A 72,089-nucleotide genomic window follows, 5' to 3' on the forward strand; every position below is an offset into this window, starting at 1 on the left:
GCTGTCCTTGTTCTATCGGTATTACAATGGAAGATGCTCTGAGGAACTAGCGTCATTGATCCCTTCGGCACCGGTGCGTAGTCGGGATACACGCCAAACGCGCGCCCAACATTTGTACACAGTTGACACTTGTCACATGAGAACGGGTCGCTTCTACGATTCGTTCTTAAGTTCAACAGCTCGGCTGTGGAACGAACTGCCGGCCTCTGTGTTTCCTCCCTCCTACAACATGGGACTCTTCAAGACCCATGTTCACTCCTTCCTCTCCACAAAAAGACCCTCCACACAGCATCCCCAAAGATGACATAGGCCCTGAGGGAAATTATTTTCTTCAGGGCCTCCTGTGTGGAGTTAATAAAAATAAAAAAAGTAGCTTTGTGATTGCATTTATGTAACATGTTGCTGATGCTATCCGAGAAGTAATTCACAAAATCATTTGACACAGAATCCTCAGTTCTATCTTTTGAAATATTATATCTATCGTGTTATTGTTTCATCACAATCGTTTTTGGGTTTACGTCCTAAAATATTATTTATCTCATCCCAGTTTTTTTTGGTATCATCTTTTGTTGTTTTACAAGCCATATTTCTTTTCAAGCTTTTATTATGTACACGATTTGTATTTCTTATATTACGGTTTATATATTATGATTTAAATTATACCATGTAAAAGTCAAAAGGCCTTGATACTATTGTTGTTCGTTTAGTCAGGGCCGGCCCTGAGCCAAATGGCGCATGGCGCAAGTAAAATGTTAGCGCTCCTTGTCAAAACCAGTAGATGCCTTGACCCTAGGTAGTAGATAGGTGATCACTGTAATGAATTATATTTGTATGTTTGCCTAGCGCAGTTTTTATGAAAGAAAATCTTAAAGGTGGTGCGTTAGTTTAGGTATTATCAGCCTTGGAAATTCGGCGCCTGGAGCGGACTGCTCCAATTGGCCCTGCGTCTAATTATTTTTTTAAATACTTAACATCATAAAGAGAATCTTTCAACGCCTTCTTTAAAATGTATTTTGTGTTCATATTCTTGTATTATTGTGAAGGGTCAAAATAAATTTATCTATTCTCTAATTAGCTATTAAGTTATCACAGTATGACAGAAATCCTGGCTTAGTTTCCCATTGAGACCGTAACTTTTTATTTTTCTGTGTCTTGTTCTGTTTCATGTTTTGTTTAGACTTATTATTATTATCTTCTACTTCAATGATAAATCAATGCTTTTATTTTTTTATTCCTTTATTTTTCCCAATTTTTACATTAATTACATACAATATTATATAAATCCATAATTTTTACATATTGATTTCTATAGCTCAGGAAACTTTCTATCCACATTTTAGCATTAATCTATAATTCCTATTTTGTTAAGCTTGTACAGTAATTTTTTGTGACTTATGTCTCTATTTTTTATATTTCTATTATGATTTGATTTATATATACAACCTCTCTCCATGGCTATAAATGTATTGTTTTGTACATTTTTCCTTTTATATAATTTTTTGTTGTATATGATTTAAGATTTTCACGGCCAAAAGTATTTTTGTTATTTGTTTTTGGGGTGTTTTGCCGTTTTGCGCTAACTCCTTCTTAAGCCAACGTTTCGGACAGCATTGCAGTGCTGCACTGCAATGCTTTCCACCACAAAAACAAAACACAATAAAACTTTTGTTCTGAATAAATTTTTGAATTCATATTCCTTTCTTCCAAAATTTAATTCCCTTTTTCCTTATTATGCTGTCTCAGTAGAGGTAGAGACACAATGAGGAAATCCATAATTGGTTGTATTTTGGCTATATAATATTTATGTACAAACTGAAATAAATGTAAACTGTCGATTTCCCGAAAATCAATAAATAAATAAATAATGGGCTTGACTAAAAGAAACAACACTCAGAATGGCGAACCTTGGGAAGTGGCGGTGTGTGGGTCGGGTGCGAGGGGAGTGAGGTGATTTTACTGAACCGCACTCCTGACCCGGACCCAAGATGAACATGTTCACCGCTTTCATTCACAATACCATACCAGTGCTAACGCACCCATTTGCTGGATTAGTTAGTGGGGGCAATAGATTACAAATATATTATCACTATGATTTTTTTTATTTATCTTCATTTTACTATGAACCCTTGGAGTATCTTTTCCAGAATTGTTGATGTTGTTGGGTTCCTGTTTGGTAACCACAATTTTTCTTGTCTTTTGGTTCTCCCAAACAGAACACTGAGTTGCGCCGCTCGCTCCGTTCGAGATGTGATTGTTGTGTTGTTTGGGCTACTACTGCTTGCAGATATAATACCTGTAGCAATTACATGCATAATTACATCTCAAATGAATCTTATACATAAAATATAATATCTAGGACCTAATGTCAAAGCTAAGGAGGGTATAATGATATCCTAAATGATTTTTCTCACATCAAATTGATACAGGGATGATTTCTATGCAACCTCAAAGAAAATTAACTAAAAATTACGAGCTACACGGACATGGAATAAGGAAAGGTAAACTTTATAGTTAGATTGCCAACAAGGAATAACAGTACGTACCATAGAATAAACAACATAACATTACGAGTTCCTCCCAAATGAAACAAATGTTACATGTTGCTCAACCGTCTAGCATTCCGTCTCTCTTACACTTGCGTGACATAGAAGATCTCTATCTCATTTGAATTTCGAAAGATGTTTGTAGGAAATTATAGGCACCGATTAGGCAAATATTTGGATCACGAAACACGCCCACAAGGCCCTTCTTTTGTTATTATTTATTCTATGCTAGGTAATGTCATAAAATGCCAAATGAAATTATTGTAACTAGAAATGTTCAAATTTAAAAAAGAAAATATGTCTGCCGCCCAACATTTCGACGGTACCGAAGAAAAATGTCAGATGAGCATATTTTAAGTTTGGCAGGAGATGTGTTTAATGTTTCTTCTCTGCATTTTTATTGTTTTCGGTAATGTATTTCTCCATTTAAGTAAATAGCCAATATATCTAACAACACAACATTTCTTGATTTCAAAAACAGTTAAAATACACAAATGAAACTTTAAACAGCTTTATTGCAAAAATACAATACATGCACATCTGAGATGGTTTTTCGGGACTGTCGATTTGTTAGGTTTGTTATTGAAGGTTTTAAAAACAATGTCAATGGACGAAAAAGATATGGGACAGTAAGTTGTAGACAAATGCGCAGTACTGTAACTTGGATTGGTCTCGTCGAAAGAGAATCACAAAGAAATGGCTCTCTGCAAGTGTCGATACCTGCAAATAAATACACAAACAAAACATTTACATAAAAGCGTCAAATACAAATAAACAATCTACTTGCAAATATCACAAACACATTAAAGCTCAAAAATTATTTAGTTGCAAACAACATTGTTAATTTTTTCTACTGAAACTCGGTAGCCAGGTAAAATAATGGAACTGTTTTGTTGAGACTTTGAGGCAGAACACGGGGGTGATTTGATAAGGTTTATAATTGATAACGATTATATTTTTAAAATCAATTTTTAAGAAATCGAAAAATCATCAGTTAGGTTTTGTAACGTGATTTTGAATGAATTAATGAAAATATGTCAAAGTTGTGGAGTTTATTTAGGTATTTCATGCATCAATTTTAATTTTCTTGGTATGAAATTTTGATATACCGTGTTATTTAAGTGTATATCTAATCTGTCCAGAACAGATTTAAATGTCTCGTACATTTCGGTACGTCATTAGGGTAAATGTCAATATTTCCAGGTTACTGACTTAATTTATGTGAATTCGTTAATAGCACAGGTGAGGTGCCTATATGGAACGATATTCAAATTGTTTCTCTCACTGGAAATGTTCACTAACTTTGTTTTTTTCAATTTTAAATAAGTACAGCTGTAATAACATCTTGAATTTGAAGTGAAAAATTTTGAAATACCCCTTCGAATCGTCCCAATTAAGCATTTTATTAAACAAATTAGAAAATTAATTGATTGAAGAACACATTTTAAGGAAAAAGCTTTAGTCGGACGTAGTCGGAGGCATGACGGTGACCATAAACAAGGTGACAGTTGGTTTATTGTTGTATGGCATATTTTTTTTTATTGTGCAACAGAATATTTTTTCCAATTACAGTACAATTTTGCATATGTCAGCATTAAGCTAGGTGACTATTCAATAATTGCTTTAAGTCATTCAGAGAACAGTCACTTACATCCAAATTCTTTGCAAGTTCGTTTAACAGCACACCTCCCCACGTCATGCTATGCTTTGCCAGGACGTCGGTTTTGTCTTTTGGTACTCTGAATAGGTCATGGTATCGACTTCGGCTGTAGTGGTCTGGTACATATAAATTTTAGCATCCCAAGAGGAATGGGCTATCGATAAAATTGTTCCTAATTTTGAAAGACATAATAGCTAAACTTGCTTTCCGCTTATATATTGGTAGTTGGTACCACTCGCGTGAAATGATTCGCAAATTGTGCTGAATATGAAATGTTCTAAAATATCATTAAAAGCACTCTTTTTAGGGAGAATTGAGTAATACAAAAAAAAAAAAAACATCATTATGCTTGGTTACGATCGTTCTTAATATTAACGGTTCATATTAATTACCGTGATTAATTATCATATGATGAATATGTATGTGAACAATATGTATGTGTTCAAAAGTCACATGATGAAAATGTTTTTTCTTTGAGTTATCTGGTCGCCATGAAAATTATAATAATTTTCTATGACTTCATTCTTGTCTATGCATAACCAGGGGCGTACAACTCCCGTCTGACCTTGTAACCCTGATGGGAGGAGTTATTCCTAACCCAAATTCTTATAGACAAAGCTGTTGTGGCTGAAAGCTCAGATCTCATTGGCTCAGAGCAAAAATTGTAGTTTGATTTCTCGCTCTCTACCATAGCGACTTATGTAACAGAAAGAAAAGCTAAGCATGGGTTATGCTGCGATAAAAATTAACGGTAATTTCCAAGACGCCATTTCGAAAGTTGAAGCATGAAGTCAGTTGAAGTTTTTAACGTAAATATTTTGAATTTTCTTTCAACCATCTAAAAATAAAGTTGCGTGCTAGAATTCTTCAAGGTGATAAAATAATGCTGTGTTGTGTTAAAGTGTGATATCCGGTCTATCTCCACCAATTGAAAGAAGGACCCGAACCCGTTGTTAAATACAGGTACTAACCTCTCGTTCTTTGATACAATGTTCTCAACTCCCGTCTGAACTTGTAACCCTGATGGGAGGAGTTATTCAATGCCCAAATTCTTATAGACAAAGCTGTTGTGGCTGAAAGCTCAGATCTCATTGGCTCAGAGCAAAAATTGTAGTTTGATCTCTCGCTCTCTACCATAGCGACTTGTGTAACAGAAAAAGAAGCTAAGCATGTGTTATGCTGCGATAAAAATTAACGGTAATTTCCAAGACGCCATTTCGAAAGTTAGTCAGTTGAAGTTTTTAGCGTAAATATTTTGAATTTTGAAAATCGACTAACCCATCTAAAAATAATGTTGCGTGCTAGAATTCTTCAAGGTGATAAATTAATGCCGTGTTGTGTTAAAGGTTGCTCAGACGGATTCGATAATCGTGCTAGCAAGAAGCAGCAAGAAATACGTTTGTTTGTGGGTGTCATTTCGCAATTGAAAGCAAAAATACCGTACTCTTGGGATTAAAAAAGGATGCATGGCAACGCTAAATCTTCCAGTCATCAAATAATATCCTGTCTATCTCCACCAACTGAAAGAAGGACCCGAACCCGTTGTTAAATACAGGTACTAACCTCTCATTCTTTGATACAATGTTCCTGATTCCTGAATGTACTTGGCCAATAATTTAATTAATTTTCCTTTTCAGACCTCTCCGTATTCCGACGCGATACTATACCACGTATTAGGATGCTAAAACTGCTAAAAAAGCCACGATTACATCAAACAAGGTCATTTAAACCTCTCCAGAATGCATCATGTAAGTATTCAGATTTAACCAGCATTTTCCATGATGTTTGCTGACGACAAAGCTGTGGAAATTATATGAAACCCTTGCAGGAGAATTTAAATAACTTCTAGTTTAGTGGCAATAATAATAAACACTTAAATTTGTTGAATATAATATTTTGTGTATATATTCTTGTATTTTTGTGCAAGGTCAAATTAAATCCTATTAAGTGTTGCAGTAAAACTGGGTTCGATTCCTAGTTGAGACCGTTACTTTTTATTTTTGTGTCTTGTTCTGTTTCATGTTTTGTTTAGATATATTAGTATTATCTTCTACTTCAATGATAAATCAATGCTCAATACATCGGTTGTACTGATCCTGTTTTGTATTACTGTCCATTGTCTTTTTGAAAATAAAAAGTATTTTTATGTGTGCATAGCTGTGGGTTTTTTTATATTTTCCTTTTCTTGCATTCCAATATTTTTATTTTTAAAATTAATTGTTTTGGGCTAGTGAATGAACGATGTTAGCTGGGTGCAGTTATTTTGTCTATGTTTGCACTTTTTTTAATGGCCTTGAGATTTATTTATGGTCCACAATATATTTACCTGTCTGGACCAAACGACCGTTTTATCTGTGGTCGTCTGTTGTAAAGGGGGGTGACAAAATGGGGCCATACAAAAAGCCCGATGATATCGATCTAGAGAGTGGTTTATTTATGTGAATAACCTATAAATATTTTTGACAAGTGTCAACTAGTGCTTTCTTCTCCGACAGCCGTTTCTTCCTGTTAAACATACTATCCCACGCCTGTGATGGTTCTTGGTAAAGTAAGTACTCATACTTATATTCATCGCTATTTATTTGGTAGCTGCCGTTATTCCAATTTAGTTAGGGAATCATTGGGCGTTTTGTCACAGTAGAATGTTTAAACTGTCAATTTGACGTCTACCTATTATTAGATTAGTATTTAGAAGGCATTTATTACAATTACACAACAAAAAATATATGGTTAACAGATATTTTGTTAAAAGCGGAATGGCGGTAAACATTGTAAATATATAAATATAGTTTTTCCACGATAAACAACGTTTCTCTTAACCGTTGTCATATCTTCAAGGTTTTCAAATATGTGTTTTGGCTACGACTTCGTTATTTTGACAGGATATTCTAAGCGAAACCACATTGTAATGATTTTTATTCTAGATAAAAGAAAATTACATATTCACTTATTTAACTAGTAAAAACTAATAGATTACATATTCATATATTACATTACGATTTTATTCACGATCATTGTTTTGTTGACTGAGCATAAAATTGAACAACTTTTTTTTAAATTTACCTTCACTTTTTTTCATTTTTAATTTCGTCTGGGAGGCAATTATATATCGCACACCTAGATAAAGAGTAGTACAACTCAAAATACCTCTTTTTTCAGGAACAACAAAAAACATTTTAGGTACTCGATTTTTATGTGACCGATTAAAAATATTGTTATATAATGTTGTATGTTATTTTACTAGGATATTTATTTGCTCAATTACTTATCATCAAATACACGTATCACTTGTTTATTAATTAATTTCGTGTTATTTTAGTATATTTGACTAAATCATTGTTTAATAATTTTATCAACTCAAATTGTTTCCATATTAGTGATAAATTTTGAATTAATTCACTCTTATTCTGTATATTTTGTTCTATAATCTTCACAGAAAGAGTAGTGCATCTAAAATATGTTTTGGATTATTTGTATTATGTAATCATAAAGTAAAACATTTTTTTGTCACAAAACATCTTTATTTAATATTAAGATAACAAACGAATGAAGACAATAACAAAACACAACAGGTTTAGGAAATGGCTTGGAAAATAAAATGAACACTTAGGTACATAATTCTAATTAGAAAACTATTAAACTTTGAATAGATTAGTTTAACGTTTAACAAAGTTGACATTTCTCTTATAGTTTAGGTGTTAACATCTTTAACCAGTATTTTAACATCATAAGTCTATAAATAACAGGAAATGTATTATTTTATTAAAAACACAGCTCTTCTTTGATAGATATTTTAGAAAAAATATCTAAAATGTTTTCTGTTTACAATTCGGTACCAAAAAACGACATCGAAAAGGTGACAATAAAGGCATCTAAAGCACATAACTACTACATATTATTATTATAATCAGACTCGCCGAGAGGATTTTAATTTACTAAATTAAATCAGACTTTTATTTTGAACGTTTTACCTAATATCTAATGTATTATTATATAATCATCAAAAACATAACTATTCTGACTTTCTTTGAAATCATGTATACCTACATACATAGGTCCTGAAATTTTTATTCTATACCTAGTGCATTTTTGTAATAAGAATCGACGTAACTCTGTTGAATAATTTTCTTGTCAATTGATTCCATAATGTCCCGCTTTTTATTGCCACCCAATGGTATTTTTTGCAAATAGGCTTGTCTCAAACTTGGAGAAAATTGGTGATCTTGTGTTCGCCTTTGATTTCTACAAACGCTTTTTTAAAAACCGTCTGTTCGTAAGAAGTTTTATAAAAAAATTTCATCGGTTGCTGCTTTTCAACGCGAAGTTGTTTGATACCATGCCATTTTATTTGTTCTCTGTCAATATTAATAGTGAAATTGTTTCCCTATTCTTCTTGAAGGGCTTTCAGATCCTAGAACTTTTCATGTGTAAGTTCTTCCATATTATAAGGTTTTCCAGTCTTTTTAGCAGTTCTTATTAGGGTAGCGTATTGTTGTGGAGAGCTAGGATATCGGGATACCTGTTTTAGTTTTGCATTTCAATTTGCAATTATCTTGGCATGGAGGCTTGACTGCTCTTTCAGGGACGCTCTTATTTGTTGAACTCACATAAGCCTTCCCGGTGTTTCGCCGAGATTTCTTAATATTTGAGGACCAGCCGGCAGGGTTTCTTATCCTTTTCGTACTCCTTTGAAGGTTTTCAGAATTAACAGACTGCTCTATGATCGGTTGAGAGGTGGAAGCTTCAGCAAGCGGATTCTCGTTTAAAAGATTGGCAGATGGCACAGCGTTACTATCTATTTCTGTATTATAACTGCTTGAAGAACTGCTGCTGGAACTACTAGATGATGAGCTAGAACTGGAGAAGAAGGTAGTACTGGAAGAACGAGACTTTATTCTTGGAACGATGAGTGATGGACCGTGAGTTACCTCTGTGGAAGGTGGGTTGAAGAGCGGATCCGCATCCGAATCGTCGAAATCGCTTCCATCGCTGTTAACCGGTGAATATATAGTAAGATGGTTTTACCTGGGTACTGGTTGATGGTGATGCTACCGTTGTTGGATTCTTTTGTAAATTCATGGTGTCATTTTTCTAGGTTTTTCCATTACCTCGGTGCTAGTCGAAGGTGTTATTGAGTTTTCTCGAAGGTCCATCTCCGTATAATCGGTGTTAACTGGTGAAATACAGTGCGATAGTTTTACCTGGGTACTGGTTGATGGTGATGCTACCGTCGTTGGGTTCTTTCGTAACTCCATAGTGTCATTTCTCATCACCTTGGTGCTCGTGGAGGGTATTGTTGAGTTCTCTTGAAGCTTCATCTTCGTATAACTGCTCTCATTTGAGTTAGCCTCCATCACCTTCTGTAGAAGTAAAAGCCCACGGTCCTTCATGGTCTGTAGAAAAATGCGAAGTAGTTAAAATTCACGAATATTTTACTAACCCAAAAAAATGTTTTTAAATCGAAGTATTTCAGACAATTAAAATTTATAAAAATCAATTTCAGAAATACAAGGACAGCTTTAAATATGCTCCTGTCAAAATAAACAATAGCATTTATTGCTTTAGAATTAAAGCCAATTTAAATTTATCCAGCAATACCAGACTAACTCAAATATTGTAAAATAATTTCAACAACACTAAACTATTATGAATTAGTAATATTAAAATTACTTACTTTTGTAAACAAAACCGGAGTAAGTGGAGTTGATATGTAGAACGCCCGAGAAACAAGACAGGTTCAATCACGAATACCAAATCAACTAAAATAATTCACGCTTTATGACTGCAGCTAATCACGAATACAACTAAGTCGAAATAATGCAGTCTTTGTGCATATTGACAGCACCTTCCCCTACGGCTGGTATGTCGTAACTGGTGATGTGTTACTGTTGTTGGTGGTGGGTGTACGTGGAACAACTCAGAAAGACTAACTTACATCGCCATCACATTATTATTGATGGAGATTATTAGACAGGTGTCTTTGTAGTTTGTGTAGTTTTCGACGCAGATTCCAACAATCGCAATAACTCAATTTTGAATTATTCCTAGTTGTGCTACCCTTTATCTAGGTGTGAGATATGTTGCTCCCCTCGTAACCAATGGATTGCTTGCCGTAATGAGTATGTATGGTGTTTAAATGTATTTTATCATGTTGCCGTGTAAAGTGTGTGTGTACTTGGTACGTTTTAATGATTTCTGTATTTGAATGTATAGGTTTATTATTTATTTTGCAAATAAGGAGATATGTTTTACATTCATAAAAAGTTTCTTAATGTTAATAGTACTGTTTCCATGCATAATTTTTCTGTTGATGTTCTAGGTTTGAAGTGAAATAGCTTTTTGATTACTTTGTTTTGTTTTACGTGTAGTTCATTTATAATAATAATAATAATAATAATAATAATTAGATAATTTGTAGAGCGCCGTTTTTGTGAAAAATCACCTCAAGGGCGCTGTACAGTTTATTTCCTAGGATCTACATTTGTTATTTAGACCAACTGTGCCAGCACGAGGTTCGTCATCCGTTCAGGCATGTGTCTGCCGCCAATATAGCGCTGACATGTGTCTGCTGCCAATAAAGAGCGCCGACACAACATCCTCACATAGACAACAAACCTTGGCAGCACCGCTGTGACGCTCGACAAAGACAGAAGATGGAGACTCTGCTGCAAGAGTCCTAGGTAGCGAAGGAACTGTACAAGCTGCTGCAGGGAGAGAGACTACCCCGTCCACCAACTGTGCCAGCACGAGGCTCGTCATCCGCTCAGGCATGTGTCCGCCGCTAATATAGCGCTGACATGTGTCTGCTGCCAATAAAGAGCGCCGACACAACATCCTCGCATAGATAAAAGACCTTGGCAGCACCGCTGTGCAAAATCGCCTCATCCTAGTCTACCCTAGTCTCTCCAGTCACCTCCCAGCCTTTCATGCCACCTGGTGCATCCTCTCGACCCTTTCAGACTCCTTCCTGGCTCCAATACCTAAATAAAATCCAGCAAAAAAAATAAAAAATAAAACTCTTTCTATTGTCGTGATCCGACGATTTCACACCTCTGTCTCAGACCCTTAGGGCTCGCTTATCGCAGGCTATCATAAGCAAAATCTTGAACCAAAGTCAAAGTGAAGTTTATATGTGTCATCTGTAACAAAATACATAAACAAAAACAGAAAATAAAAACAAAAAATAAAAACAAAAATATGTTTCATATGCATTTCCCCAGATTTCAAACAAGTAGTTTAAATGTGAATGTATGAGGCTATAATATAGACCTTTTTTGAATTGTATTTGGTTACAGATATGATATCCGGCTAAATAAGCTAATTAAAGGGTTGATTTTATCTTTAATATCTTGAATATAATGTTTAAAAGTTATGTATTTATCAATGTATCAGCATTTGCAGGTTGTTATATTCAATTTTTAAGGGTAAATTAGGAGGAATTATTTAACGAGTTGAGCTTAAAATCATGTATCCTGTTTTAATTTTACTTTTGGATTTTTATCAATTTATTTTATTTTAACAACGTTCTGTTTCAGATATATTTTTGGGGTTAAACCAATAACCAAACTCTATCAAAGCAGACCATGGATATACTGAAGCTAGACACTATATCCATCAAGACGGAACCAGGGCTCCAGGAAGAAGATGGAGGTGAAATTGCATTTTCAGATTTAGATTTCGACCATCCAGCTGTTACAAAGGAATGCTCGCAATATGCGGAGAGTACTCAGACAGCCAGTTTGTTGCATTGCATACGTGTTAAGTTAAGTTCATAATAATAATAATAATTTATATTTAAATTCGGATGTCCGGAATCAATATCTCTTTTGAAATGTCGTGCAAACAGGACACATACTTGTTCACAACATCCTTTCTTATAATACATGAGGTGTATTGGGCATTTACCTTAATATGCGTCCTTGCCGGAAAATACCAAAATACAGCAATCATAAAACTTTATTATATTATTCACAATAAGTTCTCGGTTCCTCGATTTTCACTTAATTTCATTTGGGACATGATGTAAATAACACGTATTTATTATACGTTAAAAATACATAAATATTGATTGGAAAAACAATATCCCATTCACTGAAAACTATCAAGCTCTCTAATACGGGTGCTCTAGAGAAAGTTTCTGTTATTTGAAGAATCGGTCGCTGAAGCAGACATCTGAGGTCATTTTTTATCTGACATTGACCTCGTTGATCAATGGTATCTTTATTCGTAAAAAAATAGTTTATTATTTTCCATTTAAAAAAAATTTCTCGTTTACATCAATTTTACGAAGATACAGTGCTGGCCCAATCCTGGCGCAATTGGAGCAGTTCGCTCCGGGCGTCGAGTGCTCAACCTAACACATCGCCTTTGATATTATTTTTGATAAATACCGCGCTACAAAAAAACAAAAAATCATCATTTAATTGATTACAGTGATATCCTGCTTTGGCTTGTACTACTTGAGACTGTTAGGGCAGTCAAAATTTAACTCGCGCCTGGCGCCGTTTGGTTCAGGGCTGGCCATGCAAAGATAAATTCTACTTATTGTCCTTTTTATTACAGGAAGCATTTATGTGGAGACAGTTACCGTAAACGCGGATCTTGGACCCCGACAAGATGAATCGGGGCTTACTTATATGAAAATTGACATTGATCTGCCGGATGTAAAAGAGGAATGCTTAGAACGCTTTGGAAGAATTACCAAGGCAGCAGGTAAAACCAATTGTTCACTGTAAACTTGAACGATTCGGACTCTCCTATTTTTTTAACCTTTCTACGAACTTACTTCGCTTTTTTACTCTAAGTTTAGAAAAAATGTGTTTACCTGAGTCATTTTCACCCATGTTATTTTTCAAATTTGTCGACAGATCTTCAGACGCATATTGTCGAAAAAGGATTCACTCCTCCACATCGCAACTACTCCTCCTCTCCTAAGTCAAATTTTGCAATAAACGTACGCACCCATGTGAGAGAAAAATATTTTTACTGTACCGGTTGCCACTATTCATCTTCTAGAAAGGGAGATTTAAAGAGCCACATGGTTACTCACACGGGAGAAAAACCTTTTTCGTGTTCCGTTTGCAACTATGCTTGTAATCATAAAGGTCGAGTAAAGAGACACATGCTGACTCACAGTGGAGAAAAACCTTTTTCATGTTCCACTTGCAACAATGCATGTTATAGAAAGGGTCAACTTAAGAGCCATATGATGAATCACAGTGGAGAAAAACCATTTTCATGTTCCGTGTGCAATTATGCGTGTTGTCGAAAGGGTCAGCTGAAGGGGCACATGCTGACTCACAGTAGAGAAAAACTTTTTTCATGTTCCGCTTGCAACTATGCATGTAATCAAAGGGGTCAACTGATGAGCCATATGCTGACTCACAGTGGAGAAAAACCTTTTTCATGTTCCGTGTGCAACTATGCGTGTTGTCGAAAGGGTCACCTACAGAGCCACATGCTGATTCACAGTGGAGAAAAACCTTTTTCATGTTCCGTGTGCAACTATGCGTGTTGTCGAAAAGGTCAGCTGAAGAGGCACACGCTGACTCACAGTGGAGAAAAACTTTTTTCGTGTTCCGCTTGCAACTATGCATGTAATCAAAGGGGTCAACTGAAGAGCCATGTGCTGACTCACAGTGGATAAAAATCATGTTCCGTGTGCAACTATGCATGTTATCGAAAGAGTGACCTAACGAGCCACATGCTGTCTCACAGTGGAGAAAAACCTTTTTCATGTTCCCTGTGCAACTATGCGTGTTTTCAAAAGAGGCAACTAAAGATCCACATGCTGACTCACAGTGGGGAAAAACTTTTTAAGTGTTCCGTATGCAACTATACATGTTATCGAAAGAGCGACCTACCGAGCCACATGCTGACTCACAGTGGAGAAAAACCTTTTTCTTGTTCCGTGTGCAACTATGCGTGTTGTCGAAAGGGTCGCCTACAGAGCCACATGCTGATTCACAGTGGAGAAAAACCTTTTTCATGTTCCGTGTGCAACTATGCGTGTTGTCGAAAAGGTCAGCTGAAGAGGCACACGCTGACTCACAGTGGAGAAAAACTTTTTTCGTGTTCCGCTTGCAACTATGCATGTAATCAAAGGGGTCAACTGAAGAGCCATGTGCTGACTCACAGTGGATAAAAATCATGTTCCGTGTGCAACTATGCATGTTATCGAAAGAGTGACCTAACGAGCCACATGCTGTCTCACAGTGGAGAAAAACCTTTTTCATGTTCCCTGTGCAACTATGCGTGTTTTCAAAAGAGGCAACTAAAGATCCACATGCTGACTCACAGTGGGGAAAAACTTTTTAAGTGTTCCGTATGCAACTATACATGTTATCGAAAGAGCGACCTACCGAGCCACATGCTGACTCACAGTGGAGAAAAACCTTTTTCTTGTTCCGTGTGCAACTATGCGTGTTGTCGAAAGGGTCGCCTACAGAGCCACATGCTGATTCACAGTGGAGAAAAACCTTTTTCATGTTCCGTGTGCAACTATGCGTGCTATCGAAAGGGTCACCTAAAGATCCACATGCTGACTCACAGTGGAGAAAAACCTTTTTCATGCTCCGTATGCAACTATGCATGCTATCGAAAGAGCGACCTAACGAGCCACATGCTGACTCACAGTGGAGAAAAACCTTTTTTATGTTCAGAGTGCGACTATGCATGTTGTCAACAGGGTAACCTGAAGGCACACATGCGGATACACAGTGGGGAAAAACTTTTTTCATGTTCCATGTGCAACTATGCGTGTTATCAAAAGGGGCAACTAAAGATCCACATGCTGACTCACAGTGGGGAAAAACCTTTTAAGTGTTCCGTATGCAACTATGCATGTTATCTGAAGAGCGACCTAACGAGCCACATGCTGACTCACAATCGAGAAAAACCTTTTTCATGTTCCTTGTGCAACTATGCATGTTATCACAAGAGCAACCTTACGAACCACATTCTGACTCACAGTGGAGGAAAACATTTTTCATGTTCCGTGTGAAAATTTTCATCTTAGCGAAACGCCCATCTAAAGACCCACTTGCTAACTCACAGTGGCGAAAAACCTGTTTTATTTTCCATAAGTCCACTTATAATGTTTTAAAAGGCAATCTGAAGCGCATGCTGACTCACTGCGGAGAAAAACTTTTCTTGTTCCTTGTTCATCTATGGATGTTCTCAAAAAGCCACATGCTGACTCACAGTTGTGACACACCTTTTTCATTTTCCATGTGCACATATTTAGTTTCTAGGAAAGGCCATCTTACCTCTATATAAGATATATATTGGACATTAGATGGATCACATGCTGACTCACAGCGGAGAAAAACAATTTTTCTTGTTCCGAGTGCAACTATGCAAGTTATCAACAGTGTACCTTGAAGAGAAACTTGCTGACTCACAGCTAATAAAACACTTTTTCGTTTTCTGGCTGCAATTATTCATGTTCTCGAAAGAGAAATTTGAAAAAATACCTGCACACTAACAGTGAAGACTAGTTTGTTTCATATGCAATTATGCATTTTCTCGAAGAGACTCTTTGACTGGCCCCTATTTTTGTTCTTTGTGTTAACATTCATGTTCACGAAAACTATTTCAACAAAAATTTTTAGTTATAGATATGATATGTTTCACCAGAGTGTTTCCAGTATATAAAATATGTATCATTTGTAATGTACAAAATATTTTTAATTTTCGATTTCTTTAAATTTGTTCTGAATCGAATTGTAAAGGATTTGATTATTTTTTAGAACTTAAATGTACGAAGTATGTATAAAAAAGATAATTTTTTCATACCTACTACTAAGACGAATATCAAAATATATATGAATATGTGTACAATAATGAATTTAACTTTTTATTCAAATAATATTATTACACTTCTAAATTGTCTGTCAAAACTATAAAATTGTAGGAGCAGCTATTAGTGCGTTCTAGAATATTTTCTTTTTTATTTACCCTCCGGAGATCACACCTTGTACCTGCGAGAATTATTTGGTAAACTCAGCCGCTAGGTACTTCAACTGCTCGAGAACGTACTACCTTGGCAGACAGGAAAAAGTTCCATTGATTTGAGTTATGACGATTTTTCTCCCAGATATTTTAAAATGTAAGTATTTTTCTCCGTACATAACAGAACCGACAAAATTTAAATTTGAAATTTTTTTACTAATTGACAATTGTACAATTGTACAATTTTGTAACATTGAAACTATTCGCATTTTATACATAACGCTAGTGAGAAGAATTTTGGAATATTACTCTACGATTTGGGCTCCACATTACAATATCCATATTCAAGCGATTGAAAAAGTCCAGCATAGATTCCTTAGGTATATTAATTTTAAATTAGGTATTCCAATAGAATCCGTGGACTAAAATTTGTTATTAAACTGGACTAATCTCGTAAATTTATCAGATCGCAGAAAAATCTGTGATCTATTAATATTATATAAAATAATTCACTCGGTCCTGGATACCCCTGATTTAATAGAGCTAATACGATTTCATTTCCCTGGTCCTGCTAACAATAGACTGACTCTACCGTTCTACTATAATAACACACACACATTATCACATTATTACTCACCAATCAGTCGATTACACATTTTGGGAAATGAACATGCCAACATCGGCGACATTTATTTTTTAAAATTAGCGCAATATAAACATGCACTCAAAAAATATTTTTCCATAATGTAACTTTATATACACAATATGGACATGTTGAAATGAAATGATGATATTTCTCATTGTTCTTTTTTTGTTATTTTTGGTAGTGATACACAAAATAATTGTATGTTATTTTTAAGTTTAAAACTATTATTATGTAATTATATTATTTTTCTTACTTTTGTACTCTGTTATATGTTTATTTATAAAAGGCAGTACAGCCGTTTATGTATTTAAAATAAAAAAAAATAAAAATAATTAATTGTATTATTGATTTGTTTACTTTACTTCGATTGCCTTTCAATGAATATCCCGTCCCGTAGACTAGGAAATAATAACCTGCTCTTCCTTAGTCAACACTCAACTAATTATGGATACATATATTATAATAAAATAATTATGGATCTATCTTTATAAATAAAAATGAAAATGTTCGTTTGTTCAAAATCTTAAATCTCCGAAAGTCATTCACTGATTGCTTTGGAATGTTGACACAACGTTGCATTTTAATACGCGCTTGTTTATCTATATCTATATTATAAAGATGTCACCTATAAAACGTAAAAAAAACTTTTTTTTGTAAAACAGTGCCTTCTGTTGAACGTAAAACCAAAACGGGCTATTGTTTCTCTATCTGCATACACTGCCTGTGCCACGTCAACGCGTGGCGGGGTACAGCTAGTATATAGTAAAACCCCTTCACAACTGAAACTGTGGGAGTAGTCATCCTTTGGTCCAAAAATAGCAAAATAGATATCAGATTTCAGCAGGACAGATTTGGAAATAATAAGTTAGTGCGAGTACCTACTTAGTAATAATAATAATAATAATGATTTATTGTCTTCTTTTCTTATTAACACATAGATATAATGATATCCTCACTGGGATCTCCCGTGCTGAGGATGTCATTTACATATTATAATTTAATTATAAGAAATTAATATTACAACAAAGTATAATGTAGTATATATATATTTTTTAAGTAATTTTAAAATAAGTAAGGTACTGTTTTTTGGTATAGTTCAGTTGATTCTGTTTTAGTCTGTGTTTGATTTCAGTAAATTTTCTATTTCAGATCTTCCTATGTTAAGTATCCAGCTTTTTATTTCAGATTTAAATGTTAAAGTGTTGAGGTTTTTGAGTGTGAGTGGTATTTTGTTGTAGAGTTTAATACTGTGATATAAGAAGCTTTTTTTAGTTGTAGGTATGTTCGTTTTTAATTCTTCTCACTCAATATTTTTTACGTGGTTTTTCCTCAATTGGCCTTTAGGATATTACTCATCCAAATAAATTAATATTATTTACTTTTATAAATCTTTACAATTAGATATTACGTACCAAATTATTACGTACAATAATTATTACTTTCGAAATAATTAAAACGAAATAATTAATATGCAAAATAATTGATACGTACAAAAATAATTTGGTAATACGTACCAAACAACTTAAATAACCAAAGAAATCGATGTCATGATTCGTTCCTTAGAAAAGGCACTGCCTAGTTAGAAAGTAATGTGGACTGGGCCATAATGTATTCAGGCCTGCATTACTGCTTATCCTCGACGTACTTTGACCTGAACTTGTAGTTTGTACTTGTATTATTACAGTCATATCAATGTGCATAATGTATACAATACCCATGTTCACATTATTTGTCCAATAACATAAATGTACAATAATAAATAAATAAAATAAATTCATACTTTTCCAGAATACGTACCCAGACTGGTCAACTCAAACCATTACTTTGATTTTTGGAACAAGTCTAATTGATTTTTCCCTGTCAGTAAGCAAGTGAATAAATACTGGTAGTAAAGATAAACATTGAAATTACAAATAAAATCGCCAGGTACATATGATCCGTAATATCCTCAACACAAATGACAAAAAAAGTGTACTACGCTTTGTGTCATCCTTTAATAGATGAATTATCCTGAAACGCTGTGAATACATTAATCGCTAATCTCCAAACCATTTTCGGAATTCCCCAAGGAACTGTCCTTGGCCCTACACTGTTTATCTCCTTCGTTAATGATTTGTGAACCTAATAAATGATAACTAGTTGGGGTCTGCCTTGAGCACTCAGAAAGAGCGGCTCAACATAGCCCCAAAAGCAGTACTAAAGAAAATTCTAAAAGTTCTAGTTGGAACTCCGATAGAAGAAATATTTAAAGTCTACAATGAACAAGAACTTTATTCAAAAAAATTTTCGTTTGAAATGAAAAAAAAAAGATATCTAAAAACTCCTCTGCGCAGCATAAATACTCAACCAGAGCAACAAGCCAAAATATACTGGTTTCTCCCAGTTTGAATACATCTTTTGGACAGAGAAATATATATATATATATTTGTATATATTTTTTTTTAATTTTTTTTTTTTATTATTGATTTTTTTTTATACATACATGGTTACATAAAATATTGAAAAATGGAAAAAAAATATTGAAATAAATGTACATAATTAAAAAAAAAATCCCACGAAGGCGAAGCCTGAGTGTGGGTATTATAAGTATTTTATCTTATTTCTATGGTTTAAGTGGAGATACAATATAAAATATAAATTCAAGTTATTTTAAAAGAGTTGCTGTAGAGATGCAATACAAGAAACTAAATCATGAAATATGCAAAAGTTTTAAAATAACACAAAAAATAAGGTAAATACTAGTTTTTAAAGAAGACATCTTAAAAAGTGAATTAGCAGACAAAGCATTACAAACAATAGAATATATCCGCTGTTTTTTATGTATGAGAAAAAATAGAAAATAATCTCTACATGGATATAAATGTTACAGATAGCTTTGCTAAATCTTATAAGAAAAAAATATCTAGTTCAGTGTTTTTTAGCCAAGATTTGATGTACTTTTTAAAAGATTGAAGGTTTACACACGTGTCCCTTTTAAAGGTTGTACATAAAGAATTATACATTTTTGGGGCAATAAAACTAATATGCCTTTGGGCCAACCTGGTTTTGCAGTGATGCACAGCATATTCACAAGCGCCATGTCGTTGGCTGGCACGATTTGAATTTTTAATAAAGTTGTTTGGTCGCGTATAAATAAATTTAAGACATTAAGCACTATAGATCTGCTTAAGGTCCAAAATTTCAGTTTCTTGGAACAATTGTTTAGAGGGATAGGATTTAGTTTTTTGGTACATTATCTTAATAATAGATTTTTAAATTAAATTATTAAATTAAAATATTAAATTATTTGATATGAAATTATATAATACTCTACTAAATCTAACAAAAAAATAACGGAAATGATCATACTTAAAACAAAAGTAAAAACATGGCTGATAGAACAAAGTGATATTCAACTTACAAACATTATAAAGACGATCTGAAAACAATTTGAAACTAAATGAAAAAGTTTAAAACTACAGGCCGCCTCAGAACAGGAATAAAAAACATGATACAAAAATAAAGTGAAATTAAGTTAAATAAAATGACGTACAGGAACAGATGATGAATTACAGAAACAGGTGACACGAAGATGAAGACCCTGCAGCAAGAATCCTAGGTGGTGAGGAAACTGGACCAGCAGCTTCCTGCTTCCAGCTAACTGCTGCAGCGAGAGAGTGCACCGCGTTGACACAGTATCCTCACATAGATAACAGACCTTGGCACCTTGGCAGCACCGCTGAGACGTTCGGCAAGTCCATCATTCATCTCCATGTAATCTTGTTCGTGGTGATTGTGTTAGATTCACGTTTCACTTAAATACAGAGGGATGCGCGGGGAGCAAGTTCGGCAGTTTCCGTAATTTGACGAACGAATGCAGCGAGACAACTGTTGCCAAAGAAACGCAGTACAGCAGGAGTGCACAGGCTTTTAAAAAGGAGGGCCGCATACGAAGAAATCAAAACTCGTCATTAATATTATTGTTAAACTTAGTTTTATTATTTAAAACTGTGCCGTTATTTTTTTACGCATTCTTTAATAATATATTTTTACAATATTTAAATAACTGTAATTACCATTTAAGTCGTAATCTTGTACAAACTTAACTTAAATGGAAACACGTAAAATAATAATAAGAAAACAGTAAGGACATGAAAATGTTTTTCTTTAATATGAGTACATAATGATTGAGTGTTATAGGTTCAAGTTTTGATTTTAGTTTAGAAGATAAAATTCAGTATCGGCTTTAAATTTACTTTCAGTCAGTCACTAATGATTTTTTCTTTGTATGAGTACGCATGTGTTTTATTAAGTTTGACTTCTGTGAAAAAGCATAAGGGCAGTACGAACATGAAAATGGTTTTTCTTTAGTATGAGTAGACATATTGTGTGTTATTAAGCTTGACTTCTGTGAACATACATAGCTACAATAAGAACATGAAAATGGTTTTTCTTTTGTATGAGTTCGAATATGTGTTATTAAGTTTGACTTTCCTGGACATGAATAATCACAGAAGGAACATGAAAATGGTTTTTCTTTAGTATGAGTACGCATGTGTGTTATTAAGCTTGTCTTCTGTGAACACGCATAACTACAGTAAGGACATGAAAATGGTTTTTCTTTAGTATGTGTACGCATGTGCGTTATTAAGTTTGACTTGGAAGTAAGTTTTCGGTCACATTCAGTGCATGGGAAAGATTTTGAATTTTTTGTCCCTTGTGCTTTGCTTTTGTGTTGAACTGAATTTATATTATAAATTGGCTTTGCTGCTCCTAGAAGAGAAACAATATTTTTTTAAATTAATGCAGACATATATAATATTAATTTAATACGAAGAGAATTTGTAGCCGGTATGCTACTGTATTGTTAGAAAGAGCTTTGTAAAATATTATATCTACTAAAATAAATGGATACATGTTGTGACTGTGTACACCAAATACGCAAATATTTTAAAGCTACAGTAACGTTTTCGATAAAAAACGGGTTACGTGAGTTCATAATTAAAAAAAACACATCTAGGAAAATAGGTTTTACCTGCCGTCGTTTGGTGAATTCTTTCAGAATGCTCCAAGAATTCCTTTTTAACATCTGTGTGATTGATTCCTATATCTGCATGCGATAATCCTCCTCCGTCCTTTTCTTGTATCTCTGGTTCCACCTTGATAGTGACTCTCTCTAGAATAGAATTCTCCATTTTGTCTAGAGTTCTAGAGCCCTGTTCACCTGCAAACTGAGAGAATTTATAAGTCTAAAGTCTTTACTTGGAATGAGTTTAGTATCAGGGAGTGAGGCAGACACCACTAAGCAAACCTCCTGGAGGTCCTAGTACAGCAGTATTATAATAAATAGAAGTAAAGAATACACATATGCGAATTTTAACCGTATTTTATATCGTTGTAGGGAGGAATGTTGTGCAGGAAGTAACAGTAACAGAAAAACAGCAGGAAAGTTTTTTTACCTTGAGAACAGACAGGGAATCCCCGATATTTTATTATAACCTCATTTTGCCAAGTACTGTTTTTTTTAATTTTTATTGTATGTAACACCTAACTTTTCGAATAAAAAACGGAAAATGCTTGACTAAAAGTCACGTTCACAAATGAGTCTACTACTAGAAATTAATGATTCTGCAAATCGAAATATAAGTTGCGTTCAGAACAAAAAACTGGTTTAAGCTCAAGAAAAATCTGCCTAAGAGTCAACGATCTGAAATAATCGTTACACGAGGAACAAGTAAATGATTTTCCTCGGAATTTTGCACCATATGGTGTGAAACTATAATTTAAATTCTACTCAAAAACATGTAAACGGTTTCCTTCGAAATGCGTTAGCAGATGAATCCGTATTTGGAATTTGAACACATCATTCAGAAGACAAAACTGCTTTTAACTTAAGATTGAATCTTTATGCGACACTCAGCACATGAACATGGTTTTCTCCGATGTTTGCACATGATCAGCTATCAGAATTTTAAACCTGCACAACAACTGTAATTTTGTACTTTTCTGTGGGTTTTGTAATAATGCCTTAAAATGTATCTGGAACACCGTAAAAATAAAGAAATTTATTTTTATTTTTAAAAAACCTCGCGGTCCGCAGGTTCCCTACTCCTGAAATTGATACAAATAGTTTTTTTTAAGTGCGCACTAACCGGGTCCCACTTTTCAGCATATTAACCAAGTCAAATAACATCATAATATCCAATGTACGGTTCCCTGCCAAGAGCCAAGACGGAAGTCATCAGAGAGAATTTCATAAGAGAGTTTTTGTTATTTTTCTTTAAATTTCATGTCAACTTGTCAAACATAAGTAGTAAATTATGTTCAAGGGTTCATTGACCATATTTATTTTGAAACATATGTACCTTTTTAATGTAAATACTACACAAGAGTTCCAACTGCTCCCAACCGTCTGGAGCCAGTGAGAGAAATCCCCAACTGGGGTATGTTGTAAGGCTGAATGTAGTGGCAAGCGGAAGGAGATAGGTTACTTGGCTATTCAGATCTGGTCACCAAACACGATTCTGAATAGTGGTCTAACACCAGGGCCCACACTGAGATTATCTTTCATTCTGGAACTTGCCGAATATGCTTCTTTAACTATATTATTTTATTATATATAAACCTTCCGGCAATAATTCTCAAGTGATAGTGAAAACCCTATCAAAGCCATAGCGTGGTTAAGAAGAACTAAGTGCACAAACAGACGCAGATAGTGATTATTTAGAGATTAGAGAACACACTTGTATTGTACAATGTACGTACATAGCCCACCCAATTATACTGATAGATAGTATATAATGTGTTTTTGAATTATTTTACGTATTCGTGTTTTGCGAACAGGAAAAAAAACTTGTACTAAAAGTATCTAACACTCTCGTAATACAAATAATGAAACGTCATCAATATTTACAGGTAGTTAGTACTCACGGCCGGTTTCGTGTGTCGCTGCCACGGAGAAAGAGCGTTTGAATCAAATTTTAACTTATCTCTGTCTTATGTTCGGGTAATTCAAAATATACTGACGATTATAGCTTCAGGTGATAGTATATTTCTGTTTGCCAATCTTGACAGTTATCATCTTTGATTATATAAATGTCTAGATAGAGTGTCGCACTGTTATTCCAACAGAAAGAACAGGCCAGATTTGAAATACTTGTGTGCGTGTCACGCACACAAGTATACGCAACTTATATCGTTGACGTAAGCGCTTAACGTCACTTTAGGCGTATTGAGTGATACCAGCTCCCTAGTATTTCCCAAAAAAGTTGGGAAAAAATATGTTTCGATTTTACGGGACCTATAATTCGTTTAATTTTGAATTCATAAAAGTAAGATAGTTTTCTACATAAATATAATGATATAAATGAAAAGAAAATCATTGTTAAAATAGATTTATTTTTATTTGATTATTTTTAACAAATAAACAAGAAATACGGAAAATAAGAAAGATACATTCCTAGACGCTGCCAAATGGCCGGCAGGTATCGCTGTGTCTAAATTTAATTTTTTTTATTTACTAGATTCTTATATTTCTTAAAGAGATGAATCATTTAAATTTACTGAATTTAAAGTTAATGTTCTTTATAAATAGAACGGCGTCATTTGCGCCTTGCAATTTTTACCTTATGTGGGTATTTTAATTTGAAGAACAGGCAACCCTGTAAACAATACGTCAAAATATGGCGTTGTCAAGACGATTGTAAGACTAAATTACACTATTAAAACTGAATTGTTTCTTTAACTAAATGGTTATTATATGGCTTTGAAAAGGTAACTTACCTATGATAGGTAACATTTTTAGCTATTTTCAATCGTCCTTTGTAATTTCTGCACACTGTTATACCGCAAATCGTCATTTTCAAATGTCACACAACACGTGTTTACCGCACAGCGATAGTTTCGCAACTGTGCGGACTGAACGAGCTTATCAGCCAACAGTTGGCTGATATTTTTTTTGGCGTTTCGTCGCTCGAACGCTCAATCTAGACATTTATATAATCAAAGGTTATCATGAATAATTACGTATTCCAGAGACCCATTAATAAAAGCGTAGGCTTTTGAGGTTATAAATCCTATACGCAAACATAGCCGGTGTTGCCAGTGTATGAAATATCGCCGCTCCTAATTATTTTTTTATCACGCCATTTAAGTACCTACTCTGCGATAAGTGACTAACTGCCAGCATTGACAAATCGGTAATTAATTAAGTTTGTTTTAAATAACATATCTTCTTCCTTTTGGAAAAAATAAACACAAGTTAATAAGGGTATTTCAACAATTAAAGGTAACGATTTCGGAGTTGTGTATGTGTATCTCGGGTTCAACGAATTGTAGAACTGGAATTTCTTTTGATTATCAAAATTGGAATTGATTGTCAAAAAGATTCAGACAAGAGATAAAGTGATTTTAAATTAATTAAATGATCAGTTCGGTCGTGTGTATTTGTGTTAATGTGTAACTCGGGTTCAATGAACTATAGAACTGGAATTAGCTTTGATTTCAAAATTGGAAATGACTATGGGAACGATTCAGGCAAGCTTAGCAACAAATTTATTTTATTTTAATTATTAAAAAATATAATTTCAGTGGTGTATCTGTGTGTCCGTGTGTAACTCGGGTTCAATAAACCCTAGAACTAGAATTTCCTTTGATTGAAAATTGGAATTGATTGTCAGAAAGATTCAGACACTAAGTACCTACTTACAAGATTATATATTAACTGTTATAAATTAACTCTTTATTTTGAAGGTGCCTTTGTTAAAGTTTTTGACAGATGTCGGAATTTTTCAAGTCTACTTACAGTGTTCATTCGAAAGGTTAATTTCTGATTTCTTTCTTATTTATCCTGCTTTACAAACCCTAAATTATAATATTCCATTATTCTTCACAGGAGTTTAGTTTGGTATTTTACCATTTCCTACATATAATTGAAGGAAATGGTAAAATGCAATAACGACTTAGATTGACCCCATCGCTTTTTCGTATCTCCAATCCCTTTTTATCTCCTGATGAAATTACTTCTGTGCTTTTTACATAAACAGAGACACATGCAAAAGTTTGAATACTAGTTTCAAGTGAAAACTTACTTTGTTTCATAAAACCCTTTTTTATTTGAGCATATTTAGGAAACATACAGTTATACTTGTGAATTATTTTTTTCATTTAAGATGTTGAGTATAAAACAAACCAGTTAAGTTCCAATTACAATCTTTTAGGAAAATTAAAATATTTCAAGTTTAAACTGAAAAAAAAAGGTACATTGTAAGGTGAATTTGATTTTAAAAATTTTAAGCTTACTGTGGAAATGATCAACTAGGGAATAATTGTAAGTTTTGCAGATACTCGTACGTCCGAGTGAAGAGTTTTGGGCGAACTTTGATTTGAATTGTTGTGTAAATAAGGTATTCGATGTGGTATTGCGTTCCGGGCAACGAAATGCAAACATTTCTTATTCAAATAAATTATTATAAACAAGTTCGGCTTTGTATGTTTGATAATGACATCGGATGTTGACAATTGTCACGCATAGTAATAATTACAAAGCAATACTTTTTATAAACGAAGTAATGCTGTTAAAAAAAGTAGAAAAACTTTAAATTAAAATACTTTCTATAAATTACAAAAAGTGTATTAAAATTAGAAGTTCTTTTAGACAAATATGTACGTATAAATTAATCAAATCTAGTAAGTACCTAATTAACGCGCGTTTTTATTTCGGTTTCAAATCTTAGCGCTTCGGCTCTGCTCTGACATCATAGTTACGGCCAGGGACTATGTAAAGTTATCTGATGAATGTAAAGTCTTTTCTACAAATAGGACCGCTTTGATGAGTTTAAGAAAATAAGAAAACGTGTCATTGAATTACTGGCATTTGTTAGCAGGAAAATATTGCTATACAAAATGGTATCGTACGTGTTGAAAAGGTTTAAGAAAAACTGTTTTTTAAATACTTCAGCTAATCTTGAAAGTAAAAATTAACCTACTTCCCGACATCAGATCGAGTTGAAACTCGGCAGATAGACTCGTTATAGATGACAATGCATTCTGTTAACTTTTGGTGGCAATCACGTACACACACGTGGACATAATAAATTGGATTACATTACAGCAGTTAATTAACCTAAGAAATAAATTAATTTCGGCCATACCCGACCGACATTTGGCGAGATTGTTAGCGAGGTTGACTCCAGTGCCTGGGAAGAAAGGTACAATCCTGAGTCAAATATATTTATTTAAAGTTTTATGGCGACTCTTATAACCGGGATTTGCTCGACGTTTACATTTTTTTTTTATGAACGTATTACTAAAATCTCTATGTAGATTGTATAGTAGATTACTCTATTAGATATAGTAGATTGATCCCTACGGATGTAAGTTATTTATATTTAAAATTAATAAAAACAGGACCATACAATTAAAATATTTTATGTAAAACGGTTTGAAAATTTTATAAAACGTATTAACTATAAAATTAGCGGTTAGAACCAGATTTTATTTTCCTAGACGGTAAATTCGTAACTTCCCGAGGGATCGCTCTAGAAATATTTGAAATTTTTTTAATACGTTCATCAGAAATAATTAAAACAAACTCCACGGAAAGATCGATTTTCTAGGCCAGCTAGAGCAAAGTCGACCGTAGGTTCATCAATTACGCCGGGCCGAGAGCCGAAAATTTTTTTACACGACTTCATCACTTACGCTGTTAAGATTCTGGCTTTGTTTTAAGGTATTTTTTTTCTCATCCCCTAAGGATCCGACCAGCTACAACAGTGGTTCAATGAAATCATGACTTCCTTCAGGTGCACTGCAATGAAGTGTAGTGTGTAGAACTTGGCTTTAGAAGTTTTCTTGCTGTCCATGAAAATTCCTAAGTAAAACGTTGATATTGTAGATGTCGTATAATTTTCAATATTTAATTTAACTTTAATATTCAAAATTATATTTCACTCACGGAGAAAATCTTTAAAGGATATTTTAAATGTTCACCGCAGTTAAAGCCAGTGTCTGGGGAGGAAGGCTCAATCCACAGTAAAACCAAACAAAACCAGCCCGAGAAATTACGCCACTAGTTAAAAAATTGAAAATAGATGTATTATTGTAAAAATTAAGAACTTTTTTATTCACAGATTGATTTTTTCCTATTAAATACATATTTTTTTTAAATAAGTCATTATCTGTTACAATACTAAGTACCTAGTTGTGAGATGTCTATACAAATAGTATACAAATATTTACCCATTCATTTTCTATTTGTTTCCAGAAACACATGTGTTGCATTGTGATTGTGTTTCCATTAGCCGCAGTCGTGTTAATTGATACACCCATAATCATACATTCTTTGGGTAAGTTTTTAATAGAACCATATCAAATTTATAGGCCAGATTAGGTGTACTTTTATTTACTTTAAATCTTGGAATGGCAGAGGTAAAATGCCAATCAGCCGCCGTACAGCGGCTGAAACAATTTTCGTAATAACTTACATGTTTTGCAAAATGATGTTTTTTTGTAAATTATAACGTCTTACCAGATAATGTGTTTAGATGTTATTATCTATCCTATTTAGTAATGTAATCATATAATAATCAGATATAGTCAGAGGAGTAATAAGGAGTGATGAGGAGTAATGAGGAGTAATAATAGAGGAGTATAAGTCATTATATAATCTGAGAGAAGTTTTTTTATTATAAAATATAGTTAAATAAGACGTGCGAAAATGTTATTGAGTTTTAATATATTTCCAGCTAATTAAGCGTTCTTTACCATAAACATAAATCATTTGAGGTTTTCCCGTAAATAAATACTGTAATCTAACTTTGAAAATCACAAATTATGATAATGTATTTGCAAGTGGCAAAATGATAAGCGAAGATAAACGACAGAATGTTCATAATGTTCATTGCAAAGTTAATAAAATAATATGATAGAAGCATTATAAAGCTTAAAATACCGTAACATAAAGACAAGTGCGGTGAACTACTAGGAAATCCACGGTGGATGTTTAGGAATACTAATAAGGGTTAATGGTACTTAATACCACCAATAAAATTGAAATTAAATTTTTTCGCAATACTAATTTCAATCAAAGAACTTAACAATAAATAGCAATAAAATTTAAAAATAAACTGCTAACTTAACACAAATACGTTTTTCTATTTATTTCTATGCTTTAAAACCTATTAGATAGTCTTTTAATAACATGTATTGTACATGTAATATATGTTTTTTTCTTAAATTGAATTTCAAAAATCAACATATATATTTGGTGGCATTTCTTTAGCTTAATACAATATATTCTGATATTAAAAAAAAATTACATGCCATACCTTTTAGAAAAAAAAGTTTAATATTTTTGAAACAGTTAAAAACTCGATAAAGTTGTTGATTTTCTCAAAATGTGAGCAGTAGTCAACTTTTGAACTGTTGTACGAGTTTTTGTGTTTTTGAAAATCCCATTAATGCTTTTGAATGTTTTCCACAACATGCTAAAAAAAAATGAAATTCTTTTGTCCCTGAGAATAATAAACGGTAGGTATCATAACTTTTTCTAATTATTTATTTGATAATAATATAACAAGGGTTTAAACACGAAGCGCTGAAATTCAAAACCATTTGAAAACTAACATTTGAAACTGAATTCCTAAGGGTTCGATAGAAGGAGCAATTGAACTAACCATTGTCAATCGTCTGTGGCGCATGTCTGTACTCACAATCAAGAAACACATCATTCTCCCGTCAATAGGAAGTTCCAAAAGTCAATCGCTTCATTTGACTACGCCAACGCTCAGTGAGCAATTTGTCAATCGCATAAATGGTGAAAATTGACAATTGATATTGATCGACTCCGGTCTGCTTTAGTATAAAAATAATGAGTGTATAAAGTAAATATATTCGTGTGAACCAATTCATATCTCCCGTTGTGGTTTCCTTATTATATGGAGATACATATGATCAAAAAAAAATTGTGTAAAACGGCCATTATTGTTGAGATATAAAGTTCAGTTGTTTGATTAACCTTGGAATATTATTATACATCTATAAAATAATATATGATTTTTTTACAGAAACATCAAACTAACATGAAGCCAGTTGTATCAATATTGGTTGTTAGCTTTTTCATCAATGTTGTTTCTGCTAATATAGTTGGTGACGCAAATGAAGAGGAATGCGATTCTTCTAGCAGTGGTAAGTTCGATAAAACAAAATTTTGAAAGAAAGACAATTAAACCCATGTTTTTATTTTGACATGTTTACTCCAGATCTCGGAGTATTATGATTATGATTATGAGGAACAAGTAGGAGGTGCAATCTTACTTGTTCCTCATAATGCATAGAACATCAATAAATTATATATGTACATAATAATAATAATAATAAAGAAAATACATCAATGACATCAGGATTTGGTTCCATCGCTTGTAAGTGGGATCCTGCCGGAAATCCAGTGCTGCCATCGCAAGAGCGTTTTAGCTCATGGCTAGTCGCGTTAAATGTTTGCTACTACCATCATTATAGTGGAACATCTTGTTTGTGCAATAATGGAGGACTTGGCAGCTTGATCTATTAATCGGATCATAAATATACCAAATAATTTTTTTTAATGAAAAACATATCTGTATACCCCACTGCGCAGTATTGCAAATTTCAATACATCTTTAGGAGAGAGAAATATTAAATTTTATGTTGCGAAAATAAACTAGCTAACTAAATAACTAACTAACCAACACGCCGCGCCGTTTCCCCGCAGGGGTAGGCAAATAGGACGGACCGCGAAATAACTCGGTCTTAACACACACTCCTAGCCTCATTCACATTCATACATTGTCTCATAAATACTCTTCTATTATTCTGACTTTACATGACCCGACTCAAGTATCTGATTCACTTGATCGTGCCATATCTTCCTCGGGCTTCCCCGTTAGCCTCACCATTCACATTTGCGTCATATATTCTCATTACACTCCTTTCTTCGCTCATTCGCTCTACATCCCCAAACCATCTAAGCGTCCCTTTCTTAATCTTACTCATTACGTCAGCCTTGCATTATATAGTATACTCGTATAATGCCCTACCAAATGAAACAAGAAAATAAAATCTAGTATAGTCTGCTCATGGCTTCCAGAACTGACTGATAATCAACTTGCAAACATTATGAAGACAATGTTAATATAAAAACTACTACAGATCTTACCAACATCGCCTGCAGGCCGAGCTGTGCTTCAGGCAGTATCAGATCTGTGTGGAAGACTATTACACGAATGCCAAGGGGATCTGCGTGACGCCTCAGGATTGTGGAAAGATAACCTGAATGACTGGACGAGATTTTAATATTTATTTCCAGACCCCGAAACGTGCAGGGGTCCTCACGAGGTGTGGACCGAGTGTGGCAACAACTCCTGCGTGAAAATTTGTGCCACACTTGGTCTTACCAACATCGCCTGCAGGCCGAGCTGTGGCTCCGTTACATCGAGATACGTCTGGACGCGAAACACAAAGCTGGTTGGTTGCTGGGAAGCAAATTATGAACATTTATAAAAGTGTCTTAACTAAATACGTAAACGAAATATTCGACTCTTAAAATAGAAGAAATTTATTTTGCCAAATTTGGACTTCGCAAATTTATTCATAACGTGGCGAGTAATTTGCGCTTCTATGTAAAAATGTCTATTCATTCAAAAGCAGATTTTACTTTTAAGAACTAAATGGTGATATTATAATGCGAGATGCCTATTTACTGTCAGATTGATTTATTGACGAATCGCAGTCAGCTTTCCTCTCTGCGAGGACGCAGAGAGGAAAGCTGACTGCGGGAGCAACTCTTGTTTTAACCCCTCGTCCTTAACTTCTCGTCTATTAATATTCATATGTCTGTGGCTACTACACTATTAAAATAATCTGGTTAATAATGTGTTCGACTCCAAATCATATTGTTTTGTTACGTATACAGCACACTAATACAAGCGCTGACTACACTCTCAAGTTAAAACAAACAGTGAAATATTTGTTATTGACCAAATTCCAGGAATAAACATCTGCCCCGGAAATAACGAGACATTTTCAGCTTGCATTTCTTCATGCGCCGAGAAGTGTGTGACTCTTGGCCGGAGCGACGAGGAAAGGAATTGTGAAACTCCACAGTGCACCCCTGGCTGTGATTGCAAACCTGGATTCTTCAGGAATACGAATAATGAGTGTGTTACCCCTGACAAATGTGGTAAGTTATAAATATTAGTGTTTTACTGAAATAATACAGAAGTGAGATTTTCTTTGGCATAACTCTTCAACTTTCTGAGTCACATTGTTGGGAATCGCGACCCCACTCCAATAACAGGCTCCTTTACTTCTCGTGGTCCTGCACGGAGTGCCAAGGACGCCGATGTTCAGGACGCCAGAGATACTTGATCAGTTAAACGCATTAGCGATCTTTATCTGCTTCTCCTGCCAAACACTTCCAATTGCGATGGGCAAAACTGTTATTTGAAGGCTTAAATTTATTTAGAGTGCGGCGTCAACGAGGAGTTATCCAAGTACGGCAGGCCCTGTCCTTACGAGAGCTGTAGCGAATTTGACTCTGCAGCCGCCATCAACTGCCCGGCCTACGACCCCAAGAACCCGCGTCCGCCCACCTGCAACTGCAAGCTCAACTTCTACAGGCTCAACGGGGTGTGCATCGATATCAGGGAGTGTCGTGAGTACTAACTTATATCCTTTTCCTTTTCCTTGTCCTTCTCCTTCTCCTTGGTAATTAACATTATGATTGTGATTACAGCTCCTAACTTTGAGTGTCCCGAGCTGACAGCGTACGACGCCTGCCCGGACTACTGCGTGGACCAGCGCTGTTATTCGACTGTGGTGAAGCCGCCCAACTGTCAGCGGCAGTTCAACAACAAGCGATGTAGCCCGAGCTGCCGATGCTTAGAAGGAAACTGCGAGGACGAATCAAGAATTTGCGTGGATAGGGACAGCTTCAGTGAGTATCTACAGATCCTCATACCTTTGCAAATAACGTTATGAAACCGCATTCGATGTGGCAACACTGGTGGGTTCCCGTTCGAGGGAGGAGCCAGTCCAATATTCGATGGGCTTACAGTACAAGTAAGAACGTTCAAGTCACTTGTCTCCACAGGCACGATGACGTTATGCAAAAGTTTCTACTGTACTGAACCTTATCACAACAAACACCAGTTGATAGCGCACACATTTCTAAAACAAACAAATAATCTTCATCTACAGGGGATATTTTTCATCAGAAAAGTTAACCTCCGGAAGTTTTGCCAACATGGTCAACTTCATCGTAATGTAGCCATTCCTGGCCGTGGACAAAACGCCTAATAACTAACAATACACTAGCGCCTTTATTGGAAAATCAGACGTATCCAAAAACAAAGGCGTTCGCAACTCTAGACTTAATTGAGGGCATTCCTTCACTTTGCTTTCTCACTCATGTTCACTAGGGTGTCCCAGGACATAAGGAAGAATTTTTTTTCATGAATTTAAATATGCATACCCTCTTATTTTATTCCATTTGATCCCAATAACTCATATAATAAATATTATTTTGATTAAACACCGGCAACCCGTGCCGACTTGATGCCAAACATATGGTACAGAGTTAATATGGAAGGATTTTCAACTTCCATTTTTGTCGGATAAATAAAATTTAAAAATGCACAAATGTTAAATTATGTAGTAGTTTATATTTAAAAATGGTTTATTCATTAAATTTTTTCTTCATAGTTTGTTTTTTACAGTCAGGATAAATCTTCCGGTGTTCCTAAACGCATCGTAACAAAAATTATTTTTGTTCCTCTTTGACCGTGAGATTAAGCAATGAAAATCTTGCATTAACTTAACAGTTCTTTCAGCTGTATCATTCACTACCCTCAGCGGCGACACCTTCTTTCTGACTTCTTGATACGAAGCATTATTTGACCACATCGTAGGGAATTCGTTAAGAAAACTGGCATCTGTGTTCAGACAATCAAACAAATACTTGCTCTTAACTGAAATGAAGTCGTAAATATTTTTCTCTGAAAAAAAAGTCACTAAATTATGATATGAACAAAAACCTCAATACAAAACATAATTTAAAATACTTAATAAACTTACCATACAATTTACCATCAAGATCTTCCTTCGATGGGATGTAACGTTTGTCATGTTTGATGATTTTTTTTTTTTGATATTTCGAGCATTTTTATTTTAGTTGTTTGATCCACAGTGTCGTCAAACAGCGATAAAATAGATCCTTCATCGGTCAAATACCATAACTGCTTACTGAACAGAAATACAGCTGCCATTGAGATGTTTTCATCAATTTTTTCTTAAGCCTTCATCGATTTCAAAAAGCACAAGTCCTGGTAAGGTGTTTTAACTGCTACAATACATTGTAACCATGGCTTGACATAGGATGTTACTATGAACAGGCAAACGTCTAAAAGTGCCGCCATATCCTTACCGGTAATTTTAAATTGCGCACAAATTAATGATATTTTCAAGGAATAAAGCGCCTTTTCCATCCATCGAGCACCTGGAGGCCGAATCTTAAATTTTCTCGCTGTATCTCCCCCTAAAACTATCACACAGAGCTCTAAAAACTCTCAATAGTCATCTAAAAGTATTTTTGTTGTCAGTGCAGTACGGTAAAAGTCAAACAAATCATTGATTTCGGAAGCGGTTAGGTGCAATGTGAGATTTTCTCTGTAGCACTGAATTTTATCGGGATCAACATTTTTACAGTTATCTCGAAACTTTTTGAAGAGTGGTATGTCAGGGCTTGTAGTCACTTGACTGATTTTTACTTCAAACACAGCTTAAAAAAACCAACTATGGCTATATTTGGTATATATTGACAGTTAAATTCACTTTCCGGATATTGTAGAACAAAATTTCAAGAACTTGTCCATTAGATGGCAGCTTAGAACCCGATATTTGGTGTTTTACGACTCCTATTAAAAATATACTCTTTTTAGAAGTGCGTAAATCTAACAACATCTTGCCTGAACGAGTGATTTTCCTTTACTAACAAAATAGCAAGTTACTACAAGATCATCAACACGTTTGCTTGCTGGCGTCTTAATGTACAAGTACTGACATCTTTCGATGCAAGTCGGCACGGGTTGCAGTTGTCCAAAGTAAACGAAAAAATTTTATAAGTGTTTTGTCATTATTAAAACAAAATTAGAGGGTATGCGTTCAAAAATAACAACATCAATTTTTTTGGGACACCCTAATGTTCACCCTACATCTTTATTTTACAGTTCCGAAGTGTCCGGCTGCTAACGAAGTGTACTCGACTTGCGGCAACGATGATTGCGTGAGGACATGTTCCACTTTTGGTATCACCAACTTCAATTGCACTCCGCAATGCACCGCTGGCTGCATCTGTGATAAGGGCTTCGTGAGAGAAACTGCTGGGGGGAAGTGCATACCAATTGTAGACTGCAGTAAGTCAATTTATTTTCTCGATATATCTTCTTTAGACATAAACTACCAAATTCCGGGTATTTATAGGGGGTAGTTAAATTCTTCGCAACTTTTTACCCATTTAATCTATTGCAGGCATTATTTTGTTTTTTTATTTTATTTATCATCTTGTTGGTCGTCTTGTTCAAAATGTTGATCGTCTTGTTAATCGTAATGTTTATAATCTTGTTCATCATCTTCTTCAACATTTTCTTTAATATCTTGTTCAGTTTCTTATACATCGTTTTTTTCATCATCGCATACATCGTCCTGTTCATTGTCTTGTTTATCGTCTTGGTCAGCTTTTGTTTATCAAATTATTCATCTTCTTATTCAATATCTTGTTCACAGTCATATTCATAATTGTGAGCACGCCTGTGTGCTGGAAATAACATTTTCCCCTTACTTCAGGAGAAATGGATCAAACATATGGCCGGTCAGTGGCCGAGTTGGCATCGCGGTTGGATCCCATCCAGGCGTAGTGTGTTAAATTCCTCGGATGGCTAAGTCCTCCATCACAACGCAAAAAACATTTTCCGCTTACTGTGGTGGTAGTAGGAGATTTTCAAATATTGTCAGGTTATTCGTTATCTGGGAATTCTTGTCTTTCTTTTTAAGACGCCATCTAGTGAGAGAGTTAGTACTTACAATGCCTTTCTCATATAAAAGAAAGTTGGTTTTTTTCCGGTGAAAAAAATGTAACAAGCAGTAATTGTTGAATGAAACACTAGTATATATTGAATTATTTCGCGCATAAGAGATAAATCGCCATAGCTCAGTGGTCAGAGCTGTCGACCGGAAATCGAAAGGACACGGGTACAAGTCCCTTTGGCGTCATGTATCTTTTTTCAGAAGATTTTTCAATGTGGATGAGTGTTTCAGGCTAATAATTAATGCTTATAAAAATAATTGTTAAAAATATATATCACACTTCTTCGGATCATCTGTTTAGTTAGTAACTGAGATAGGCTCTAAGGTAGAGTGTCTTGTTTCTTCCCAGACAACTTGTGTTTCTTTTGTTTGCTAGAAAAGCCTCCATTATGGCACTGCAAAATTTTCTTGTAGAAGTGAACGTCTGTCCCGAGAAGAACATGCAATACAGCCCTTGCGTGAGTGCATGCGCGGAGGACTGCGCACACCTCGGTCAGAACAGGACATGCGACTATATAGCCTGCGTACCTGCATGCGAATGCAAGACTGGCTTCTTCAAGAACGCCCACAGAGAGTGCGTAAGCCCTGATAAATGCGGTGAGTTTATTAATTTGAAGGTTTTTATTTTATGTAACTCTTCGTTTAATTAAATTTTGAGTTGGGTTATTTGATCAAACGTCAATCATATCACCCATCGTATCATCCATCATACTAGATAAAAGATTGATCTACCCAAAGCAAAACCTTCTAGATCACAAGGTCGGGACACTCTTTCAAAGCAGCCTCCTAACTTGTATGGGATTTTACAGAATAATTAGGGTTAAATTTTTTTAATCAATTTTTCATTCATTGACACATGTTTTAGTTAATTAAAAAATACCTTATTTGGATTTTCCCATACAAGTTATGAGGCTGATTTAATTCAGTGTCCCGGCCTTGTGATCTAGGAGGTTTTGTCCAAAGCCGCTCTAATGGGATAATACGATATTTGTGGCAAGTAGTTCCTTCCGACGCTTGAAGAGTTAAGACAAAATTAAGGTGGGTGGTATCTCTACACTAGTAGTTTTTAACTCTTCAAGCGTCGGAAGTAAAAATTAAGGTGGGTGGTATCTCTACACTAGTAGTTTTTAACTCTTCAAGCGTCGCGTCGGAAGTAAAAATTAAGGTGGGTGGTATCTCTACACTAGTAGTTTTTAACTCTTCAAGCGTCGCGTCGGAAGTAAAAATTAAAGTGGGTGGTATCTCTACACTAGTAGTTTTTAACTCTTCAAGCGTCGCGTCGGAAGTAAAAATTAAGGTGGGTGGTATCTCTACACTAGTAGTTTTTAACTCTTCAAGCGTCGCGTCGGAAGTAAAAATTAAGGTGGGTGGTATCTCTACACTAGTAGTTTTTAACTCTTCAAGCGTCGCGTCGGAAGTAAAAATTAAGGTGGGTGGTATCTCTACACTAGTAGTTTTTAACTCTTCAAGCGTCGCGTCGGAAGTAAAAATTAAGGTGGGTGGTATCTCTACACTAGTAGTTTTTAACTCTTCAAGCGTCGCGTCGGAAGTAAAAATTAAGGTGGGTGGTATCTCTACACTAGTAGTTTTTAACTCTTCAAGCGTCGGAAGTAAAAATTAAGGTGGGTGGTATCTCTACACTAGTAGTTTTTAACTCTTCAAGCGTCGCGTCGGAAGTAAAAATTAAGGTGGGTGGTATCTCTACACTAGTAGTTTTTAACTCTTCAAGCGTCGGAAGTAAAAATTAAGGTGGGTGGTATCTCTACACTAGTAGTTTTTAACTCTTCAAGCGTCCCGTCGGAAGTAAAAATTAAGGTGGGTGGTATCTCTACACTAGTAGTTTTTAACTCTTCAAGCGTCGCGTCGGAAGGAAAAATTAAGGTGGGTGGTATCTCTACACTAGTAGTTTTTAACTCTTCAAGCGTCGCGTCGGAAGAAAAAAATAAGGTGGGTGGTATCTCTACACTAGTAGTTTTTAACTCTTCAAGAGTCGGAAGAAAAAAATAAGGTGGGTAGTATCTCTACACTAGTAGTTTTTAACTCTTCAAGCGTCGCGTCGGAAGGAAAAATCAAGGTGGGTGGTATCTCTACACTAGTAGTTTTTAACTCTTCAAGCGTCGGAAGAAAAAAATAAGGTGGGTGGTATCTCTACACTAGTAGTTTTTAACTCTTCAAGCGTCGGAAGGAAAAATTAAGGTGGGTGGTATCTCTACACTAGTAGTTTTTCTGCTCATCTTAATTTTTAGAACACTTCAAGATCTACACGACGACGTACGAGTAACTCATATTACCCTTTCCTTTGGGGAGTTGTGACTGAATCTTTGAGCTACAAAATGAATTTCGAGGCTCTTATCTGACTCCCCTCCCCGCACGATGACATAAGCACACTAACAAGCAACGGATAATAATCTAGTTGAATAAATCAGCCATTTAGGGTCACAACCCTTGGGCCACGAGATATATTTAAAAATTTGGCGAAAGCATAAGTGTTTCATCGCCAATTCTAGCGGGATCTTAGTATAGGCGCCTTTTTAAAAATCTTTAAACATTAAAATTAATGTTGTTTCTAGTGTGCGGAGAGAACCAGGAACTCGACATGTGCAGTTACTCCTGTCCCCCGGAGACATGTGATACCATCGGGGCCATGTTCAAGTGCAGGCGGGACATCCCTTGCACGCCCGCTTGCAAGTGCAAACTCAATTTCAAGCGGAACAGGTTTGGAAAATGCATTGACATCAGAAAGTGTCGTAAGTTGATAATAAAATTGTGCCGTTCTCGTTGTAATGCGCAAAAATAAGTCATGGGGAATATTATTAACATAATTGTCAATTTGTGCGGCGGTTTAGAGTACCGCCGCCCCGGGAACCATTTATTGGATAACCGACACATCTGCCATAGGTCACCCCAAGAGGTTCACTACATTTGGTGCTTTAGCAGGGGTGCCCGGGTTCATCGGGTGAGGTGTGTTCAGGATGCCCCTGAACACCACACAGCATCCACAAAGATGACATGGACCCTGTGTTGGGTTAATGTTAAAAAAGAAGAGTGCACTTGCATATTATGTAAATAGCTTCAAGAGTGACAAGGATGTAGACAACAGGGAGTATTGTGAGTCAAATACAATGTAATACTGTGCTCGTAGTAATGCGCTAATTACATTGATTCTACACAGGAGGCCTGAGAAAAATAATTTCCCTCTGGGCCTAACATCTTTGGTGATGCTGTGTGGAGAGTCTTTGTAATGAGATGAAGTAGTGGAGCGACCAATGTTGTAGGAGGGAGGAAACACAGGGACCAGCAGATCATTCCGCTGCTGAACTCAAGAACGAGTCGTAGATACGACACATCCTAATATCATTTAATGAGTTGTGTAAAATATCAGAATGCTTCCAGGCTGATTAATCAATAGCATTAAGAAAGGGAGAGGAAGGGCACGTAGAACATATGAACGGAGAAATTCGAATAAGCAGAATAAATTATTATGGCATGAAAACGAATGGTTGAAGATCAAGTAAATTAAAAAACGTGATGATCAAGTAAATTAAAATATTTTTTTTACATTTTTTCCATATGAGGACCTGAAGGACATTATTTTCTTCTGGTCCTATATTATTTTTGGGGATGCTGTGTGGATGGACTTTATTAGAAAATTATAGAGGGAAGGTAAAGGGGGTAGTAAGTATTATTTTACAAACAATAATTATTAGCCTGAAACACTCATCCACATTGAAAAATCTCCTGATAAAAGATACATGACGCCAACGGGACATGAACCCGTGTCCTTTCGATTTCCGGTCGACAGCTCTGACCACTGAGCTATGGCGGCTTATCTCTTATCCGCGAAATAATTCAATATATACTAGTGTTTCATTCAACAATTACTGCTTGTGACATTTTTTCACCTGAAACAACCAACTTTATTTTTATTTTTATTTATTAAATTTTTTTTTAATTTTTTTTTTTCGGCGTCATGTATCTTTTATCAGGAGATTTTTCAACGTGGATGAGTGTTTCAGGCTAATAATTATTGTTTGTAAAATAATTTTTACCCTATGTGCAATGCATAAAAAATAATAGGTAGTAAGTATGTAAGTCTGTATGTAACTGAATGTCTAGAAGCAATAACTCGTTGGATGTCTTCAAACAAGCTGAAGCTCAATCCATCTAAGACTGAGTTTCTCTGGGTAGCCACAAAAAAACGTCAACATTTCATAGACAATTCACCTATTACTATTTCCGGCAGCGATATCATCCCAAAAACAACAGTCAAACTTCTCGGTGTCAATTTAGATTCAGACTTTTCGTTTAAAAGTCAAATAAATAGGACTGTAAGCACCGGTTTTTTTCACCTAAGACAACTCAAGTCTGTCCGAAGAAACCTTCCTTCAGAAGCAACAAAACTACTTATCAACTCTTACGTAGTCTCACGTCTCGATTACTGCAACGGCATTTATGCCAGCCTTCCAAAATATCAAATTGACAAACTTCAATCAGTGTTTAATGCAGCAGCACGGCTCATAACCGGGGTTTCAAAATATTCGCACATTTCAGAACACCTTCGTAACCTTCACTGGCTCAAGTGCCCTGAAAGAATCCAGTACAAACTGTGCTGGATGGTGTTTAAATCCATCAATGAAATGGCCCCACCCTACATCTCTGAACTATGCTTCCCGGAAAACACTGGTCTGAGGCAGTCAACGCTTAGATCAGCAACATCAGCAGCTGTAGGCAGACTGATAGAACCTATGCGCAAGCCAAATACTAAGTTTGGTGATCGCGCTTTCGGAGTATCTGGGCCGAAGGCTTGGAATAAACTCCCTCCGGAACTAAGATCCATAACAAGTCCAACAGAATTCAGGTCTAAACTGAAAACTTACCTTTTTAAGCTGTCGTACCCGTAAATTAAATATACCAATCCTAAGAGAAAGTCCAGTTATATTCAATTTTTCAATTAAGTCCTAAATCCTGTATCTAAATTTCGCCAATAAACAATTAGATAATGTTAATTAAGTGTTAATCTCAAGTGACCTACCAGGTAAGTATTGAACTGTATATTTTCTCCATAAATAGTTAAGTAATAACAATGTAGAAATGTATTATAAGTTTTTACAGCGCCCTTGAGGTGTTTTTGCACAAAAACGGCGCTATAAAAGTCATCCAGGTATTATTATTATTAAGTCAGGTAGGTAAGTTACCAAATGCAGCGAGCCACTTTGGGTGACCTATGACAGGAGTTGGTTATGTAATGAATGGTTTCTGGGGTATTATACCATATATATATACCCGCCTACCACAATTGAAAAAAACCTTGAGTCAGCAATGTTATGAGTCTTATCGAGACTAATATAAGAGTATGCAAGAGAATTGATGATGTATTGATTTCTTCAGCCTAGCCCTTCGACTGTCCCCTGCCCTCAGTTTACGATGCCTGCAAGCCGTCCTGCTTGGACGAGCGCTGCGTAAAGGACGGGCCTTTGGGTTGCGAGGGAATAGATCAATCGGACCTGGTCTGCCGTCCTTACTGCCGTTGCCAGAAAGACACCTGCAGGGACGACACAGGACTATGCGTGGATGATAAACCATACCGTGAGTTGTGCATTTTATGTATTCTTGGTACTGTCTTCAATTTGAGGTTAGCTCACATCGGGAAACTCTACGTTCTGTAGGCTGCAGCCCGGGCAAACTCAGTAGAACTGCAATCATACCAAGTTGATATGGTTATCGCCTCTCCGCAAACCATTCATTAGATAATCAACGGGCGGATCGGGAGAGGTCGGTTGAGGGATACTTTTATTGAAATTATACGGTTTTAGTAAGTATTGTTTTATGTGAATTTGTCTTATATATATACGAGTATGTAGTAGGTATATCAAACATGTTGAATATTTCCTCTGTGTCGGTTATTCCTTTTTTAAAGCATTACCCATACAATTAGGTATTATTAATGCACCTATTTCTGGTTACAGAATCCTGTGGAGGAGACATGAATGCACTGTTCTCTGCCTGTGGAGACCAATGTCCCCGCACCTGCGCCAATAGCAAGGACCCCCCTACAGCCTGCACGGAATCCTGCGTCAAGGGGGGAGGCTGTAAGTGCAAACCCGGCTTCGTCAGGGACTATGAAGAGAAATGTATCAAGGAAGCTGACTGTCGTAAGAACACTATTTTTTCATTTCTCTCTATGCCATGTTATTGCAAGGCAATTTAAAACCAGCAGATCTCGAGTGAAATTATATAATAAATTCCGACTCTCTAGAACTTGTGATCCATTTGTAACCAGTGTCGGTATGTCAAGAAATACGCTAAACGTTTGCTCAATGTTGGTACACGGTTGAAATCTATACGCAATCTAGATTCACTTCCACTTACAATTTACCGAGCATCCTCAAATAAGTCAGAAGCACTGAGGTTTCCTGAATGGCTCTTATCATCAAAACATTTTTTTTATATGGAAGTATGATATGTCACCTGATTTTTGATGCGTTCCGTTCAGGGTAGTTCTGTACCAAACATTTATCCATTGGCGGACTTCTTATAGTCCTACTGGATCAGTCCACACCAGCGAACTATTATCAATAATGTTCATTTTGTCTTTGCCTTCAGAGAAATGCGGAGTGAATGAGTTCTTCGACTGCGGCTCCGCTTGCGACACAACTTGCGCCACCCTTGGGGAACGTTGTACTACTATCAACAAGACGTGCAGCAAAAAGTGCTACTGCAAAGCGGGCTTCGCCAGGAACGCTAAGAACGTCTGCATTCCAGTCAAGCAGTGTCCAGGTTAGTCCAAACAACAACCAATCAACTACCATATCTGTGTGCCTTATTGTGATATCACTTACTAGTATTGCACTATCATCAACAAGACCTTCAACAAGGTGGGCTTCTCCAGGGACGCAGACTATGTCTGCATTTCAGCCGAGCAGTGTTTAGGCCAGTCCAAACAACATCCAAACACTTGCTAGTGTTGCACCATCAACAACAAGAAACAATAAATGCTACTACTAGGTGGGCTTCGCTAGGGATGCCAAGAATATCTGCATTACAGTCAAGTTCCAGCACAGTCCAAACAAGTACGACACCTGTGCCTTACTGTATTATCATTTGCTAGTATTGCACCATCATCAACAAGACCTGAAACAGTAAGTGCTTCTGCAAGGCGTTCGAGTAAAGCAGTGTAGAATTTATTCCTAAAAACCACCAACCCTCATCAGATTTTTTCTTCTTTTTATGATTTAAAAAAGTTTTATTTGCTCAATTAATTTTTTTGCTGTGTTACAAAGCTTTTTGGGTACTTGGTTGGGTACCAAAAACGCCAATCGATTACATTGAATTATATGTGTCACACACACAAATTCTATGTGTAAAAACTTCTTATCAATGCCTTTACACAACTTTTTTTTAGCTAAACCATGTCAGGGAGACTTGAACGCAAACCCATCCGATGGCTGCAAATGCAAGAGTGGATTTATCAAGGACAAGGGCGGGAAGTGTATTGCGCGGCCAAGTTAGTTCTTTTAGATGACTTTCCTCTTAAATAAATGTTTACAAACTAGATCAAGGGCTTGGAGGAATAATATCCTTCAAGTTCGAGTGGGATAATGATTACTATGTTTTCAAAAGCAGTGAATCAAATGAGATCACAACATATTTTCTACTTTGTGCAGTGGTCACTTGTATAAAATCAATGGTCCTTTCATTACATACATAATTACACAATTTACACACCAATTAGTCATTATTATTATTTTCATCAAACTAATACTCACAATTTAAATATTAATATTATTACCAACTATCTTATTTTAAAACATCCCAATATCTTCTTATTCACTTTTTTTTTAAGTGAAATCTTTGTGGTGTATAACTATTGAGGGTGGACACATATCTCATGCATTGCAGCCCTTTCTGATTTGAATTTGCATATTATTACGAATTTTTTAATATTTCCAGCCCCTCAATGTGGTGCGAATGAAATAGTTGACACCTGCGCGCTGTGCGCGGACCGGACTTGCGCCATGGTGTTTTCAGGTGAAGCAGCCAAATGTACAAAGCCGCCCGGTTGCCCTGTCGCGTGTCGCTGTCTACCTGGATTCGTGAGAGGCCTGGCCAATCAGTGCGTTAAGCCAGAAAAATGTAAGAACACATTGATTGATGAATTACAAATATTCTCATTTTGGATACCAACGCCCCGAGAACAATTCAATGAATAACCTGTGCTATAGGTCAACCCAGTGGCAAGCTACAGCTGGTAACTTTTATGAAAATTACACACAATGTTGGACCCAATACTAATCCTTGCAGTACCTCTTGTGTGTTTCCTATAGAAGTAATACTTTTTTATTTGTTGTACCACCAAAAGGCACAGAAACTTCAAAGGCTCAGAGGGCGTTGACCCAGAGAATGCACAGTTAGGTATATCAAAAGGGTTTTCTTTTGATACGAACCTCATTTTTAGTGTCTGATTATGACTAAAAGGTATCGATTTGATGGTATAGCGGCATCAACTGAAACAATCTTTCCAATAAGCATTCCTCTTACATCATTCCTATACCAGTCTCATGCCTCACTGCCATACACCAGGGTGTGTACCAACACTCCATTGTGGACTGTTAGCCTTGCTTCTCTTGACAACTTTTCATTAGCCACTACCGCTGTCAGTCCTTCATTTATTCTTCTTTCAACATTTCCATCTCTCAATACACAAACTCGTCCACCAGCTACAAGTGTTCATTATTCACGACGAGACTTCGTACTGCTTTCGTACTCTCTTTTGTAAAAATACAACTGTGGAGTTATTGATATTCATCATTAACCCATTCTGCATTGTATCTAACTACGCAAGCATTTAGTTAATTCTAAACACAAGAAACTGTATATGGTGTCAATCTTCCATACTGTTAGCACCGCATATTGAATAAGCAATATCAATTCAGATTGTTTATTTTCGCACCCAAGCCCACATGTTCAACATTGTAACAAATAAACACTCTGATTCCAGGCTGCACTGACCCCAACTCCAAATTGGTGGCCTCTCCGAGTCCCTGCGCCGGTGGCACGTGTGAGTGCCCCACGGTGGCCCAATGCAAGGACAAGGTGCCAGCAAAGGGGTGCCGCTGCAAGGTCGGCTTCCTGAAGAAGAGTGCTGCGGATGCCACCTGTGTGGCCCGCAAGAATTGTCCTAAAAAGGCCACCAAATAATATTTTAAATAATCTTGAATAACATAGAATGTTGAATAACATAATCTTGAATAACAATGAACATATTAGCCACTCAAACAAATGCGCTGATTATATACAGCATGTTTCAAACTACCTTTTGGAAATATTAAAAATAATATTTTTACCCTTATTGTCAAAAAAAATATTAATGAGTAAACATAAATTCTTTGCGCAAACCTGTATTTAAGTACATATTTCTGTTATTGAAATTGCAAGATTTGGCAAATAAAAATGATTACATTATTGCTGTGTTTTTTCGGGTTCAGTTTGGGCTAATTTTGTTGTATTGTTCCAAATTATCATCCTGAAGTTCCTACTAATAATTTGGCAACACAGTTCCACCTGGGACCACAAACCTGAGTTATACATCATCCGTCATCAGAGCAGGAGTTACTCAGCAAAGATCTAGAGTAAAGTTCCAAGCTGATCTGTAAAACAATTACGTTAGGAAGTTCTTCAAACTCATACTATGTCGCTTCTGTACGATCACTTTCACTTCCCATTTCCAAATCTTAAAATATTTCTCAAATGAAGGACGCCAGTCTACTATAAAATACTACACTGTCTACTGTAAGCCTGTAATCTATATTTTATCATACCTACTGTATACTATAGACTACTGCACTGTCTATTGTAAGACTGTAAACTATATTTTATCATACCTACTTTCTACTATAGACTACAGCACTATCTACTGCAAGACTTTAATCTATATTTTATCATACCTAATGTCTACTATAGATTACTGCACTGCCTATTGTAAGCCTGTAATCTATATTTTATCATACCTACTGTCTACTATAGACTACTGCACTGTCTATTGTAAGACTGTAATCTATATTTTATCATACCTACTCGCTGTCCTAGTTCTTGTGTGTTCAATAGACCTTTTTTTGCAAAACTAAGTTATGAATGCCAATATGTTAATTAGCCTATTGCGCATTAATGAAGCTAAAAAAAACATATATTTTTGTTTTTAAGTGACATTTTCAGCATTTTTCGAGTGCCAATATCCACTCACGGAACAATGTTTCAGTTCTTATTTGTTCAAACTCCCGGATATTGAACATTCAAACACTCAACGTTTTTAATATAATATTTTTTTAAAAGTTCATATTATATTTGTTCAACATCCCGCCGAACGTTGAGGTCTTGAATGTTCAATCTCCACTTTCAACCAATCAGGAGTCGGCTAGTTAAAATGAGCGGCCATGTTGATTTTTAGTTGTTTTTTAACAACTAAATTGTTCCACTAAAAATACGTTTAATTGAAAAAATATACTGTTATTGAACTGAAAAATGTCTTCAGCGACTCCAGAATCAATAAACCTTAGACCAGTAGCTCAATTAATAGAAAGGTAAGTCTTAAAAATTATGTGATTTATAGGCTTTTTCACCATATTTTACATTTACTTCTTGAATTTGGTAGGCCAATATACAGGTTGCTTCATTTATTATTTATGTATTCAATAATTTATTTACACCCTTAGGGCTTTCACTTAAAATGGGTCTTAATTAATTATATTAGTGTATAAAAACTTATTTTTGTTGAAGAAATACAACAAAAGAGCCAGGACATGGAAATGTGCAAGAAGTCGACTGTCCTAATAGTCTGATTGAAAGACATCTACGACACATATTTAGTCCGTTATCACTGCTGAGATCGCTGATGAAGACGATGTCCAAATCTTTTAATTTTGAACTCATTCAATTAAAAGTTTCCGATTATTTGTTTTTTAGTCACATAAAAAACAATAAATAAATTCTTATGTAGGAACTACAAGAAAACCAACTAGGCACACGACTCACAATAATAAATGTATTGTTATAATTGTTATATCATAAGCCAAATCGCGGGATAAAATAATTTTAGGATTTTTAGTGCTGAAAGTATTAAAAAAATAATATTTAATCACGATAATCAACATTAATAAAAAGATCTCGGCAAATAACACATTTCGGAAAAAAAAATCTTTCTTAAGTAAATAAACTTTAAAAATGACATTTGTCAAATGTAGGTAACGAAACAATTAAAACAAACCAACACACATTACAAATAAAGAGTTATTAATTTATTTATTTGATGTAATAGTAATCAGTTAAAATTTTCAACTGAAAATTGAACTTGAATAATTTTACGCAACACTGGGATTTTTTTTATGGATTACAGTCTCAACTGCTCCCAACCATCTGGAGCCGGTTCCAGAGACTGTGGAATCCCCGATTGGGATATATTCGTATATTGTGAGGCTTAAGGTAGTGTGGAGGGGAAGGAGATGGAGAGGAGAAAGAGAGGAAGGAGGAGGAAGGAGAAGAGAGAAGGTAAGTGAGTACTTATTCAGATCTGGTACCAAACACGGCTAAATCCATTTTAATTCTGATTGTGGTCTTTATACCATATCTTCCTCTCTGGAACAAGCCGCAAATAAACTGTATGTTATTTTCAATGAATAATTTGTGAAATAACATAAATGAATCAAATAAAATTTACTTACGCACGCCGGGGTTTGAACCCGCGACCTCCGGATCTCTAGTCAAGAGGACCACGAGAAGACCACGGAGGCCGTAATACGTACGATTTAAGAATATTTCATATCACGCATGCACCGAACACCGATAGTAGTATATTATCTGTAGGTACCTTTGTTCTTGTATGTTGTTTTTAAACTTACATAATATTTGGGAGATTTATATATTTTTTTTTTTTTTTTTTACAGTATTACCGCACAAGAGTCCCAACTGCTCCCGTCTGGAGCCAGTGAGACTATGGCATCCCCAATTGGGGTATGTTGTGAGGCTGAGGGTATTGGGGAGGGGAGGGAGATGGGGAAGAGGAAGGTGAGGAAGTACCTGGCTATTCAGATCTGGTCACCAAACACGGCTAAAGCCATTTCAAGCAACGTTTCAATTCTGAATGGTGGTCTTACACCAGGGCGATACTGAGAGTATCTTCCACTCTGGAACGTGCCGCAAATATACTATATATTATTTTAATTAATTAATTGTGAAATAACACAAATTAATCAAATAAAATTTATTTGCGCACGCCGGGTTCGAACCCGCGACCTTCGGATCTATAGTCAAAAGCGTATACCACTAGACCACGCCGGCCGTCAAAAGATTGAATATAAATATTGAAATATGGAACAGTTTATGTGAAAAATCACCTCAAGGATGCTGTTTGTATATTTTAAAGTAATGCTTTACGTCAACTATTACCTAAGATAAAAATAAAGTGTTTGAAATCGGAAAATCACCCTGTATATACAATTTACCACTAATTGGCTAATTGAACAAAAAATACCTCAAACATATGGGAGCCAAATTGTTCAATCCAAAATAATCATTCATCATTTTAATGCCATGTTCAACGTCCACCTTTAAAGTCATAATATGGGCATATTATAGCTCCAATCTTCGAAAAATGATCTTTAAAAATTTCTTCTTACACATATGTACTAAATGAAATGACCAAAATCGAGAATTGTTTAGAATTTGCCTGTAAAAACAAAATAAATGTCTCCTGTAAAATTTGCTAAATGGTCTATTGAACATACAAGAACTAAGGCTGCGAAGTACATAAAATATACACATAATTACATTAGCATAAAACAATTCTTTCACATAACCTTTTTTTAACATACATTTCCTTCTGTGAGTCAATTCACAGCTTTTTATTGAGTTTGGTAACATGTTGTAAATTAATGGAACGAGGTATTCTAGAGTTCTTTGACCATATTTATTCAGGTGTCGCTACAAGTCCATCGTTTGCAATTAGTTTTGTATTATGAACATGTGTCACTATTTTATTATGTTCAAATTGAGATTTATGCTGACTCGCAATTTTAAGCCACAATATAGCACGAACAGATAATAAATTTACAGAATTGTATATTCATGTCGTTGTTCGTATTTAGTTTTGTTTAATAATAATTTTACCAAAGAATATTGTACATTTTGGACTGAAAGAAGATTTGTTTTTGTTGAATGTCCCCATGAAGTTATTCCATATCTTATTAGGGATTCCGCCAATGACAGGTATACTACTCTAAGGGTATTTGGCGGAACAAAAAACTTCAATCTATAAAGTTTGCTCACTATAGCTCTAAGCGGTGTGCAGATTTTTCTTATATTTATATTCCATTTTAAATTTAAATTAAATTCCAAATTACAATCAATTGTTAAGCCTATTTCTACGTATTTTGAAACGAGTTCAATATTTTTACATGAGCATGGTTGTATTACAAAGTTATGGATACAATTAAAGTCACGAGAAATAATTTTAGGAGTTATGGTGATGTTATTATGAGGAGATCTGATGTGCATAAGCTTCGTTTTTTTAGCATTGATTATTAAACCTAGATCATGTAACCATTTTTGAAGAGTGACAAAGTCAATTTGCCATTAATAAATCCTCATGTGAAATAACTAATGCAGTGTCGTCAGCATAAACGTAATTTTTTAGACGAGAAAAAATAAATTTCATTGCAGTTAAATATATTATACACAAGGTAGGGCCTAGTATTGACCAGTGGTACGCCTGCGAAAACAATATTTTTCTTGCAAAAATGATTGAAAATTTTAACACAAATCTTTCTATTTATTTATTTCATCAAAAAATTACAGAATATATAATTTGTCATTAGTAAGTTGTATAATTATATTTCAGTTAGAAACAATGAAATTGTTGAAAGAATAATGTTACAATAATACAGCAGTTTCCAATATAAGAAAAAAGTAGATATGAATATAAGAGTGTTATATAGAAATGGCATAATATCCTATATTTTAGGTTGTGCATAACCTGCCTAACTAAAGACCCTCCACACAGCATCCCCAAAGATGACATAGGCCCTGAGGGAAATTATTTTCTTCAGGGCCTCCTGTGTGGAGTTAATATATAAAAAAAAAAATAAAAAAACTAGGCGAAACTGTATTGAGGCAGAATTTTTAGTTAATTTTTTTCTTTCAATTTGTCTATGGTTTGCTTATAAATGTTTAATATGGGTTCCAATACAGCAATCCATTATTTTAGGTTACATTATTGTTTACATATAGAAAATACAAATACAGCAAGTTTAAGCACAATACATACTATAATAACTTACAGTGACAAAGCATTTGGTTAGGTTTCATTATTGTTTGCATTTACACAATACAAATACAGCAAGTTTTATCACCATACATACTACAATAACTGTCAATGAAAAGGCGTTTGGGTGAGGGTACCAGTATATGCTCGATCATTTGAATAAATCCAAATTTTAACATTTTTTTAAACTCTTTCTGTGTTTGACTCAGTTTAATATTTTCTGGGAGCATGTTGAATATTTTTGTGGCAAAGTATCTAAAGCTACGTTGACCGAAGGTGGAAGAAAGTGCTGGAACTTGCAATATGTCTTTGTTCGAATTACGCGTAAATCTTAAGTTAGTTTTTCGTAAAGCACGTGTTTGTTTTTAAAGAGATGCACGAGGATAATTTTTACATAGATCTGTCGAACATCAAATACCCTCATTATGTTGAAAATTAAGTTACCGTTTGCAGTTTGAGGATAATTTTCATAAATGTTTTCTGCGCCTTTTCAACAGGATCTAGAGCTGATGAAGTACCCCCTCCCCATGCAATGATACCATACTCAATGATATATTGGGTTAATGCAAAATAAATCGTTTTTAGAATTTGTAAGTTAAGGAAGTTCATTACGGATCTGAAGAAATGTATTGTTTTCCTAATTTTATTTGCAATGATCTGAGTATGTATATTCCATTTGAGGTACGGGTCAATGGTGAGGCCGAGGTACTTCATCTGTGGAGTGCGCTCTATACAGGGGCACTCGCAGATGTGTGACATCTGCCCTGATGATGGACACTGTAATGTTGTCCGAAACGTTGGCTAAAGAAAAAGTAAGCGCAACACGGCATAACACCCTAAAAACAAATAACAAAAATACTTTTGGCCGTGTCATCATAATCATAAATAATAAATAATAATAAATCATAAATAATATTTAGTTTTTTATCTACTTTTTTGTGACAAATATAAATATAATGATACCCTCACTGGGATCTCCCGTGGATTTCATTTAAATATTGTTAAAATTTAGTTGTATAGATAATATTAATTAATCTAATTATGAATACGTTTTTTTCCGAAATAATTACGGATATATTACATGGTGATTGTGGTGTTTTTGCATAAAAACGGCGTTATACAAATCATCTAATTATTATTATTATGGTGTTTTTATGTTCAGTTGAGTGGTATCAGTTTCAGTCTGCAATTATCTATTTCTGATCTCCCTATGTTTTGTTTGCAGCTTTTTATTTGATATTTAAATGTTAAAATATTGTTATGAGTTTTAAATGCGAGTGCGATTTTACTGTAAAGTTTAGTAACATAGTATAGGAAGGTTTTTTGCCTAAATTTTGTATGTTGTAGTTGGTTGTTGGATATGTTTTGGACCTTGAGATCTAGTGGTTTATATACATGTGTTGTTATTTCTTGTGTTTTATTTATGAATGTAAGGGAGTATTGTTTTAGAAAAGAGTTGTTTAAGTGACATGATATTGAGTATGTTAAGGATTTCGTCAGTGCTAGTTTTTACAGGTACTTTCAGAAAAGTACAAGACAAGTATTCAATGCTCAAATAATTATTCAATATTCATATGTCCCATATTTATATAATTACCCGTGAAAAATTTCACAACTATTTTTGTACAAAAAATGCATAATAACATCCAAAACTCATACAGTATTGCAGCGTTACAAGACGACATGGTGAAAATATTTTTATCACGGCAAGGAAAAGGTTAATGAGAGGAAAAAATCATCATATTGGTCAGCAAGTTTAAGAAAAGAATTTTCCAATTATCCAAGAGCATCTTCGGATGTAATTAATACAGGTGTATGCTTGAGAACTACTAAATAAACGTTGAAATTTAATGAATTGTTCAAATTCTATGAAATATCCCGTCCTTAGATTAGGGGTGGTGATCCTGCAGCCCGCGAGAACTTTCTGCACAAAACGCGAGAACGGTTTTCTTTCACAGTTTTTCACATATGATTATTTTAGCCCCTGGACTCAAGACAAACAATTATGTTGTTAAAAATAATTAAATATAATTTTTTTTTTAGTTTTCAAGGAAAAAATCATATATTTTACCTTGCGATAAAAAATAGGAAAAATTCTATGGAAACAAAAACGATTTTAACCACTCATGAATGATATAATCTTTGAATACTGAAGACTCCCTATTATCACGTCAGATCTAAGATTCAATATATGTTTCAAGCAAGGCTATCCTGTAAATGCGTCCGCTTATGTCTTTTAAAATTTTGCTTTTGAGAACAAGGAGAGTTGAAATTGGAACAAGAAAAAGGTTTTTCTCCACTGTGACTGTCCGCATGTGACTCGTCTAATGTTACTTTTGAGAACAATCCATTGCAGTAGGAACATGGTTAAGGTTTTTTTCCACTGGGAGTCCGCATGTTTTTTTGTCAAATTTTGCTTTTGAGAACACGAATAGTTGCAATCGGAAAAAGAAAAATATTCTTCTCTCCTGTGAGTCAGCATGTTTACCATGTCAAATGTCCCCTATCAGTACATGAATAACTGCAACAGGAATATCAGCAATAGGAATAAAAAGTTTTTCTCCACTGTGCGTAAGCACGTGTCTTGTCAAATTACTCTTTTGAGTGACATGAACAGTTGTACAGGGAACATTAAAAAGGTTTTTCTCTACTGTGGGTTGGCATGTGTTTTATCAAAGTTTCCTTTCGAGAACATGAATAGTTGCAGTGGGAACATGAAAAAGGTTTTTCTACACTGTGGGTCTTCATGTGACTCTTTAATGCTCCCTTTTGAGAACATGAATATTTGCACTCAGAGCAGGAAAAAGGTTTTTCTCCACTGTGTGTCAGCATGTGTTTCTTCAAATCTCCACTTCGAGAAGATGAATAATTGCAGTCGTAACAGGAAAAAGGTTTGTCTCCACTGTGAGTCAGCATGTGTATCTTCAAATTACCCCTTCGAGAACATGAATAGTTGCACTCAGAACATGAAAAAGGTTTTTCTCCACTGTGTGTCAGCATGTGTTTCTTCAAATCTCCACTTCGAGAAAATGAATAGTTGCAGTCGGAACAGGAAAAAGGTTTTTCTCCACTGTGAGTCATCATGTGTATCTTCAAATTACCCCTTCGAGAACATGAATAGTTGCACTCATAACATGAAAAAGGTTTTTCTCCACTATGAGTCAGCATGTGTGTCGTCAAATTACCTCTTTGAGAACATGAATAGTTGCACTCAGTACATAAAAAAGGCTTTTCTCCACCGTGAGTCAGCATGTGTCTTTTCAAACTTTTATTTCGAGAACATGAAAAGTTGCACTCGGAACATGAAAAAAGTTTTTTCTGCACCGTGAGACACCATGTGAATCGTCAAATATGCCTTTCGTGAACATGAATAGTTGCAGTGTGAACATGAAAAAGGTTTTTCTCCACTGTGGGTTATCATGTGACTCTTTAAAGCTCCCTTTTGAGAACATGAATATTTGCATTTGAAGCAGGAAAAAGGTTTTTCTCCACTATGGATAAGCATATGTCTCCTTAAAGATCCCTTTTGATAACATGAATAATTGCAGACGGAACATGAAAAAGGTTTTTCTCCACCGTGAGACATCATGTGAGTCGTCAAATATGCCTTTCGTGAACATGAATAGTTGCATTGTGAACATGAAAAAGGTTTTTTTCCACTGTGGGTCATCATGTGACTCTTTAAAGCTCCCTTTTGAGAACATGAATATTTGCACTCGGAACATGAAAAAGGTTTTTCTCCACTGTGGGTTAGCATGTGATTCGTCAAATGATCCTTACGAATACACGAATAACTGCAGTCTGAACATGAAAAAGTGTTTTCTCCACTGTTTATACGCATGTTTCTCGTCAAATGAAAACGTTTAAGGCATTCCTTTTTAACATCCGACAGCTCTACGTCAATTTCCGTATAACGAATTCCCCCTCCGTCTTCATCTCGGGGTCCTGGTTCTATCTTGAAGCTAACAGTCTCCACTTCAATGCTACCTACAAAAACCAAACAACACATTGGTATGCCCAGATGTAGAGCATTTTACATTTAAAATTACTTTCTCCGAGAGAATGCTTCAAAATACTTTTTTTTAAGTACCTACAAAAATGTTCAATTAAAAAATGTACGAATGAAGATATCGCTGATTAACCACGTAGACACGGGTATTTAATAACTAGCTTTAAAGTTAATTTAGAAAATCACCAAATGTCTGCCATATGAACGATGCTTCAAGGAGGAAATACTATTTACTCTTGAGCACATTCCGTACAAAGTTTTTTAAGTAAAGTTTTTGTCAAATAATCAATATTATTTTTAGTGCAACTGCTGTGGTTTGGTCGTTTCCTGTAAATGCCATAACAAGGTCAATACAAAATTACGGCAAGATAGGACGTTGGGAACACTTCATGATTCAGTAACAATTCAAAACAGACATGGAGTCAGAAACATTAAAAGTTTACATTCTACATTTTTTACATGTGCAATATCACTTACTGGCTTTCCGAGTAGTCTCCGCATACTGCAAACATTCCTTCTTTACATCTGGGAGATCAAAGTCCATATCCACATATGGCGTTTTACCTCCACATTCTTCCTGTGGCCCTGGTTCCATCTTGATGGAAACATTCTCTGGATTTAATAGATCCATGGCAAGACTGGTAGGGTTTTAGAATAGGTTCAATCCAATTAAATATACCTGAAACTGCATATTGTATCAACAACGCAACTCTAATTTCGATGAGCTTTGAGTGTTAGTGGGTTGGAATAGTCTTTAAAAACGATGAAGTGTATGCAAAACAAATATTTGAGAACAGGAATATAATGTTGATTAAATAGGTTTTTAAGTTAAGACAATTAAAAACGGTTGACAGAATCGTCATCAATAGTTAGACTACAGTAATCTGACTCTATATCAGAGGTATTCAACCTAAACCGTTTGGTGGGCCAGAAAATATACAGGTTGGAATTGATAATAAATAATTTCCTATTGCGACAATTGTCAATATGCTTTCAAGCGTTGAGTTTATCAACTAAATTTGATAAGTCTGAACGCGTTATTCACTAACTTGAAAAAGTTAAGCACCGCAGTTCTGCATTTGAGTCTGCAAAATACGCGTGTAGAAAATATCAGTGTTAGAACTTACCAATAACTATCAAAGCATCGGATAATATATTTAACTGCGTGTGATGAACAATGTAAGGGATGTTATGTAGAATTAGAGTTTTTGAAGAGGATGAAAGGATTGGCAGGTGATGCACGGATAGATATAGGTACCACTCACGACGCTATAACTCACTCAAGCCGACAGGACCACAAGAGAACGCGCATAGAACGGGAGTGTCATAAATAAACCATTCTCTAGATCGATATCTTCCGGATTTTGTATCCAAAAAGTTTATACAGTACTTAACGACAGATATACAAGCAGTACTTGACGTACGGAGCGGAGCAGTTGACAAGGCAGAAAAACTCAAGGCCATTTAAAATATCTGCAACCATAGACAATTTAACGATTAATTTGAAATGTTCACTCTACCAGCATCTATCGGCTTTGTCGCTCGATAATTAAAAATTGGTGACGAACAGTTCGATGAAACTGTTAGACAGCATGACGTGATATACAACATTAAATTAAAAGAAGACAAAGATTCTGTTGTACGCAGTGCGGCTTGGGGGAATATTTCAGCCATTCATTGCAAGACCGGTTAAACACGTTTTTAACAACTGAATAATTTGTTTTATATGCAACGGTTGCAATCGTATTTATTTCTAGATTAGTATATCTATTTATATTGTAGCTATACATGTATAATTCAATGTCATGATCTTTGTAGCTGGAGATTACTTTAATTAAAGGTTTTAGTGCAATTCTGATAGATTGCAGAGTTTTTAGTAGGTAGTGAGTACTTTTCAGAGCAAAGTTGGTGTTATTTTGTAAAAATATATTATTTTGTTAAAGTAGTAGTTCAAATAATTTCAATTGCAATTGACATATTTATTTAATTGCGCCTATTAAGGCTTTTACATGCATATTATATAAGAAATTATACTCGTAAATAGTGCAGGAAATGATTGTTTCAAACACGTATATAAAAAAATATATTGTTGAATTTGACCCACACAGTATGTAGGTACAAAATATAAATATAAAATATCCAAAATATTTTTTTTTGTTTCAGCCGACAAAATACTGTTTACGTGCAAAATACTGTAAATACTGTCAATTTAAATAGCTTTATCAAAATATTCCCCCACTTGATGAAAAAAACTTAATTTCTTTATATAAGGTATGCTTATATAAAGAAATTGATGTATTAAATATATCAACAATATCGGAGTATTTGTTTGTATTTGTTTCCTAGCTGTTGAATCCGTCGTATAGGAGTGTGATATTGGGACGTTTATATAGAATTGCTACAATAAAACGGTAGGTACTGTCTCGTAACCGACCTGCTTGGAATATGAAAAGAGATTACATATAATAAATCAGGGGTATCAAACATTGAATTAATGATTTTATACAAACAGGTTAAATCGGAAATTATTCTACGATCAGATAATTTTGAATTAATAAACAAAGTACGTTATCGTAATTTAGGTTTTATCTAGGAATGCCCATTTTAAAATTTACATATCTTAAAAAAATTATTTTGGATTCTTTCAATCGCATGTGAATGAACCTCATAATTTTGGGACCAAACCGTGGAATTGTATTCTACATGACTCCTTACTGGTGACATATATAATGTTTTTACAGTATTGACATTATTGAAATCACTAGATATGATGAAATGATAAAATTTATGCAACCTCAAAAAAAGAAAAAATATATTTCAAAATAATTCTAGACATATACATCTACGGGTTACAAAGAAATTAAAAAATTGATTAAAAAACGAAATTATCTTTACCGATAATGTAAGAATAGCCTAAATAACACTAAATTTTATCTGTTAAATTTATCTACAAAATTTGTAAATGATATACAAAACATAAAACACAATTGTTTGGTTTTAGATATTTTCATTTTGGGAATGTTGCCTCCCCATACTTATCTGCCACGGTACTGCCCCATCCTGCGATACAAAGTACTCTTTCAATACTCCCTCACATGATAAGCACGTTAGAGTATGGTTTCTCCTGATTCCATCCAATGGAATTAGAGTATTTTGCGGTTCTATGGATGCATCCTGGCTAAGTCCTCTATCACAACACAAGCAAATTTTTTAGCTTACTGTGGTGGTAGTAGGAGATTTTCAAATATTATCAGGTTATTCGTAAACCGGGAATGTTTGTCTTTCTTTTTAAAAAAAAATACTGTTCGTTGCTAAGCTCGAACGTGGTGCCCAAGTAGTTATGAAGGCAGCTGTCAGAACTATTCTGTCCACCATTGCTGGTTGCACTTGCATTGGACCCTAACGCGCCACCTAGCTCGTAATATGCCAAATGCATTTCCACTATCCTTCTGCCTCGACACAGCCGATAATTGAAAATTTTATTTGGTTCATTGTTCAGCAAGGCGTTTTTGTTGGACGGTCTCATCAAAAAGATTTGAGCGGAAAAGCTTCATCACAAACTATAACGTATGGTAACGGTTCCGATCCTGTTACCAGTGGTTGATCAGATGGTATGTTTAACTTATTTTGATCTAATAATTTACCTATTGAAGATTTTTCTAAAATTTCTCCATCACTGTAACTTCCATATGAGCCAACGTCTACCGTTATAAATTTATAATTAGCATCTACTGAGGCCATCACTACTGTGGAAATTTGACCTTTATAATTCCAGTAGTCTGAACCGCCATTTATTGGACACTTAACGTTGATATGTTTACCATCTAGAGCACCAATTCGATTAGGAAAATTCCAGAAGTTTTTTAAATGATTCCGCTATTTTTTTCCACATTTCTGTTGTTGGCTGGGGCATTACCTTCGGTCCAATATGTTTCCAAATAGCTTCACAAACTTATTTTATTTTTATTTATTAATCTTAAGTTAGCTCACTTCTTCGTGTGTGCTAATAGTTTTATAAACATATAAACATGTACAATGTTTGCAAACATAATCTTTCTTTAAATATTTCAATAAAGTCACAAAAAAGAAACATTAATAATTGAGATAGACATATTTTCTTAATTCATTTTTGAACTTATTAATATTTTCTATCACAGCAATTTCCTTCGGAATTTTGTTATAGAGTTGATCGGCCTGGTACATCAGAGATTTTTGGGTGCTTGTTTTTTTCTTTAATTTATTTTTCTTTTCAGTTCCTTAGACATCATCCCTAAGTTAATTTTATGTATAAAAATAAGTACATTCAAATACACAGTTTGCTTCACCGTCAAAATATTCAGCTCCTTTAACCTTTCCCTTACTGTGCTAAAAAAATACACGCGTTACGGTGCTGTGTAGTCAATACACATCTCAAAATAAGCGATTTAATATCGGAAAAATATGAATATTCATAGCTAATCGATTACGTTTATTATATTTTATATCAAAAGTGATAATAATTGTAATTTAATTGCTGAAAACATGAAAAAACCATCGGCATATGCTAAAGAAACGTGCGAGGGGTCCACATCTAACGACGGTTCGCGGACAACTGGCTAGTGGCGCAGCTGGCACAAACACAGCTGTGCGGTCGTAGGTATCGATGGTCTAAATCAAAAACTACAACTGCAGAAGTGTGGATGTCTCATATTCCCGCATGGCGAATTAAAGCGGGACATCAATAGCGTGTCATTTCCTCGCACACTCTTCGCGTATTTAGTATCACACGGTTGATTGTATTGGTGTATTTGTTCCCGATTTTTAACAAAAAAAACTCTGATTTTTAATTGAATTTGAAAACTATGTAATATATTATTTTTTAATTCAGTGCATAAATGTATAACGGGGGAATACCTAAAATCTGAACCCAGAATTTATTATATTTATAGAGTTATTAAAGTTATTAGAAGCAATGTGTAGTAAATACACACCACAGATGAGGAAAGGTTAACATGTTTCTTATTCGTGTGTATATGTTGCGCTTAATTATTCGCATTGCTTTATTTTGCAGTATTTGCATTTTTTCATTTTCTCTTTATTGCAGAGAAAAAGAATAGGTACTTGAACAGTAATTAAAGTGTGGTGATATAATTGTATTGTATATTATCTGGCATGTTTCTTTATTTACTTTGTTTCTGATTCTACCAAGAAATGATATTTTTTTTGCAATTTTTTTAATTGTATAGTTTGCATTTTTTGAGAAGTTCAATTTTGAGTCTATAATAACACCTAGATATTTAATTTCTTCCACTTTTTTATGATTTCTCCATTTATAGAAACCTTTGGTTCCTCATACGTATTTGTTCTGCCTATATGCATGTATTTTGTCTTATTTACATTTCGTTTTAATTTATTTAGTTTGAGCCATTTTGACAATGTTTCTAAGTCACTATTTATCTTTTTGATTGCTTTCTCATAATTATGTATCTTCTGCAATATAAATTAGTGCGTTGTCTGCAAACAGTCTTATTTTGCAATGTTTTACTATTTTTACCATATCATTTATCTAGAGTATAAACAATATCGGACCCAATACAGATCCTTGCGGTACACCCTGCTTATTTTCAATCGGATTTGATATATTGTTTCTTATCTTTGTTTTTTGTTGCTGTAGTTTTTAAACCATTCCAGTTCTTTCCCTGTTATTCCATATTTTTTTTTTTTTTTAATAACTCTTTTTCTATCTATTGTTTCAAAAGCTCTCTGAAAATCTAACAACACCGCAACAATATGCAAGTTTTTATCTATATCTTCCTTCCAATCATCAATTACTAAATTTAACGCTGTTTCACATGAATTATTGTTCCTAAATCCAGATTGTTCGTCACAAAGGATGCTATTATTTTCCAAGTATTCTTCAAGTTGAGATTTAATTATGTATTCCATCACTTGCTCATGTTTTGGTAACATATTTACAAGTCGAAAGTCTTCACATTTTTTTGTGTTCGAAATCTTTGGAATCGGTATCACCATAGACGTTTTCCATGATTCAGGAAACTTCCCTGTTTCTAACGATTCGTTTATTAAACTAAGAAACTCTTCTCCTATTACAGGTAATGCATGTTCTAATATTTGAATAGTGATCCCATCTTGGCTGGGCTTTGATTTGATTTTGGACAGTATTCTTTGGAGTTTCTGGCCGTCTATTTTCTTAAACTTTAATTCGCAAGTTTTTTCTTCAAAATTGAAAATTTCTTCTTCTTCTATGATTGGGATATTTTTGTTAATTTCTTCTATACTTGTCACAAAATATTTATTAAACTTATCAGCCATGTTGTTTTCGCCAGCCAATTCGGTTGGGAATATGATATCTTTTTCCACATCTTCACATTTATTTTTCATCATTGACTTAAGTGTTTTCCACATTTTCGTTGGATCTCCCCTTTCCCGTTGAATTTTTGTTGATGAAATGTTCATTTTTTGTATCCTTTATAAGTTTTGAGTACTTGTTTAGAATTGTTTTAAATCTATTCCAATGTTCGTTATCCTTTGTAATTTTTGCTATTTTATAAGAAGTATCTCGTTCATATTGCATTTGTCTTAGTTTTATGGAATACCATTGATTATTGGTTTTAATAACTATACGTTGTTCAGGCATTATTTTATTTATTGCATCAGTCATATTGGTTATTATAGTTTCACCTTTTTTGTGAAAATCTAAGTTATTTACATCTTTCCAATCTTGAATCAATAATTCTTGAATCATTTTACTCTTATCGTATCTTTTCAGGTTTCTTCTTTTAATAACTTTTTCGATATTTTTGATGTTTTTATTTTTTGCCATCACTATATTAATGATGCTATGATCTGTTATTGTAGGTGTATCTAATATTTTTACATTTAGTTCATAATCATTTGATAAAACAAGATCTATGACTGTACAGGTTGATTGTGTTATCCTAGTGTATTCTTTGACCAACTGTTTCATTCCTGTAATGTTGATGATGCTTTTCATTTTCTTTGTATAAAAATCTGTTTCTTCTTTGACTATTTTGTTTACAGTGACTTACAACTTCTTTGACTATTTTGTTTACAGTGGATAAACCTATGCGATAGCTGAATCCTATAGATCGAAATGAATTTCCCGTAGCAAAAAATCTGTAGGTAATAAACAAAAATGATTATTTCAGTTGACCAGTGTAAAGATGACTGGAGTTGTAGCAGTTCAGTTGTAGCGCTCCAGTCGACAGACTTCCGGGCAAAGCGATGACGCAATCAGCTAGTAAAATTAATTCACTGGTCATCGGTTTGCACCGCTTCTAAATTTAACAACGCTTTAAGTTTTGTTTGGCGCCCCTTCACTCGTTTAACAGGTTAGATATTTTATGTCAACACACAATGTCACATTCAAACTTTTGTTACCATTATAAATTCCACCCGTGCGCCCAATACTTTGTATTGACGCTCACCCCTGTGATTTAATATAAATTTGTTGAAGAGAGATCTCTAGCTCTATGCGATGTTGATATAAATGTAATATTGAAATTCTTTTATGTTTTATTTCATAATCGTAGCAATTCCGATGTAAGTTTTCCTTACCTGTTACAATGGCCCAAACGTGGCTTAACTAATTATTTATCATTGCCAGTATCCCCCCCAGTATTTTTATATGTGTTGCTAGTTGCCAACGTAACGCCAATGTTAAGGGTGTTTCAATTTTGTAATTAGTTATTTTGATAACAGATGAAAATAATTAGAAATAAGAACAATATGTATAAGTTTATGGTGCAGTATTGGTGAAGTTGATAAAGCAGCGAACATGGCGAAGGCTATGATATTCTGGTAATGTCAGTAACGTGTGAGGTTAGGTTACTTACGGTCAAGAGTTGAGAGACCAAAGGCCAAAGGCCAAATAATATTAAAGTAATGAAATATTTGATTGCAACAGCTAGTTAACTATATTTGAATATGTTATTAAATAAAATAATGCTATTTTGAAAAATTCTGTACTATTTTGTGGGCCGCGCAAATAGCCCCTAAACTATCGTTTTTGTAAATGTTAGATGTCTTGGCGGGGGCTTTTACAGTTGTTGTCTGATATTATTTATATATTTAATTGAGGTAATTGATAGCCATTGGCAAATAACTAATTAATTCGAATAGCGGTATTACATATCACACGTAAGAATTTTGAATATAGTTTATTCATTATTGTATTAATTAATTTAAATACACAACGTTCGTACACGTACCAGTAAATAATGGAAAGTGCCCAGTTCCGAATTAGTTTTTATTTTTCATTTAAAAATAGATATGTTAATACAATTTTACGTATTAAATTCATAGAAATGTCAATTTTTTGTTTGTTCTGTGTTAACTTCAGAAGTTACAATAGTTTACAGAGTAAAAGTTATCAATTAATGTTTTCGAGATCGAAGTTAATAAATTAAAAATATTTCTACAGATACATTGATTTATATTTTATAATCCACCATTTTATGTTTTTTTTTAGTTTACTAAAAAAACCTGCTACACAATACTCCAGCGTTTGGCCTCCATACTTATTTGATATTAATGGGACGATCAAACCTTTGTTCTCCCTAAAGCGAGTGCTGTGGACTAGAGGGTTTTTATACTTCATTTCATTTTTATAAACTACTACTTGTTGTGTAAAAGCTTCTCTCATAATCACGTGCTATTTACGCAAACTATGGCGAGATCTTCTTATAATTCTTTAACTTCTCCATTTTCTTCTTGCAACCCAAACTAGCTATACAATATTTTTCTTTTTCATATTAAAGTAATTTATACATTCTATGTCCGCAAACTGTAAAATTCACCCGCAATAACACAGGCTCATCCCTAGCATGGAGGGTGAAATATCACAAAAACCACATGTACCCTCCAAATCATGTATTAGGGTCATTCCGCCGTTTCGTTCAAATTTGCCTGTTTCCGCGGATTTTTTTTTTTTGCCTTTTTATTATATATTTTTATAGAAATGGGTTCCCGTACCTATCAGATGTATAAAAGTGAAAAGGGCACCTTTGTGCGACACTTGGATTCGAAGAAAATTGATGGAAGGTAATGAAGGTGTGGATGGTAATGAAAAACTGTTGGATGGTAATTTAAAAATTTGGATGGTAATGAAGTTTGGTAATGAAATATTAATAGATGGTAGTGAACATGTTTAAGGTTCTTAAAATGTCTGTGAATAATGAAATTTGAATAGAAATTGAATAATAAAATAGATTTCAAATCATGCTAAGTATCATTTGACGTGGTGAGCGGATTAGAAAAAAGAAGAAAAACCTATTATAGTGAAAAACTAAATGCTTTATTCAGACTTTTGAACATTGGAGACAAGAAATACATTTTTTCATACGTAATCAGTTCTGCTTACTTATGCTTTTGCAATATCTGTATGAATAGATGGCGAATCAGATAAGAAGTGAATCGTTGCAAGCGATGGAACCAAATCCTGCGCCATATTCAGAACAGGTACTAGATGTGCCCATATAGCTGAAGCATCATGATTGAGGCACCGACTGATCGTGCAAAATGATTTGGTTGAAGGAAGACCCGTCTGGCTGTCTACATAGTAAAGTACTCCTGTATGAAGAGAGACTTGTCCTCGGCTGCCACCAAAATGAAAGGACTGAATTTCTTCATGGTATTTCAACCAATAGTTCTCGCTAAAATCAACATGTATGAGAACCTCCGTGTCTGTCAGATTATTTTTCAATTCTCTGATAGCAGAGTACTGCATTACGATGTTTCGTGTGTGTTTTAAGAAAACATCCATGATGGCATCTAACTTTTCGATTATTTTACGAGGGTTGTCCTCGAGCTTCTTTTTAGTTGTTATGGTTTTCATTTTCTGGATTCCATCCTTTCCCCTGTAGGTTTGTTTTTCTATTGTCCACTCATAGTAGTTAATGTTTGTGCTGTTATTAAATTCTCCGTAATTCAATGTTTTATTTTTGCATGAACTACATGATCTTTCTAGACATTCTTTATTATTAGTATCGCAACACAGGCTTTTCAATACTTCTGTCGCTGATCCTTCTACAATTATCTTTGCTTTCTTCAGAGCTTTAATGAGAAGATCAACGTTACAGTGAAGTTTGCATTGGCAAGTGTCTCGTTCTTTTTTGGGGAAAACAGTCCAGTAGGGTCTATATTTACAAAAAGTCGAATAGCTGATTTTTTGTTGTTCTTTGCAGAATTTGTCGTGGAGGTTTTTGAAGTTATCTGTAATATATCTTTTCTTTTTTTTTAAACCTTTGCGTTTCACAAATTCTTTTTTTCCGGGAGCTACCCGGCTATTTACATCTTCTTCAAAAAAATCTTGTATCTTCCGTTTTATTTCATTTGTTTTGTTATTCTTGTTTTCAGCTAAAGTCTTTCTGATTTGAAAGGGAACTTTACTGAGTACTTTATATTTCTTTAGCTTGTTCTTGTCTCTCAGTATTTCATTCGCAAACTGTCTTTTCTCTGTTTTTTTTAAAGCCTTGTATTTTTCATTTAATCCTCGAGACAGCGATTCACTGAACAACAATTTCTTTTTTACATCTTCGACTTTATTCATTGGGATGTATTTAACTATGTCGTTTACTTTTTTCTCTACTGTATCTTCGATTGGTCTATTTACGTTTTGTAGCTGCAACGCCTTCAATTTCTTTTGTTCGTTTCTTTTCTCGTTCCTGAGTTTGCTTATCTGGTCCTGTAACGTCTTAACGATTTTCAATGATCTATACCTCAATTTTCTAATATTCGTTAGACCACGCACATTTTTTTTAATGATTTGTTGTTCATTCTCGACTGCGAGAGGGTCAGGATCTAGAGTATTTTGCACATTATTGGGTACTTCCTTGACATTTTCATGAATTGGAGGCATATTTTCTACTGTAATCGTTTCTATTTTACGCTGCTCCTCTTTTTTCTTCCAATAATTTACAGAGTTCTTTCGCCATCTTCGTCTTTGCTCTCTCTGGGCTCTTTCACTCATATCTTCAATGCTGCAAATCTTTTTTTGCGCTTTTCGCATTAAGTATCTTTTTTTTCTTTCGCTTTCTGAAGACTGTACAGTTCCGGATTGTTTTTAATCTCAGCATATTTTTGTTGCTTACGCAGCCTGTCCTTGGATAACTTTTCTTCTTTTTTCAGTTTTTTTATTTAACTTTGCCATTGTGGATTATGGTGTTTAGCCTGTAACAAATAATAAAGAAAAATTATCACAAGTATCGGATCAAGTGAGAAGTTGAATAACAAATATGGATAATTTCAATTTCGTTACTTTTACAGGAGAGCCCAAAAATTGTTACACTACTTTTATATCTTTGTTTAATATTTTTTTCCCTAAATGATTCAAAATCTAACAGTAACGATATGGTTTTTTAATCAAGAAATTTGCGTTGGACTCTTAATAATGCCCTTTATATAGATTTTTGTTCAAATCTGGATTTGTTTAGAAACTTGAAATTTTGTAAAAATTCATCTGTTTTAATAGACAACTGAAGTAATGAAGATAAGTAATGAAAATAATTGTGACTGTAGGGGAATAGTTAAACCATTTGTTTAATATATTATTCGTTTACATTTGAATAATTATAATTATATCATTGAATAAAAAAATCGATTTTCAAATAAAAATTCGCAGGGTAAATTTTAACAGATTGTTTTTCCATATCAGTAAATAGATAAAACGAAAATATGTATTTCACCAAAACTGAAATTGTCCGACGCTAGAACGCAAGAAACTGCTTTTATTGATAATATTAACTTTTATGAACCCCCAAACATGGTCCCAGATGCACGTAAAAATAACCCTTACAAATTTATCATTACCCTCCACACCTCTAAATTACCATCCGGCAAAAAATTTTACGATACGGAAGGTAATGAGACGGAGGGTAATGAGGTTTTGACAATCTTTCCTTAATAACTCGCTTAATAATGACATTACAAATCTTTATGTTTCAATAAAAAATAGTCCGACTAATTATAGTTTATAGGTTCATGATTCGAATTTTTAAAACATGTACTTACTTTAAAAAATGCTGGAAGGTAATGATGCCTGGTCGGTGACAAAGTCGTTTTCGAGCACGGAGATCGCAGATATTTCTTTATTCAGCGACGCACGTCCTCCCCCGTCCAGATATAGCGGTACACTGATTAGTAACGGAGGCGCGGGGTGGGGTACAGCTGACGAACAGTGACAAACACGGTCACAATTTTAATTACCGCTTTGGCGGAAGACGACAGCGATTTTTTCTGGACAAAAACAAAATCTCAATTCTTTCTATGATACAGTAACTTTAAAAATAAATTAAACACCAATAAATATGCAAAATTAGTTGTACATTCAGGTCGATTAATGAATGTAGTGATTTTACTAGTGTAAAATGTTCTTATTTATTGATCAATTTACCGGTCCCTCATTTACACGGGGAAGGTAATGAGATTTTAGCAGGTTTTTTGTATACCATAAAGTTATTAAGTAACAAATGCCTAATCCGGTAAATACTACTTTTTCCTTTTTTAAATAACTACATTTTCCAATAAAACTTTCTTGAAAAACATTATTTTTCATATGACTTTTTTGCAAGAACATGCGATTTGAACGAAACGGCGGAATGACCCATTAATAAAAATAAAAAAATAAAAATATTTAAAAAAAAAACCAAACTTATACATAGACATGATGTCTATTGTAATTTATGCATCTTGATTTTTTTTTAAATTCATGGTAAGTGTATAAATATTTTTAAGAATAATACGTTTAAATAGTAATTTTACTGCGGATGTACTTGTGAGCTGTATAAAAATAATATAAATGTTGTATTTGTTAATAAAAAATTACATCGTAGCCAAATTTTATTTAACGTTAATCCCCAATGCGCCCCTTTGCCTCTACTAACCTTAATTCCATGATAACAGGTAGGGTGAGGGCGGAAATTTAATCCAGGGCCTTCCAAAAATATGCTTCTTTCTCTAACACCGAATGCAAATAACTGTGGTCGCTCAGTTTGATTTGAAATAACGGCTACTTATAAAACGAAGAGCGTGAACAAAAGTAGGAAATCAGTGGACCGATGCACGATACGTTAGCTAAGCTATACATTTTCTATCAATTGATGCGCATTTATCGATCAGTACTCATTTCAAATAACGTTTATGATTTCTGAAAAACTCGAATATCATTCATGTTTTTGGTTGAGATTTACATCGCCTGCACATTAATTGTGTGTCAAAATGGCATTCTGGCTGGAATAGTGAGAAATGTGGGCAGATTTCGAATCTTTAGTAGGGATATTCATAAATATATTATTTCCTTATTATTGGAAACAGATACGAAACTTATTTGAATTTTTATTAAGTTAAGACGTAGATATTATAAATATCACGTAATATGAAACGCATCCATATTTGTAGTCATTCACATCGTTATAATTAAAAATTACGTTAAATTAAAGTGAACAATAAACATCATTGCCCCCTTATCATATCTCCTGATGGCCAGTATCCCACCAGTATTTTTATATTTGTTGCAAGTTGCCACCGCAAAACAAATGTTGTAAACTGACGATCTATTTTATCACACACCTATAGCCCGACTGTCAAAGGAAAAGACGCTGTACACCCCGGTGAGTGGTTCATGATTTATGCATCCCGATAAGATGTCAATTTAAATATGCAAATTCAAATGATTATTGTAGTACCACCCGTGTAGCTAATGTGAGCACCCTTCAGTTATTGTACAATTATTCCGAGAGTTATTTCAGTTTTGAAGTAGGTAATGTCATCGATAGTTTCCCATATTTTATGTTGATATTAATTGAGGTTATGTACGACTTTTTCCACAATTTTGATCTATCCAAATATCTCCAACCTAGCGTGCCTCTTTGATAGTAAATATTTTATTTTCTATTTCAATTCACCTCTGTTAAAATGGCAATGCAAACCTTTCATTCGGTAGGCAATACTGGTGCAACATTTAGATATCATTTTTCAACCATCTGTGCTGTCAATTACTAAGTATGTGTTAGTATATTCAATGCGTTAATTCAGAAACACTAATTATGATAAATCTGGATTGCAGATATTTTAATAAACCGGTATGGCGGATCCAGTTGTCAGAAATACACTCTTGTCAAGTGTAATACGACGATTGTCTTAAACGTTTCAAAAGATTTATCTTCAAGGTCAAAGAATAATGTTTGACAGAATATTTCAACCGAAACGAAATATTCAAAGCGCAAGCAATTTAAAATTCCTTTATAACAATATTCTGTTTTAGGTAGTTTTCTTTAGGCTTGAACCAATTAACGAATGTAACCCCAGCAGTGCAATTGATCTATTAAATCCAGGTACTGTTTTCATCAAATCTGAACCAGGGTCCCAGGAAATAGACAGAGGTGAAATACCCTATATGGATATAGACTTCAACCTCCCAGGTGTAAAGAAGGAATACTTGCGGTATGCTGAGAGTACTTGCACAGCCAGTAAGTTACGTTATGTGTAAAAATCCTTAATGTTCAATTCCGATGTTTGCAATCCATTTCTGTTTTAAGATGTAACGCAGAAAGTGCATAATACGCTCATTCAGAACCTCTTCCGCTACATGTAAGGTCCTTTGGCATTTACCTTAATACGTTTCTTACAGAAAAATGCCAAACTAAAGCAATTTTTTAACTTACTAGCGATAACCTCTCATGTTTTCACTTCTTGTTGAAAGTAAACGTTGTCCAGATCAATACCATCCAATTCCGGCCATACAAAAACATTAATTATCTCTCGATAGCGCAATCCATTCACCGTAACTGTTGCTCCAGCCCCATTTTCGAAAAAGTAAAGTCCAATGACTCCGCCCGACCATAAACCGCACCAAACAGTCACAAGTTGAAGATAGAGAGGCGTTTCAACAATAACTCTTGGGTTTTCCGAGTCCCAGATGCGACAATTTTGCTTGTTGACGAAGCCACCGAGATAGAAATGGGCCTCATCACTCAAGATGATTTGCATTTGATTCACTCAAGTGAATTTTAATAATTTCAATGCGTTGGTGAAGCGTGTATCGTTCCATTTTTATTAATGGCGTAGTTTCTACTTGTCAAATATCAAAAAATGATATCTTCAAAAGTAACATCTACCGAAATAGCGGGCTATTCAAAATAACACCTCTTATTGGAAAACCCTGTATATTAATAAAACACATTACATTGACGCAAGAAAACATTATTCCATCGACTACAAACAACAAAACTCCGTATTGAAGGTACTCAAAAGCTAATAGTTTTCCTTCTCAGAACATTGTTCCCTGAAGCGGACATTTGGGGTCCTTCTTATTTCTTTAAGTGTCTTATTTAAATTCACTCATACATGGTCATTTAATGGTATTTTTAATTGTAAATATTTTCTTAAAAAATAAATGTAAAACTTTGTTCTGGATCTCTCATAGAGGGCGATCGTAATAATTTGAAATGTATTTTGTGAAGTTATTGGAGTTGTATTGTTCGTCTTGGCATTCAAATGATTACTGTACCTACTGTTGTTTTTCCAGGTAGAATTAATGTGGAGACTGTTACCACCAAGAAGGAACCAGGAACCCGAGATGAAGATGAAGGGGGAATTCCTTATAAGGAAACTGACAAAGATCTGCTAGATGTTAAAAATAAAAGCTTAAAACACATGGAAAGATAAGTTTTTAGATTCTCACGGCCAAAAGCATTTTTGTTGTTTGTTTTTGGGGTGTTATGCCGTGTTGCGCTAACTCCTTCTTTAGCCGACGTTTCGGACAGCGTTGCAGTGTCCATCATCAGGGCAGATCCGGTAGATCCGAAGATGTGTGATAACACACACATCTTCGGATCTACCGGATCTGCCCTGATGATGGACACTGCAACGCTGTCCGAAACGTCGGCTAAAGAAGGAGTTAGCGCAACACGGCATAACACCCCAAAAACAAACAACAAAAACACATGGAAAGAATTTCCCAGACAGAAAGTAAAGCCAATTTACTCTCTTAGTTATAGTTTTTCCTGATATCCTAATAATTTTGTTTTTTAGGGCTGTAATTTCAATTTAACGCGCTATTCATCTTTGCATATCAACGTACGTTTTGTTGTTTGTTTTTTTATAGGTAACTATAATGTTTAGGCTGTTACCTTCAAAGTAGAACCAGGACCCCGAGAAGAAGATAGAGGGGGAATTTCCTATGTGGAAATTGACATAGAGGTGCCCGATGTTAAAAAAGAATGCCTAAAACACTTTCAAAGAATTACCCAGACAACAGGTAAATAACAATTCATTCTTTCTTTTTTCATATGTATGAGTCAACAGCGCTTATTCATATGTATGAGTCAACAGTTCTAGAAAAGGAGATTTGAAGAGACACATGGTGACTCACAGTATAGAAAAACCTTTTACATGTTTCCACTGCAAATATTCATTTTCTCGAAAGGGAGATTTGACGAGACACATGCTGCCTCACAAGCGAGAAAAACCTTTTTCATGTTCCGATTGCAGCTATTCATTTTCCCAGAGAGGGAGTTTGAAGAGGCATGTGCTGACCCTTGCTGGAGAAAAACCTTTTTCATGTTCGAACTGCAATTTTTCATTTTCTCGAAAGGAAGATGTGACGAGACACATGCTGACTCACAGTCGAGAAAAACCTTTTTCATATTCCGATTGCAGCTATTCATCTTCTAAGAAGGGGAGTTTGAAGAGGCACATGCTAACCCACAGAAGAGAAAAAGGGTTTTCGCGTTCTTGCTGTAACTATTCATGTTCTCAAAGGGGACATTTGACTAGTCATATGCTGACGCACAGTAAAGAAAAACTTTTTTCATGTTCCGACTGTTAATATTCATGTTCTAGAAAAGGAGATTTGAAGAGACACATGGTGACTCACAGTATAGAAAAACCTTTTACATGTTCCCACTGCAAATATTCATTTTATCAAAAGGGAGAATTGACGAGACACATAATGACTCATATTCATCTTCTCAAAGCGGTAGTTTGAAGAGGCACATGCTTACCCACAGTCGAGAGAAACCTTTTTCATGTTTCGACTGCAATTATTCATGTTATCGAATGGGATATTTGACGCGGGAATTTGAAGAGGCACATCCTAACCTACACTTGAGGAAAACCTTTTTGACGTTCCAAATGCAAATATTCATTCACACGAAAGGCATATTTGACGAAACACATACTGACCAACTTTTAATAAAATCCATGTAATTGAGAACCTAAGGAATTTCACTTATATCGATCTTTATGGGAAGTATGGTAAGCAGATTTAGGGCTTGCTTGCAGTCACAGTCAGGCAGTTGTGACAAAACAACTTGTAAAGACATCATTCGCCTGCACTTAGTCTACATGACATGTTGCCCGATTTATCTTCCGAGTTTGTTCTTTTGAGTGAAAAATGGTTTAGTGATTTCGCGTTCGAACGAAAGCGATGAAAATACAAAAGCGGATAGTTGTATAAAATATTTTACACATTAGGAGCATTTCGAATATAGTTTCTGCGTTATTGTTTTGTATAAATTAAAGTACTTTAATATTTAAAAAAAAAAATTGATTTATCTTTTATAATCCGCCTTTTTATGTTTTTAGTGTTAGGTTTTGCATTTTCCTCCAGTGGCAGTTTTTTTGTTTGTTTATTAAATATCCCTGGTACATAATATTCCAGCGTTTGGCCTCCATACTTATAAGATATTAGTGGGATGACCAAACCTTTGTTTTCCGTAACACGAGTGCTGTGACTGTGCACTAGTGGTTCTCTATACTTCATTCATAAACTTATACTTCTAGTATTTGCCCCGTATGTTTTGGTTTGGTTTCAACCTTCCGAAGAGCGATCAGTTCTCATTTGGTATCGTATT

The 72,089-nt window shown here is 34.7% G+C and overlaps 1 protein-coding gene and 1 pseudogene across 2 annotated transcripts; one reads left to right on the forward strand and one right to left on the reverse strand.

The window, feature by feature from the left end:
* The first annotated feature begins 31,747 nt into the window (after positions 1 to 31,747).
* On the forward strand, positions 31,748 to 45,345 carry LOC149415819 (zonadhesin-like; annotated as a pseudogene). The gene is made up of 12 exons (XR_016303550.1): positions 31,748 to 31,994; positions 32,280 to 32,468; positions 32,550 to 32,750; positions 35,041 to 35,226; positions 36,311 to 36,493; positions 38,467 to 38,643; positions 41,285 to 41,482; positions 41,863 to 42,048; positions 42,500 to 42,673; positions 43,299 to 43,400; positions 43,847 to 44,029; positions 44,895 to 45,345. The product of XR_016303550.1 is annotated as a zonadhesin-like (transcript).
* A 6,751-nt stretch (positions 45,346 to 52,096) lies between these two features.
* On the reverse strand, positions 52,097 to 54,847 carry LOC149415820 (uncharacterized). The gene is made up of 3 exons (XM_089641727.1): positions 54,694 to 54,847; positions 54,045 to 54,194; positions 52,097 to 52,131 (listed from the first exon to the last, which is right to left on the reverse strand). Exons 1-3 carry the CDS (start codon positions 54,845 to 54,847, stop codon positions 52,097 to 52,099), a joined length of 339 nt encoding a protein of 112 aa, XP_089497853.1.
* Between the last annotated feature and the right edge of the window lie 17,242 nt (positions 54,848 to 72,089).

The sequence above is a fragment of the Hesperophylax consimilis genome, chromosome 17, assembly GCF_061612785.1.
Source record: "Hesperophylax consimilis isolate HC1 chromosome 17, BYU_Hcon_1.0, whole genome shotgun sequence".
NCBI lineage: Eukaryota > Metazoa > Arthropoda > Insecta > Trichoptera > Limnephilidae > Hesperophylax > Hesperophylax consimilis.

Excerpts from the sequence above, each read along its gene's own strand:
- LOC149415820 (XM_089641727.1), bottom strand. The coding sequence starts at position 54,847 with ATGGATCTATTAAATCCAGAGAATGTTTCCATCAAGATGGAACCAGGG. Across the intron at positions 54,195-54,693 it reads GGAGACTACTCGGAAAGCCA|GTAGCATTGAAGTGGAGACT; the intron begins GTAAGTGATATT and ends TGGTTTTTGTAG. Across the intron at positions 52,132-54,044 it reads TCATTTGACGAGAAACATGC|AAAGTTCTCGCGGGCTGCAG; the intron begins GTATAAACAGTG and ends CGTTTTGTGCAG.